Source organism: Amborella trichopoda, chromosome 9 (genome assembly GCF_054954075.1).
Source record: "Amborella trichopoda isolate Santa Cruz 75 chromosome 9, AtrichopodaSantaCruz75HAP2 v2.0, whole genome shotgun sequence".
Classification (NCBI taxonomy): Eukaryota; Viridiplantae; Streptophyta; class Magnoliopsida; order Amborellales; family Amborellaceae; genus Amborella; species Amborella trichopoda.
This window is the reverse complement of record NC_142344.1, coordinates 7,002,722-7,074,810: the sequence shown is the minus strand read 5'-3', so window position 1 is coordinate 7,074,810 and position 72,089 is coordinate 7,002,722. Positions and strand designations below refer to the sequence as shown.

The 72,089-nt window shown below is 36.7% G+C and overlaps 2 protein-coding genes, 1 long non-coding RNA gene and 1 other non-coding gene across 33 annotated transcripts in view; all 4 read right to left on the bottom strand.

Moving 5' to 3' along the window:
• Nucleotides 1–3,961: 3,961 nt before the first annotated feature.
• LOC18424087 (BTB/POZ domain-containing protein) lies at nucleotides 3,962–13,888 on the bottom strand. 10 transcript variants are annotated; one of them, XR_016041212.1, is made up of 14 exons: nucleotides 13,238–13,888; nucleotides 12,452–12,741; nucleotides 10,933–11,456; nucleotides 10,372–10,701; nucleotides 9,619–9,849; nucleotides 8,961–9,122; nucleotides 8,024–8,353; nucleotides 7,663–7,710; nucleotides 7,292–7,350; nucleotides 6,970–7,102; nucleotides 6,486–6,560; nucleotides 6,286–6,366; nucleotides 4,512–4,580; nucleotides 3,962–4,406 (listed from the first exon to the last, which is right to left on the bottom strand). XR_016041212.1 is itself a non-coding variant. In XM_011630589.3 (14 exons), exons 2-14 carry the CDS (start codon nucleotides 12,723–12,725, stop codon nucleotides 4,188–4,190), a joined length of 2,418 nt encoding a protein of 805 aa, XP_011628891.2. In that variant the 5' UTR covers nucleotides 12,726–12,741; nucleotides 13,238–13,888; the 3' UTR covers nucleotides 3,962–4,187. The 10 variants fall into 10 exon arrangements, 6 of the variants coding, with proteins under 6 accessions (XP_011628891.2, XP_088703687.1, XP_088703690.1 ...); XR_016041213.1 differs by having other exon boundaries at nucleotides 12,452–12,819; nucleotides 13,619–13,888; XR_016041211.1 differs by having other exon boundaries at nucleotides 13,619–13,888.
• Nucleotides 13,889–18,602: 4,714 nt separating this feature from the next.
• On the bottom strand, nucleotides 18,603–67,509 carry ATGRIP (Golgi-localized GRIP domain-containing protein). 21 transcript variants are annotated; one of them, XR_016041200.1, is made up of 23 exons: nucleotides 67,353–67,509; nucleotides 67,164–67,231; nucleotides 65,806–66,313; nucleotides 64,590–64,705; nucleotides 60,135–60,304; nucleotides 59,781–59,874; nucleotides 56,110–56,196; nucleotides 55,875–55,955; nucleotides 44,914–45,039; nucleotides 42,142–42,250; nucleotides 41,986–42,065; nucleotides 40,854–40,982; nucleotides 40,658–40,758; nucleotides 31,702–31,835; nucleotides 31,517–31,603; nucleotides 31,315–31,434; nucleotides 22,481–22,511; nucleotides 22,297–22,355; nucleotides 21,842–21,913; nucleotides 21,641–21,688; nucleotides 20,224–20,329; nucleotides 20,082–20,140; nucleotides 18,603–19,216 (listed from the first exon to the last, which is right to left on the bottom strand). XR_016041200.1 is itself a non-coding variant. In XM_006828665.4 (23 exons), exons 3-23 carry the CDS (start codon nucleotides 66,185–66,187, stop codon nucleotides 19,094–19,096), a joined length of 2,325 nt encoding a protein of 774 aa, XP_006828728.1. In that variant the 5' UTR covers nucleotides 66,188–66,313; nucleotides 67,164–67,231; nucleotides 67,353–67,509; the 3' UTR covers nucleotides 18,603–19,093. The 21 variants fall into 21 exon arrangements, 11 of the variants coding, with proteins under 11 accessions (XP_006828728.1, XP_088703677.1, XP_088703676.1 ...); XR_016041204.1 differs by having other exon boundaries at nucleotides 31,517–31,614; nucleotides 41,986–42,060; XR_016041206.1 differs by having other exon boundaries at nucleotides 31,517–31,614; nucleotides 41,986–42,060; nucleotides 65,806–66,255.
• On the bottom strand, nucleotides 36,761–37,121 carry LOC148780336 (uncharacterized). The gene is made up of 2 exons (XR_016041210.1): nucleotides 36,989–37,121; nucleotides 36,761–36,887 (listed from the first exon to the last, which is right to left on the bottom strand). It is a non-coding gene; the product is annotated as an uncharacterized LOC148780336 (long non-coding RNA).
• Nucleotides 67,510–71,924: 4,415 nt separating the features above from the next.
• LOC18424085 (putative F-box protein At4g22030) overlaps nucleotides 71,925–72,089 on the bottom strand; it is a 1,254-nt gene continuing 1,089 nt past the window's right edge. The window contains exon 1 of the transcript XR_016040165.1: nucleotides 71,925–72,089. This exon is cut by the window's right edge and continues 1,089 nt beyond it. This is a non-coding gene — a transcript (putative F-box protein At4g22030).

The following is a 72,089-nucleotide window of genomic DNA, read 5'->3' as shown; positions in this document are numbered from 1 at the left end:
CACCCACGAATTAGAAAAATAAAATATCTTAAAATTTTGGAGATAAACTACTTTTAATTTTAGAAAAGGAAACTATCATAATTTTTTAGTGAGAGAAATTATCTCAAACTTTGTATAGAGAGAGAACCTATTTCAGATTTTAACTTTTAGAGAGAGAAAATATCTTAAAATTTTAGAGATAAACTATATCAAATTCTATAAAAAGAAGTATCTGAAAAATTTTTAGAAAGAGAAACTATCTCAAAATATTTAGAGCGATAAACTATCTCAAATTTTAAGTTTTAGAGAGAGAAAGTATATAAATTTTTTTAGAGAGAAACTATGTCAAATTTTAATATTTACAAAAAGAAAGTACTTGAGAATATTTAAAGAGAAATTATCTCAAAGTTTAAATCTTAGAGAGACAAACAACCTCAAGTTTTTTAGAGAGAAACTATCTCAAAATATTTAGAGAGAGAAAGTACTAAATTTTTTTAGAGAGAGAATCTACCTTAAAAACTTTAGAGAGAAACTATCTCAAATTTTAATTTTACAGAGAAAAAGTATTTTAAAATTTTAGAGAGAAACTATATCAAATTTTAGAGATAAAAACTATCTCAAATTTTAAGTTTTAGAGAGAGCAAGTACCTAGAGTTTTTAGAGAGAGAAACTAGATTAAAATGTTTAAAGAGAGAAATTATCTCAAATTTTATGTTTTAGATAGAGAAAGTATTTGAAAACTTTTAGAGAGAAGTTGTCTCTAAATTTTAAAGAAAGAAACTATATTAAAATTTAAATTTTATAGAGAGAAAGTATCTTACAATTTTAGAAAGAGACACTATATCAAATTTTAGAGATAGAAAGTGCTTAAATAATTTTAGAAAGAGAAATTATCTCAATATTTTTAGACAGAGAAACTCTCTCATAATTTAAGTTTTGGAGAGAAAAGTATCTTAAAATATTAGAAAGACAAACTATATCAAATTTTAGAAAGATAAAGTAAAAATTTTTAGTGAGGGAAAATATCTTAATATTTTAAAAGAGAGAAACTATTGCAAATTTTAAATTTTAAGAAGAGAAAATATCTTAAAATTTTAGAAAGAGAAACTATATCATATTTTAGAGAGAGAAATTGTTTGGAAACTTTTAAAGAGAAATTATCTCAAAAATTTTAAAAAAGAGAAACAAAATCAAATTTAATGAAGAAATGACATAAACCGGCCCTTTTGAGTTTTATGACACTTAGATCTAGCCATTCCAAATTTGAAGGGTCTCAATTCAATCTGGAGGCATTAGTTTTTTCTTAGTACATTGAGAATTTATTTTGGATTTTTTAAATTGAGATTGGATTATGAGTAGTAAAGATTACATCCCCAAACTTTGAGATCTAAGAAGTATCCATAGAGTTCGTGGTTCTCTCTGGATGCGATTCTATCTCCTACATTTGATGATTCATCTTATCTTTGGGTGTGCAAGAATTTGAACAGTTCCATTTCGTTAGTAGAGAGTGTAAAATCATATACTAGGGATACTGTCCTTAAGAGATGAGGGAGGAGTCGTGAGATGATTGCTCGAGAGGAGATGATTGCATAATTGAATCCGTGTACAATCATGGGTAAGATATTTCTCCTTCATCTTCTTCAAGAACGGACCAAGTTCAAAGACCCATTCCATTCCATTCCATTGGTGAGAGAAGCCTCTTCAGTTGGGTTGAAAAAGACGACCTCCGAATCGTCTGATCCTGATATCAAATCCCACCCATCTGATAATAAAAGATGACAACCTTAACAAAAATCATCCAAATTATAGCTATTTTTCATGTTCCCGTCTTCTATGAGCAGAAAAATTGAAATCTTTAGTCTCAAATGATTTTTCTCCAGAGAAAGGAGCTCTCGTCTCAAAACAAACCTCTCTTTTTAACTCATTTTATGGATGTGGTTTCAATCTCTGCTTCATAAGGAACCACAAAAGCTCTTTCCCGTGGTTTACGAGCAAGACCCCTCCCCTACAGTTGCAACTTTTGAACCAAATGATCCCTCTCCACCATTAATAAAACTTCGTTTCGATTTAAGAGCGAAGAGAGAAAGAGGGAGACAGACAGAGAATGAAGAGAAAAGAGAGGGAGAGGGAGACGGACAAAGAGAAGGAAGAATAACTAACGGAGACCAGTTGTGGGCTAGTGTTATCTTTGGCAAATATGACGGACCCTAATGGCTTCATTACCAAGAAATGCTCTTAACCGGCCCTCCTATCACAAATTTTGAAAGGGATTCAAGGAGTTAGAATCTTATTCCTAGCTCTCTCAAGAATTCTGCTGGGCGATTGACTGCAAACCAAGTTTTGGCAGACCAAATGGCTGGGAGATTTACTCCCTGAAAATTATGTACCCATAGCGGTACAATAGATCAACCCAAAAATAGGAATTCGTACTCGGGTGACCGGTTGGTATGGAATTTAGACCTAAACATTCGAAAGGGTTGATGCAGTTGTGGCAAAACAATTCCAATCTCTTATGAGCTCGTTCGCTCGCTCCATGCCTTATTGTTTCCACCCAGGGAAGCTTGGCACAATTATCTGGAACCTGGAGCCTAATGGTATGTTCTCTGTCCAGTTGATTGATATATTGAGGAAATGCCTCTTATTGCCAAGTTCTGGAATTGTAAAGTTCCACACGGTCAAAGACCTTTTTGTGGCTTCTGAGCCAGGGAAGACTCGTCACTGCCTGCAGAATAGGGGAATGATCCTCACTAATGTCTGCCTGTTGTGTAAAAACAGCAAGGAGTCCATTGACCACCTTTTCATCCAGTGCCCAATTGTTGGTGGTTTGTGGGTCCATTGACTACCATTTCATCCGGTTCCCATTTGTTGGTGCTCTTTGGGACTGGTTACAGGTTATTTCAAATTGGAGTTTCGCCAGACGTTGCAATATTCACACCTTGCTTCAACAGGCTTGGGCCTCTCCTTTTCCCTCTCTGGGATCTCTATCTCAGCCATGCATTGGAGTTTCCCCAGACATTGCAATATTCACACTTTGCTTCAACAGGCTTGGGCCTCTCCTTTCCCTCTCTGGGATCTCTATCTCAGCCATGCATTGGAGTTTCCCCAGACATTGCCATATTCACACCTTGCTTCAACAGGCTTGGGCCTCTCCTTTTCCCTCTCTGGGATCTCTATCTCAGCCATGCTCTGGAACCTATAGAGTGAACGTAATCTCAAAACATTTGAAAGCCGTAGTCGGGATCTCCCTTCCTTCCTCTTGACGATTCAGCAGTCAATTATGTCTTGGGCCTACAGTTCACTGCCCATTCGAGCCATCCCTAAGGAATTCTTCTTTGCTCACTTCAGCAACCTCTTGACGATTCAGCAGTCAATTATGTCTTGGGCCTACAGTTCACTGCCCATTCGAGCCATCCCTAAGGAATTCTTCTTTGCTCACTTCAGCAACATCATGATATCATGATCTCCTAAGAAAACAAAAAAAAGAAGAGGATTATCATGCCCAAACCATGAGGAACAGTGGGCACAAATGGGCAACATTTTTCTGAAACTACGCACACTAACAGCTCTCATTTATGGTGCAAAATTGCAACTATAATACAGATACTCGGACCTACCACCCATCGCCCATATTTATCCATGGGAGGTTGCAATCAACTGAAGGCAGCGCCCATATTTATCCATGGGAACTTGAAATCAACCACCACTGAAGAAGGCGGATTAGAAACGGAAAGCGGCTTATGTCCACAGGAACACAGATGGTGGATGACAGGTCTGCCAGCCACAAGCAATACTGATGATAAGCATAGAATATCTTCCCATAGAATTAAGAGTATGACCCCGCCCTCTCGCACACAGTAGTATAACACCCTGCCTCTATCTCAGCCAACCATTTGAGAGAGTGACACAGAGAGAAGCGCACGTACGCATACAAAAGAGAGCGCTCTCACACATGCATATGAACTACCATAGACAGCACCCACTATAACAAAACCATCAAGACATACAAGCCTGAATATATACAAACACAAAGCATCCAAAAAGGAGGCCGGGTGGGGGGAAAGCATTCAACAACTCAACAATGCAAGCAAACGAATGACATAACAATACTCTCTTCTTCATCCACATTAACTTTACACAGGCAGGGAGCGATAAGAGGCCACCTGCAGCCCATACGCCACCCACAAGAGGTTTGGCTCATGCATTGTGAATCAACGAAAATAACCATACAGCTCCAAGAAGCACATGCATAGGTTCCACGGGTTCGAGTCACTAGTGGTCAGCCCAGTCAATAAAACCCTAAAGAATCTAAAAGGGAGGAGGGCATTTGGGGGGTGTATTGGCCATGAGGCAAATTGGGCAGGCTTGCATATAGTCCGGTCATTTTCGTGTACTCTTAAGTCAGTCCAATTTTCAGCATCTCGTGAGCCCTGGTGATTGGTGACAAACCTTACCATTGTTAGATGGGAAGTTTAAGTGAGGAGAGAGAAAGTTAGGGAGAAAAACAAGCTAGGAGAGAGAAGTGAATGGCTCACCTGCAGAGACCAATGACGAGTGAACCCTGTAGAACCATCTTGTCTTATCGTGTAGTAATTGCACATAAGCTGCATTCATCCATCAAACAAACAAAAAATGTCATTCCTTTTCGTAGTCCGTTTCTAGAAAACACACGATCATTATAAGCCGTCAAACTGACTTCAGCTTTTGAAAACTGGAAGTGAAAACCTTTGAAAGTATGCTTATATATATTGTTTATATATGATCATCTCTAGAAGTGTTGTGGACGTAATACCAAATGAATTGTTGTGCATCCAAAGCTCATAAGCATGCAATGGAAACCATAGGGAATCACAAAGAAAGCAGGGGAAAGTATCCAACCATCAAACAACACAAGATTTAATATGGTTCAGCCAGATTTTGTGACCTACATCTACAGGAGAGAAATGCAGAGCTTTACCTACTGGTTTAATGGAGATCACAAGGTGGAACAAGGCCCAAAAACCTTCAAAGTGCTCTCTTTCTCTATAAAGGCCCTTTTACAGTACAGCCAGCAAAACACAATGTAATAGGTTCCTCTTTCACACTCTCTTTAGAACTGGGCACACAGCAAAACCCACAAGAGAGCTCACTTTGTCCACGCTCTCTAGTACTGGGCGCACAACACCCAACAAGAGAAAACCCATGTTCACTCTCTCTCTAAACAAAAGGGTTTCAATCCAAAGGCTCGAAACAAGAGAGGGAGATGTCAACCAATGATACACATTGTGCCAAAGTGGCATACATGTGATTTGGCTTCAACACACATACAACAATAGGAACGCAGCATGGGAGATACTGGAGATTGAATTCCCTGTGTTACTTGACGTCACTGCACCACACCGACCCACTTCTAGTCATACTAAGAAGAAACCAAGAATGGAAAATGATAAAACTGCATTATGGTAAGAGTGAAGAAAAGATCCAAAACCCTTTGTGCATCAGCAACATTTTCATACTCCGTCCCACACATAAACATGCATACATACAAACAGACATGAATTTTGCGCATTCAGGCCCGATTATCTCTTCCTTCAGTTTTGTTCCCTACATTTTCATGTCATCACTTTTTTCTCTCAGTGTATTGTAGTTTCAGGCTTGATTGGTTAAACCATCCACAATTAGAACACAAAATCCCAAGTTGAAATCCAACTGAACTAACCCAAAAGAGAAAAAATTAGGTTTTATTTATGCTACTCCCCTAAGATCATTATTTGTTTTTTTGTTTATGTGCATGCTTTGTGCAAATTTTAGTCTAGTTTCATTTTATATCCTATTTCACTTTTCATTTCTTTTGCTGTTTCACTTAGGGTTTGGTTTATTATCTCTTTAGTTGACTACTAAAATTTCAATGTTTGGATCACATTTACATACTTTCAGATAGCTTACTCAATGCGTGTAACTTGACCAGTCCCAGAAAAAATTAAATAGAAGTGACCATATAAAGGTAGATCATTTAACAAGATCATCATAACAAAATACCACCAATAATAAGATGTTTTCAACTACTGTTCTAAGCATGAAAACAATGGTATGTTATAAACTTCAATCATTAATAATGGGTGCGTCAATAAATAATCACTCTAGCCTCATACTTTTTTATTTTATGTTATTTGTCACGCAATGTGAACATTCTATTTACTTGTTAACCGTAGAAAAACAAAAAATAATTGGATGTTTCCGCAACAGGTTCATAACACCCTGCCCCATACATGGCCACCATAACAACACATGAACAGAAATTAGAAAGCTGAAGCTTGGTAAGATGCTAACCTCATGATCTTGGCCAATGTCAATCTTCCACCATGCACAGTTTTTTCCTCCTACTATCCGAGGGCCCGCAAAAGACGTAGCCTAATTTGTTCAAGAGTTAGTTATCTTCAAGGACAACTTGAAGAATCAAAATAATTGAGAGAAAAAGAACAGCAACCTAGAGTTTCAAGACTACACATAAAGAAATTCATTTGCCAAACCTGGTATGTCCTTGAGACCAATGACTTGGGATCAGTGTACCTAGAAGCTGGGCTGCTAGCCGTCACAATAACTCTCTGTTAGACATAAAGAAAACCAAAATGGGAACTTAGTCAAATCCATGTTAACATAGACCATCGATTGGTCATCAAAATCAATCCAGACCAATAATGTCCATCATTTTTCCACTTTCTATAGGTAGTAATTATTTGATTATATAAAATACAGAAAGAAATACAAAATGAAGCAAAGAGCGACGGTCTTTAGTCAAACAAAACCCAAGCCAGCTACATATATCATTTGCTACATTAGCCTCTCTGGGGGAGGGAAATGGAGAGTGGTTGTTGAGATAAATAAGAAAATGGAACACATTCGGAGTAATAGCCACATGCTATTTGCCATTAGCCTCTCCATGAACGCCATTAGGGTGGGTATACTTAGACTAGAGAAGAAAATAGAAGGTAAAACTATAGATTCAAAGGTTACCTTTGCAAGAAAAGGATTAACCCAGTCGTGCTCCCCATATGAAGTGCCAGAATAATACAAAACTCCATTCTGGTCCCCATCACATATGTATTGAAGCTCTTTGAAACTGGAGGGTCTGTGCTGGAACCTCATACTGCCAAAGTTAAAAAGAGTGTGTGAGCACATAATGATGGCTGGAATGTAGTAAAAGAACAAAACGCCAAGTCATAAATCCACAGGAGTGAGTAAGAGATAACCTAGAATCCTATATGTTGAAGTTCCCATTGCTAGCAATTATAAATGGTCATTAGTGGTATAAAGGGAAATGAATGCTATATCTTACTTCTGCTCATTTGCAATTTTCATAGCTGAAGTGTCTGCAAATTCAATGGCTTCCTTCACCTAACAAATTAAATAATCATGGTCAGAATTTGGTAGTGCTTAAGATCTTGTCAAAATTGACTTATGATCCCACAAACATACAGAAGCACACATGCTTTTCCAAATTTGAAACATATTTAAGAGTAAAATTTTTAAAACCATGTATTTCCTCCTTTGTAGCAATTTATTTAAGCTGATATGCAGCCCAAACCCTAACTGCAGCTTGTACACCCAGGCTGAAATCATTAAGAAATCTACACTTTCAACTGCTTTCTAAGCCACAAAATTCTGCATAATTTAAAGAACTTCAAAAAGAACTATTTTATCACTCACTAGTTCCTGGAATACTGGAATTTGCCTGTTGAGATTGCTCTTCTCCAGCTGCAGCACAGTAACAAAAAGCAAATACTCAAGTTTAGTAGGCATATCTCAAAAAACTCCACAGCACTGAAAAGTATACACAAATCAACAGACATTGAGAAAACCACTGCCCATTGGGTAATCACCGCAGTTGAAGTGATTGGTGTTGAAAGAGAGAAGACCCCACCAATGGGTCATGGTTCCACTCCAGATCCAACATTATCCAACATTTCAATGGATGATGGCGAACTGTGGACTACGGCTTTTCCATAGTCTATTTGGATTATAGTAAATTTTTACTCTAAAAAAAAAAAAAAAACAAAATGTAGCATACCCTCTTGAGCAAGGTCACTGGCATTAGTGGAAAGCGTACAAGAGGAAGCAGTACATGAATCAGTCCAATCCTATCCCTGAATAGAAGATCAGGAGTGCAAGCATTTAACAACTCATCCGATGTTTCCCAGTGATAAACTTCACCAGCTTGCATACACCACATGAGCACAGCATCGAGAACCCTTTCCTCAGACGTTACAGTCAAACTGGGATGCTGCAAAATGCATAATCATCATAACTAAATATAATTTTTACATCAATCACTGATGCCTCCATATCCTCATACTGTCAAAGCCAGAAGACTAGTCACCCTGGTTCTAGTCACGGACGCCTGGTACAAAAATCACGGGGAAAATTGAGGATGAAAAATATGTTTCAAGTATGCCATATCTTGAACTACCTGAACTCCAGGTGCAAGTGTCGTCAGATTGACTTATTTAAATAAGGAACAGCATTCCATAATCCAGTAGACTATATGGTTTTCCATTTTCCATTGGGCCACAATCGTCTGATGAAATCATGGATGATAATGCAGAGACTGTGGGATACACCAGTGGGTTCATATCCTGTTTGGTGGACCCCACTCTCTCTATAACTCTGTCTATATAAAACCCAATCCATCATTTCGCCGGATGGCCATGAACCAGTGTACTATGGCTTTCCATAGTCCATTGAACTATAGTGTATTTTCCCTCAAAATAAATATATACATGGATACCCTCCGGTTAGCCTTCAATTTGCCAATTCATTTCAGCTTCAGCCAATTCAGGAAAATAGTTTGGAACATTTTGGAAAGGAACATTGAAACAAACAAGGGAAATTGCAAAAAGCATAATATTGATCCTTCTGCCTACTTTGTACTGGGCCGAAGCGAAATGAATCTGACTGCATGCAAGGAACAAACCGGCATACGGTTTGGTGCAATGATGAACACCCACCTGTAAAATTTTCAAGAAAGTTGGCTCATCGAGCTTCACAAAGTCCGTACTAGCAGTCGTGCAATAGTCAAAATTCCTTGCGAATTTCTTGACACAGAGTTCTTCGAGTAGCTTACATGTTGGCATCAATGAAACTACTTGCAGAATGTGGCACAATGATTCCTAAAACAAAATCCAAAACAGCCCAGCCCAAACAATAAATGAGTGAAAAAAAAATCAAAGCGGTATGGAGCATCCTAAAAGAGAATCCAAAAAGCCAACAAGGACCGACCCCAAATAGACTAGTCAATGGTACACACTGATCCTACAAAATTCAAAAAACAATCTGAGATATAAATTAGGACAGAATAGCAATTTGGACACATTAATCCTACAAGATAAATCAAACAACCAATCCAAGATATAAATTAGTAAAGACAGGCCGAACTTTCCCTAGGAATCATCCAATTAAACCTTATATGTTGAAAACATTTGCTTTTAAATGACATATCTCTTACGTTAATTTTAGACAGAAAAATATGATTTCAAAAAATCCATTGAAGGGTAAATAAGAAGCTGCCTCAAAAAATTACATGCAAATAAGCTCAAAATAGCTGTTTGGTTTTAGACTTCTCTTTAGAAATTTATCGAGAAAATAGGGATGGGAAGGAGTGACCACCTCTGATAGACAGTCCAATAGGTATTTGCAACATTCCTGCTGAAGAAAATCAACTCCATATTGATCAGACAACACAAGGAGGGGGAGTAACAGGGAACCCATTTCCCAGCTATCATTGTCTTTGAATTCACCAGTGTACATGAAGTGCAGCATGGCCAAAAAGGCATCTGCATGGACATCCCTCAGGCAAATCCTTGAAGATTTGCTTTCGCTCATTCCATTTGTAAACATCTGTCCAACATCAGCAAGCTCGTCAAAAATAAATACCAAACAAGAACCATGGGCAAAATAAAAAGGAGAGTCTCATCTACGTGTGTTATAGAATACTCCCATCACTAAATGTGACCATGATTTGCAAGTTTCTTCCATCCTACATGCAGAAAATAGCCCAAACTGACATTTAAGGATTACTTGTGGTGTATACTTACGACCTAGTGTCAGTTAGACAAACTTACAAAGTAACTATCGTTTCAGAAATCTCATGCAGGTTACTCAACTATGAAAAGATACTATATGATTTCAGCTAAGAAAAATATGACTGTTGCAAAAGAATTTGTTAAATTTCAGTTGATTTATTTGTGATTGCATAATCATGACTCCAATTCTAATGATGGAGCAATGCATTTTATTACATAGCTTTTGCACCACATTTGCCAGAAATCAACATGGATTAGCATATAAAGTTTAATGCCAAAAGTCATGAGGAAAGATGGGGGAGAAGCCAACAAAAAGAAGCGATAGAATCCCAAATACCTTTGCAAAAGGAATGCTCCATAAACTGAGAATGAGTTTATGACATCGAGCAATGAGACCCTTCCCATCAATGTATATATCGACATCGCTGTGCTCACCATTTATAAGCAACTGCTTCAGTTTCAGCACATCAATGGGAAGCTCACAGGGAAAGACAGTGCATCGGTGTGCCTTGAAGCTTGTGTGTACTATTTCATGTTTCTTATCAGGTTCTAACAAAATATTCCTCGATTTGGATCGATTCACTAATTCTTCACATCGCTTAACGAGTGCTGTAACTTCAAACTCTTTGCTCAAATCTCTTAATCTACCAAGCTGAGACTCCATAATCTGAACATTTTGGAACAAAACACTACCAAGTATCAACAAGCAATCCAAAGGGTAGTAAGGTCGCGCAAGGCAAAATTGCATTACACAGAAGTATACAAGGTTGAGAAAGACAACCACAAACTATAAAAATCCATAGATACCTCTATGTGTGTATGAGAGAGAGAGTGTGTGTGTGTGAGAGAGAGAGAGAGAGAGAGAGAGAGAGAGAAATGATGGTTAAATCAAACACACCTCACATCGCCCAGTGTAGATATACTGAAGGAGAGCATGAAGGACTGGATGGGAAATAGAAGGAAGCCTGATCACATTATTTTCATTCATTAAAAGGCGACCGAAGCTACTGCAGGTCTCAAGAATGACCCGATGTGCAGGAATCACCTTTTCCTCGAGACCCACAACAAAGAACACATCATGAAGATCCCAGTTCTCTAGAAATTTTCCAAGGCCCCATCCTTCATAGGCATTGAACCCATCTTCTTCTTCATCATCACTCAAGTCCAATATTGTGTTATTCACATGCTTTTGCAGAGTAATGTAGTTCATTTGATGCAAGGGCATCACTGTCACATTTCTATATCCAACATGCTTGTCCCAGCTACTAAGTCCCACATACTGAACCTTACAGTTTGGTTCTGAGTGGAGCCATTGGAAGACCACATCTTGGAAAGGGTACTGGCCCTTACCTATACTAATTAGACCATCGCAGAAGCTAATCCAATAACTCTGGAAGCCGGAAGTACAACACAACCCAATACCTGCAAGAGAGAATCAGGTGGTCCAAATCAGAAGGCTAGGTGGCGATTCTTGAAAAGGAAAAGCAATAAATAAGGGTAGTTTCTCTTTTAAAACAATTGGTGATTCAAATTTTGTTTCTAATGCAATGGCTATTAACTCTTTTTTCCCTTTTTTTTGAATGAACACTGGCAGTTGACCATCAGATTCTACACAAATCGTTATATTAACTAATAAGAAGTGGGCCATTCTGTTTAAAAGGAAATAAAGCATGTCCCAACCTTGCTTTGACAAAACCACTATTAACTAACACGACAGACAAACAAACAAAACAGCACAATACCTAGGAGATAATCAAAATTTTCCAATTTAAGGGTCTGGTGGGATATTCTTGAAAAGGAGGCATTAGACCAACTATTTTAAGTGTTACCTGTTATATTTACTTTGTTCTAAAGCAATGCTTAGTAAGTGTTAATTTTGTTTATAAAAGCAATTGGCTAAACTTATAAAGAAACAGTCATATGATAAAACTGTTAATGACAAGGAAAAGAATAATTTGTTTTGATCAAACCATTATTGACTGATAAATAGATGAACAACAAAATATGACCCAACACCTAAGAGACAATCAAATGATCAAAATTAAAAGCCTACTTATAGATTCTTTAAAAAGCAGATCTTCTAAGGCTAATCACTCTTTTAAGAAGTACTTCATATTTCTATTTTCTTCATATGTATAACTATTTGCTCACAAATTTATTAAAGAAAATGTCATTTGTAATTTTTCTTTGATTTTTTTTTTTCTCTTATAAAATAACTGTTAAAAAAAAAACAAGTAAAATCCAAAAAAAAAAAGGGAAGGAAAACTTTCTGCCAAAGGATACGACATGGATTTGTTCCCCCCCCCCCTTTCTCTTTATCTGGTAAAAAAAAACTGTCAAAAATGAAAAAGAGGCATCTAACCAGTTTTGTTCACATGACTAACAAAACAAAGGAACAAAAAGAACCAATCCAATACCTGCAACATCCACTACGCTTTTGCCATCTACTTCGATCTTGAGCCTCCTGTTCCTATGGCTTCCAAGTATAACAGTATAGTGAGGAGTATTGTCAGTCTTGTAATGGTAATTCTGAGTACCTGCATGCTCCCTGAACACCACTGTGATGTCATTTCGAGCAAATGCTTCGAAAGTCACACACCCACGCCCGGCATCTCGGAATCTTTCCATAAGCCACACACACTCAAATGGGGCCACTGTAAGAAACTTCTTTTGCTTCTTTCCTCCATCCATCTTTGCCAACCCAAAACTGAAAAAACCAAATTCATACCAAACCTTAATAAACACAGCTACGGATCTCTGGTTTTCATATTAATCAGTAAACCCCCTGCATTGATCCCAACAAAATATACAATAAACCAAAATCATATGATCGAATAAGGATTCTAGGCATCCATAAACACCAAATTCTAAGGCATAAAGGCAACACATTCAACAGACAATATAAATCAAAGACCATCACCAAGAAATTAAAAACAAGATCTAATAGTATGACTTTTCAGAAAAATGTTACCATCATGATACACGATCATCAATAAACAAATTACTTCAGATAAGTAACATAATGTATAGAGAAAAAAGCAAACCACCAAACAACCAGGTTAAAAATTTGTTTTTTCTCAGGCAAATAGACCTACAACTCTATCAGCTGTAATCGATTCATCACCGGTTTTAATTTTTTGAAACTGTAAACTGTAAAGAAGAGCAATTCTAACATATAGCAAAGGAGAAAATCGATTCATCACCTTCTCAAAACTGGATTATCCAAATAGAAATCACCACTTCTCTTATTTGATTATATACAAAAGTCAATGGTGGTTTCCAGAAAACGGATTAATCAGTCTGCCTCCCCCACATAAGTAACTCAGCTCCCTTTTATATGACTAGCAAATATCAGTCCACAATATGACACAAGCATGAGATTCGCCCATATCCAAAATAGATAAACGCCGCCCACATGAGAGAGACAGAGAGAGAGAGACTTCTAGTGTATACGTCGCATTGAATACAATATATTATTGATCAGATACATATATCCCATCAGATATTTTCATGAAATTATGCTTCAACTTACAGAAAGATGAAAGTTCATGATGCAAAATATCTAGAGAACACCGAAAACCCACCTCATATTTTTTGATGGGTATTCAGAGAATCCATTAATTTGATGACCCATCTCATAATTTCATATGAATTTCGCAGAAAAACTACGAATTTCATGGCTGGCAAATTCTCACGTGATTATTCATGGGGCCATCTTTATCCCTCTTTCTGTCTGTTTCAGGCAAGTAGCGCACAGAGATCAGAACACCCAAGTATTAAATTATTGATTGCATCAAAATGACCAGAGGAAGAAGAAAGATTCTTTCCTTCAATTCTTGCTAAAATTTTGAGACAGAGAGAGGCCACAGATAAAATGCACCTATTTTAGAAATGTAGATGTGAAGAACACCTCAACTTCACGAGAATGACAATGACTCCCTCACTTCTAAAAATGACCTTTTTGCCTTGGGATAAAATTATATACCCTCTATTAAACTGTAAAATATCTATAATGCCCCGATACAGCTAATCTTATAATCAGCTAATTACAGTGTAAGTAATTATAATCACGCTATTGTATATAATAAAACCATTTATTTTTCTTACAAGGAATAATTCAACTGTACGAAACAAACTTGAAGTACATCATTTTTAAACATTAGCCGTAAACCACACACACCCAAAACCGAACCCCGTTCTTTATGAAAACAAAATAAAGCCTAACCTAATATCTTGATTCAAAAAGTACTTCGGTGATAAAAAAATTTTCATGATGGCTTTAAAATCAATTTTCAACACCAATAATATAATTTGAAATTAAAAAAAAATGGTAGGATATATGAACACTTATTTTTATGGTGAAATAAAAAGTCTAGATAATTTATTGTAATATACACTATTTTTATAGTTTAAAATCCTTTTTTTTTTTTTTTACAATCATAATATTCAAATTGAGATGATCGATTTAAAGGTTTTCCATCACTTAAATTTCAATTTTCTATGAGTTATGAAATAAGGTTTTTTATTTTTATTTTGATAGGGCTGCAACCCTATCAAACCATTTTCCTTTATTAATTTATTAACACGATATAATGATCTCTCGTGGAATTATATGACAAGGAAGGGCTACAAAAATAGCCCCTTGTTTGTTTTCCATGAATGTACGCATATAAGGTAGAATCCCACGACCCTACGCACATAAAGAGAAGGTCATCTGAGGGAAATGTTTCGATTACATGATAATTTATCATTTTTAATAAAATTAGGCCTTATTATTGTTTGACGGTATTTATCATAAATGTTATAAGACAAACTTATATTCAGTTTATCTTTTTAAAACTTGTTCTTACTTTGTTCAAAATAATTTACTGAAAATTATATATATCTTAATTAAAAATAGCTAAAAAATCTAAAAATATCTAAAAACAAATAAAAACAAATAAAAATATTTATATAGGGCACCAACCTTATATCATAGAAATAAGTTGCGGCTTAAAAACCTACCCAATTAATCATCTCGACCTTAAAATGCATGTATACAAAAGAAAAAAAAAATTCAAGTTCAAAACATAGTGCATCTTTTTATCCTTTATTTGAGACATCCATTCTCATGATTTTTAAGCGTCCATAAATCTGCTTCATGTATACTATTTTTGAAACTTATAAAAATAGATTTTCATGTGAAGCCTTCCCGCACTAGAACCACCTCTTCTGGTACAATTAAGGGATGTGCTATACTTTAATAATTACTTAAAATCGAGGGTTTATCCAAATTTAAAAATATAATATATAATAAATTCATGTACCAAACAACTGAAACACAATAATAATGCACAAAGTATATTAATACGAAGAAGAAAACAATCATATAAAATTGTGTCATCTAAACAAGCATAGAAGCAAATAGCATTAGAAGAAAAGAGGTCAAAATGGTCATTTAAGACAATAATTTACCCTTGAGGATAAATTTGTTATTTTCTCAATAGACATGGGTTAATAAGAAGATTAAGGAAAACTCCGAAGATGAACGAGCCACGCCTCACGGAGACCTCGATAGCCTAAATTTTGGAGAGCTCTAAGAGTGCCACGTGTTACGTTTGGCTTAGCTGTATCCGTGAGTAACTTTGTCCTCTTCTGGGTCCCGCCACGTAGGCTCGACGTGGAAGAACAGGAAATCTTGTCCTCTTGCCAATAATTGAAACGGAGTTTTAAAACACTTGTGATTTCTCAGATTTCCAATCCTCATTTGGATTGCAATAGGTCCGGATCTAATGGCTCGACTTGCAAAATCGAATCCGAACGGTTAATCGGACATGGGTTCGAAAGCGGTTTAATCGATAAATCGACTGATTCAATTGGGTAAGTCCTGGGCAGCCAAGAAAACATTAAAAAATAAAAAAAATCAACTAAAATATGAAAAAAATACAAAAAATGATTAAAACAAAACACATTTGAAAATTACTGAAAAAATGAATTTTAAATAATCAATTTGTGTCTGTTTAAAGATATTTTTAAATTTTTTTGAAAAAGATGGAGAAGATATAAAAGTGAGTATTAATGACCAAAATAATTTTTCAATCTTTACCATAATATAAAGAATATTAAAAAATATATTACAAACAAATTTTTTTACTTTTAAAAATTTATGTATATATTTTTTAATTGTTTATTTTAAATACCGGCCGATCATCAAAACCGCTCAAAATCAAAACCAGTGGTCTGTTCCGATCTAACCGGGTGGTTACCGGTTAGATTGTCCTGTTTTTCCAACAGTGCTCGTCTCTGATTCCCTACTAAGACCTCTTATGTATTTTTTTCCTTTTAACTAAACTTATTTAATATTTGTATAAGTTCCCTCTAAATTCCCAGTATAAACCCCTATTTCAGTTTTTATATTATTATTTTTTAAAAGTTTTTTGGATTACCCATTCAAATTGATATAGACTCCATGTAGATCACCCATCCAACGATTGAACACAGATTTTTAGATGAATGATCCGCCTTATTGATTCGGGTTTTAAAACGTTAATTGAAACAAAGTGTTTGATACCCACACATGTTGTTTAAAAGGAGCTTCCAAAGTCCACTGATCCGAGGGATTGGGATGGAATTGATATTGAAAAGGTATCAGTTCCGGTTTGGACTTCCCTGAATTAATTTTCTGTGGCTTATCTAATATTTGTTAGGCCCCTAAGCCATCAAATATGAAAATCAACTAGCTAAAAGTATTTACCATTGATCATGTACGATGCTTAACAAAAAATTTCTCGCTTAATTCTTAGTATTTAGATTTCAAATCTAATGGCTACAGATAATTTCTGTAACGTTCTTGCAGTGAAAATAGATGGTCTCTTAGTATGCATTCCCTGTTTGACTTTTTTATATTTTTAATATTCTTTCAGATAATCTGCAATATGTCATAGCCATGTGATATGGATGAGCCACCTCCCCGATCCGGATTTTGAAGTACTTGTCAAACCTAATACTCACCTTCCTTGATAACGAAATCTCCATTTTGGAGTGGCGCAACTCGAATAGAGGTCTCTGATTTTCATGAACGATACATCTTCCAGTTCGAGTAGGGTTAAAGAAATAGATTGGCTTACTGAGTTGGTCGCTGGATGAATCCAGATTAACCGACTCGCGGCGAGGTTGATTAATTAAAACTGTCGATAAAAAATGAAGAGAAATTTATCAAATTTTCCTATAAGAGATTAACAATTCAATATTTTACCTATATCTTTTGATTTGATTTCAAAATACCCATAAAAGAACACTGTTGAGTTCAAATCCTGACATGACCCCAATTTTTACTTACCAAAAAAAAAAGTTTCAAATAATTTATTAAAGAATTCATCTGTTATGAGTATTTATATAAATTTTTTAAAAATAAGAACTTAAAAATGAGGGAAAAGTTCATATAGAGCTGAGGCTCTAAACAATCAAATTAGAGCCCAGCTCAAAAGGTTGTTTTGATGCTCAAATATCCTCAAATTGTACATCTTGTAACGCATTTTTGGACCGTCAATTTTCAAGTTTTTCAAGTTTTCATAGAACTGCTCGATCTACACTATTTTTGAAGTTTTAGATTTTATAATTAAAATTAATAGTATATTTTAAAGCTATCACAAAGATTTTCAATATTAAAACCACTTTTCTCGATACTAATTGAAGGTGGGCTCTAATCTGATTGTTTAGAGCTTCGACTCTAAACGAACCACACCCTAAAAATAAAGGCTAGTTCAAACTATCGCCATGCCACTTGTTCAATCCAGGTTCTCTTAGGGTGAAATTGCCTTGCTCATTAGGGTGGAACATCGCCTAGATTCGGTGATTATGAATATGGATTTTCTTGTCCTTTTTCTTTTGGAAAGATTCCATTGTATTTTTAGCCTTTTTTTGTCAAAAAAATGGAAATATCATCTTCTATTAATGCTTTGGCTCATTTTAAGCCATTCCGGTCCCGGAATTAACTTTCGCATTAAGAGTCGTTTGGGTTTCCAGAAGAGAGGTTTTGGGTTCGAGAGAGAGAGAGAGAGAGAGAGAGAGGGATTTTCAAAAAGGACACGAGTGAAAGGTATGGCCTAACATGGCTCTGAAAAATAAATTAAAAAAAGAATAATGCAACACGTCCAATGCTACTAGTGAAAAGAAGCACCAGCGCACGTTTACTATGCTCATACTCATGCTCATGCGCGCTCATTTTGTTCATCTACTCCCACAATAACAATTTTTGGGAATCACTTAACCTTAATAAGATGATCTTTTTCAAAAGAAAAATTTTGAATTGCCGAGGTAGTAAAAAACCGGATGATTCACTGTAGTGAACCACTTGATTCACAATAAGGACTTAGTTGGGTGAACCACCGGATAAAAGAAGCAATTTGTTCAGGTGAAAAATTTTAAAAGCCCAAAAAAAAACCCAAAAAGATATGGATAGAAATAATGAGAAGAGATAAATGGCTTATTGTCTAAATAAAAGTATGCACGGGCTGGCTCTATCTATTCCTTAGCGCAGAGAGAGAGAGAGAGAGATGGCCTTAATGTGAGAGCCATCAAGAGGGAGACTAACACAGACACATATTGTACCATTGTCTCATTAACAAACACACCCTTTCCATCCAGTAATGAAAAAATGGCAGGGTGACTAAACCCCTGAAACAAAAGGAATAAAATCCTTCAATTTCTTACAAATTAGAGTGTCTTCCATAAAACGCACACTTCACCACATCGACCCAAATGAAAACCCTGCGAGGGGAAGGCTCTCTCGACAATTGCTTTCCATTGATCTCATTTATAAAAGCCTTACTTGAGTTAAAAGAATCGGTACTCACTATCATGTGTATTTGCAGATACCGCACACCAGCTTCATATAATAATGGGGAATTCCGGTTGACCACAATATGCCATTGTTACAAGGCATACTCTGTACGACGTCATGGATTTTCCATCTCTTCTACTTTGTCGGTGAATTTGGCTAATTCACGAGGAAATGAGACCATGAATTGGTCCTGCTCTTAGTCAGATTGGGAGTGTGGATTCTGATACAGCAACCATTGTTAAGAGAATGAGAACTTTGAGAAGAGAGAGAAAGGACTGGAAGAGGCACCATCAACAACAGTCGGGGTAGTGGTCGTTGAAACATCAGATGAGATGCGGGAAGCTTCTTGACACTTTCTAATCTGAAAGATGTGATAAACAAGCAATATTAATACAGAATGTCGAAAGCCATGTGCTGACCAATCAAGAATGCTCTCTCTCTCTCTCTCTCTCTCTCTCTCTCACGCACGCATAGACCCCACAAAAAACAGTTACAGGCAAACCCCAATACCTCACCACACCGTCCTAGCAGCTGCTTATAGCTATGCTTTGCAAAACATTATAAGACATAGGAGTGGGAAAACACCTATGTTAGTGTTTATAACATTAAAAATATAGGATTTTACACTACAAGACCATTCACTTTTAGTACAAGAAGTCACAATCACTCTTATCCACTGAATGAAAAATCCTACGTATTAAAATGTGGATAGTCAAGAATTTTTCTTTTGCATTTTTTTGCACAATTAATGACCCATCCGCAGCCACCTGATTTTGCATCTAAGGGTCAATAATAATTGTGATCTCCTTATTTCAAAACTAAATGATCTCATGATATACATTTCCTTAAATATATATAATCATTCTTCTCTCTCTGACTTCCACCAGAGGAAATATATTTTCGCACATGACACTGAGAATGGAATACGACTTTTTCAAACATTGTCTACTTGATTAAAATCTTCTAGGCCCTTCATTCCTATGCATAAAATGTAAAAGTAAAATATTAAAAATAAATAAATAACTAATAGCCAAAAAGATAAATGCATGCATTAAATTCATGAAATAACATGTGCACAGATGCGGGATTTGAATTAGTTCAATTCATATATTTTCCATGTGTGCCGTTTGGGTGCTTGTCCATGTGGCAATGCCTCCACATGCAAGTAATGAGTCCTTTTGCACATGCTCGTGAGTGCGCACACACACACACACACGGAGAAAGACCTCCTCAGGGCTGAACTGTAATAGTGTTGCTACAACAGGGAGAAGAGCCTCCACCTCCCCTGCAGATGAAAAAGACCATCAAGGTGAATTGTTCTTGTTGTGTTTCATGCCTGTAGCATATCCAAAATTGTATTGAGCATACCAGTTTCGAGAAGTTTGAGGACCACATTTTTGAGATACGTCATGTCCACCCCTTCACGCTTCTGCGCTCGTTCCATGTTCCGCAACTCGGCCTTCAACATAGCTTCCTGCATCAATGGTTACTAATCCATCTCACTACTTATTCATCGAAGGGGTTTCCTCTTGTTGAGAAGTCTCTCTCTCTCTCTCTCTCTCTCTCTATATATATATATATATATATATATGGGATTGTGTACTATGAGACCATTTATCTTTAGTATAAGGAGGTCACAATTAATCCTAACCATTAGATATCCAATTGGATGGCTTGGGGTGTGTCATGAAGTTCAAAAAAAAAATTATCGGGCTTTGAGTTTAGTCCCAAGTACAATTATAACCATTTGATTTGAAATTTGATGGACAAAAATGGTTGTGACCTCCTTGCACTAAAAGTAAATGGACTCTTGGTATACTTTTCTTATATATATAATCCTTTATAAAAAGTATCTCTCAAAAGAGAAACAATCCAATAAAAATCCCAAAAGGATTTAAAGCCCTAAAAATCATTGTTTTTGGTAAATTTCTCACAGGGGAGAGTTGTTTTTAGAATCAGAAAATCTTGAGCTTGATCATCTTGACTTATGGGTTCTAGAAAAAAAAAAAAAAAAAAAAAAAAGGGGTGTGGGGGGGGGGGGGTGGTGGGTGGGTTAGGGGATTTCAAACCCGAAGAATAGTGTATCTTTGCAACACAAAATCAAAACCATTCCTTTTCAAATGTCCACAAATCCACCATTTTTGCTCCTTTTTTAGAGCCTCAAATTCCATAATCAGAGGTAGAAATGGATTTTCAGGCCATTATCAGGGTTTCTGGCTTCAAAAATGCATTTTCTAGAGGTTTTTGTTTTTTGGGTCACAGCTTCACTTTTTATCAATTCCGAAACAACTTTCTCCAATTAGATTGAACTAATAGTCATTTTGCTTTTGTTTATGAGGTCATATATTTGAGCTTTTAAAATCCATAATATTTTAGTAATTTTATTAGGATGACCTTAATAAGAGGAGCCTTTTAAAGAATGAATTTGAGATCTCATGTATTCCATTACTCATTGTCTTCTTTCATGTGTTCGGTGATTTTTCTATTCTGAACATAAATTAATTTACATTTTCTTTTGATGCTTAATGCATTTAATACATGTGCAAAGCACATGCATTCAAATAGTATTTCTAAAGTGAGCTACGCCAGAAATGAATCAAGTCAAAAGATATGAAAATAATGTAGTAAATCACCCCATAGAAAGTACACAAAAATTTTCTGAATCTGTAAATAATATCCAATGGGGAAGAGATGTATAGAATAATTCAATCTATTTTTTCAGAAAGTTAACCTAGAATAATTCAATCTTAGAATTGCGAGCTGTTATAAATAATGCATCTCTTACCTGCTGATTGTGGAGGCGATTTTCATGTTCGAGCTCATCAATCTCTTCCTGTCAGGTTTAAATATGAGAAGAAACGTACACAATATGTGTCTTTGCTTCTCTCCAACAACTGTGTTCCTTTGTGTGTGTGTGTGTGCATGTTCGTGGGGGTTTGTGTTTGGGGGGGTGGGGGACTTGAAATATCAAAAGAAAGGGAGTTACTTGAAGTGCTAAGATGTGGCGTTGACATTGTGCAAGCTCCTCCTCTCTGTGAGCTTGTTGCCGAGCCAAAATCTGAAATTCAGAATATTAATAGGATAGCTTTTTGATAGTAGAGATGTTTTGAACTAGTTTCCTTGGAATATGAAAATTTTCAAATGTCTTGATGCTCAACATGCAAGAGAACCTTCAAAAACAGATAACAAAAATCCGAACGACCAAATCGTGTCAAGCATTTAGTACTTTGTCCAGTACTTGAAATTTTACGCTAAAAGGGAGAACTCATTTTAAAAGAAGAGTAACCACTCATTGATCTGCATTTTCAGCCAAGCCCAATGCTGATAAAGGAATTGGAAGAGGAATAAAAAAAAAACTGAATATAGAGAACTAAAAATTCTTAAGCATAAAGTGACACCAGATTAAAATCGTCAAGCAAGATAATGACAAAAGATCCGTACCAGAATTTGTTGTTCTGCAGTTGATGTAGTAGAAACTTGAACGTCCTGCTTCAATGAATCTAGAATATACCCGTTAAATAAGAACGATTGTTGAAATCTAGATTGCATAAATGATTCTGTCAAAGGATAATGAAGTATGCTAACTTATATCATACAACAAGACTGTAAGAAAGCTCCTCCATACCTATGTTTCTATGGTTGTCCTTGTACTGTACCTGAAACAATCAGGAGGTTATTTAATTGCTAAACACTATATAAATATAAGAAAGTTGAGAACTTTTTCTTGTCACCAAGCACTTACATTGCTAAAAATTATAATTGTTGATGTTTGGAGATCAAGATCTCCAATTAAATATTACGTGCTACATGTAGATGCGTATTGAGTCATATGCTGCGTTAGTAATAAATGCAACAGAAATTCCAAAATTCTCATATTTTAAGAACTTCAAGCCATACTTCAGCTTGACTACAACATTAGTATTTGCATTCAAATTAATGGGGGAATACCCTTCACAAGTTTGAAATTAGAAGTTTACTGAATGGAAACTAGTAATAAAAAATTTAATGAACGTTTATACAAGTGTACACAAACCACTAAGTTCAATAACTTCACAGAGATTGGCTTAGCTAAAATTAAAAATAGTGAAGGAATTTCTCTCATTCAGATAGTAATATAGAAATCACACGATCTGGTTTACTAACCAAACATTTACATAGAAGGATAAAATTATTAGGAAGATATGGTTCACTTAGTTTCCTTTATTCCATAGATATTTTCCCCATCAAAATAGAAGCACTCAGGGCAATGGAGCCAATACGGATAGCTCTTCAATATAGAGCATTTTCTTCAACTCTAAGTAGTAAGGAAGGATGTTTCAATGTGTGAGCTTCCATGAGAGACAAATCCAAGGGATTGTGCTTTTAAAGGAAGTATTTCATTCTCGAAATGTTTTCTCTTTTTAGAAAAAGTTGATTGTATATTGATAAAGATCTATATGGTGGCGAAAAATCACCAGCTTTGCAAAATGGGCCACCAGGCTGCAAACAGAACATGTACAAAATGCTTCGCAAAAGGTCCTAATCAGGACTGAGAACCAGATACCTAGAAACTAGTGATTGCTGTTCAGTTATTTGCCAGTGTATCTGTGACATGGCTTACACATGCAAAACATGCTCAAACGTGATCTGTAGGAAGTTAGAAATCTCCAAGACATGGGTTGGAAATTTGTTCTGGATAACAAGAGCAAGGGTACTGCTTAAAGGCCCATCTGATGACATTGATGGAACAGCCTCTACTTTGAGGGCAGAACCCAAATTGAGGTCAAACAACAGATGGCCTTCCAGCAGCAACCTATCATCTATCATATTTGAGTTAGCCATATCAATGGACCCCAAAAAGGACAGTAGTTGTATCAATGAACCCCAAACAGGACAGTAGTCTTAAGATCTAATTCTAGCGACATCACACATGCCCTGCTGCCCCGAATTACCAAGGGAGCACCTGTTTGAGCTCAATGAATCCCTTGATTGGAGGTGGTCACAGGTGTAATCTAGCAATCACCATGAGCCAAGCCTTTAGAATGTGACTCCAGTTTTAGGAAAAAACTGAGGACAAGCCAAGGAATTTCTGGCCCAAAACATGGCTCTAGGTTTGCCCTTTTCAATTAAGGGCCCCTACTGTTCTTTCTTTCTCTCAAATATTCCGGAGTTCCTCCCCCAGCTATATTGACAACAACATGGCCGGTAAAGTTGCTTATCAGAGATGAGACTGGCAGCTGGGAATGGTGGAGAATGGTAACCCCACTAATTGCTGTATACTCTCAGGCCCCACCCATTCCCAATGAAAGGCACACCCAAATCTAAGCAGAGACAAGGAAATGGAGAAATAGGTGGTCAATGGATTCTTCCTCTTTCTTACACATAATGCAGCAATTGGGCAGTGGTACCCCTATCCTTTGGATTTTGTTGATGGTTAGGTGCCTTTCTTAGAGAGGACCAGCCAGTTAAAGACCTGTGTTTGGGGGAATAGAAGTGTACCAAGCTTTGCAATCTATGACACGCACACAGTTGGATGGGTTTAGGGTGCTGTGCATGGATTAGACTGAAACACTACCAGATGGGGAAGGGGACCAAACCATTTTAATTGCTGCTCCTCCAAGGTGCACACCATTTTTTTTAGGCTGTCAAAAAAGGCTGACAAAGCTTGGATCTCCGAGTCAAATAGATACTTCCTAAAAGTTGGGGACCACACATTGACCCGCACGAACTTCTCATCCAAGCACTTCAATACCCTACAAAATCTGGGCATTCTGAATTCTGATAGTTAACTTGATTTCTCTCCTCTCATACTTGGTTACATTGGCATTACTGATTCAGCCATGGTGGAAGCGACTTTTTGGAAGCCATCAAGAAATTAAACCATGATTGGGGGGACTTCTTGGTTGTAGAAGGAGATTCTAAATCTGTTATCTCCTGGGTAGAGGACTTCGATCTGCCCCTGGCATTTAGAGAACATCTTCAAGCAAATTTCCTTCCTTAGAAGGCATATCTGCATCTCCTTTTGACACACATGGCATAAGACCAACTTTGGAGTCGACACATTGGCAAAAGCATTTGCTTCTGGACAGATCGCAGGAACGGTCACAGCAACTTTTTGAGCTTGGTACCACCTTTTTGGCATGTTGGTTTTAGCCCAGTGCTCTTCCTGAGCACCATTTTTTGTATAAGTTTCTCAAAAGTTGGGCCCGTTAGTAGGCACCAATCCCTGCGTTGCAGTTTTTATAAAGTAATACAAGCTTATCATCAATTTTTCCAAAAAATAAAAATAAATAATAAAACAAAAACCAAAAAACAAAAAGTTCGGCAACTGAAATACCAGAGTAGAATTCCCATTCCATAGGTCTCGCCATAGCCGGATCCTGCCCCCTGATTTCAGAAAAAAATGTGTTCTTGAGGTAAAGTCCCTAGGGATTGAGGAAATCCCCATCCATGCACTAGCCACTGCGCCACTCGTAGTTGCCTTGGGAAGCCAACCCAAATCCTCTAAGCCGTACTTTCCTTTGATAACTTGCTGCCAAGGGACCATTTTGGGTAGCAAACCACCACCACCACCATCATTTGCACAGAAGGACAGCATTACAATCTTCGACATATTCCGAATTTCTATGAAACCTTCCTAGGTTTCCACCCTTGATCCCGGCTGTCTAAGTGGAATCTATGCAACCTCCCTAAGCGTAAACAAAGGAAGTTTTTCATGAAACTTGTAATTGCTTAAGGATGAACATGGGCATCTTAAAAGGCAACATGTGAAAGACTGGATATTGGACAGGGTGGCCTTTATGAGTGCGATCCTGCCCCCGAGGCCAGGAACCTTGCTATCCAATCTGTCAACCTCCTCTCAGACATCTCTATCCCATTTTGTTTTCTGGGTTTACATAAGAAAGTGGCAGTCCGAGGTCCTTATTGGGCAGAGGTTCCATTCATATCCCATTCTCCTATCCTCGGCCAGTTCAGGCACACTCCCATCATTTTAGACTTCAAAACTTTATGTTCAGGTCGGTAGACAGCTCAAAATGTCAGAAGGAATAACCAAAGAGAATCCACTTGCTGAGGCACTACATTCCAAAGCACAAGGGTGTCATCGGCATTCTGCAAATGGAAGTCTACCCAGGTCCCTAAGCAAGACGAAAAACCACGCGATAGATTCTTTTTTTACAAAAAATTGTTAACTGTTCTATTGATAAGATGGGGTTACAGGAGAGCCTAGAGATCACCCACAAGCAGGAGCTTTAGCCAAAAATAGGCCTACCACCGAATGGCAGCCCCATACAAAAAATGGGGTTACATTATAAAAGTTAACCCAGGCATTACAAACAAAAGTATTTAGGTACAAAAAATAAAGACTCAAAAGGTCAGGTGACACTGGTGTGAGCTCCATCCTGAGCGAGGTGGTCCGCCAGGGCATTGGATTCCCACCAGAAAAACCACACAATAGATTGTGATTGTATAAATTGAATACGGCTAACTGAAATTATCTCCAACTATAGAAAAGAGATATGGGAGAAAAATGGCTCCTCGGTTATGGTCCAACTTTGAGGGAAAAGAAACCTTTAGGGTAGGCGTTGACGAGCACTGAGAAGTATGGAGACCCGGCATGCTGAGATTGGATTCCTCAATTTTACACCAAAAAACCATTCGATACAATACCTGATTCAGAATGTCACTCCATATTGTCATACGCTTTCTCCTGGACTAACTTTAAAAATGAGGCCAGCAATATTTGCTTGGTTATGGATACACTAGTGGGCTATCAATGCCCCACCAAAATTTTACTATCCTTCACAGAAGCACCCTGGATTGGGTACATGATAAACGTGGGAACTTTCTCAGTCTAGAAGTTATAACTTCTAACAAAATCTGGCGGATACTATTTAGAAGACTTATGAGTCTAAAATCCTTCAACTCATTAGCCCCTTAGAACTTTGGACTAAGGCAACACAAGTAGGCATTCAAACCTTGATGTATACTCTCCCTAATGTAGAACTCTAGAGCAATGTTTGAAAAATCGCCGAACCGATCCGGAATCAGGCGATCCGGATCGGGTATCGGTGATATCGCACCAGATCGGGTATCGGTGCTATAGGGCGGTTCCATTTCTTTTTTATTTTTTTTAATTGAGATCGGGTTTTCTTTTCACCGTTAGAGGCATCGTTACACGTGGCAAACCTAACCTCGCTTTTAATGCATCGTCCTCGCTTTTAATGCATGGTTACACACGTCGCTTTTAATGCATGGTTACATGTGAACGAAACTAACCTCGCTTACTTTTTCATGTCTGCCATCTTCTAAGCCTCAGTGGTCCTGGCCCCCTATGCATAACATTTCAACTGCCGTCCTTGTGCGATGTCTTTTATGCGGTGTAGTGCTCCCTCATCTTTTCGATGTGGGGCCAATGCTTTTTATCACTCATCGACTTGCAAATAGGTATAACGTGTAGTCCAATTACACTCATCGACAAAGTTATTAATGTGTCGTTAATAACATTATCACTCATTAACGTTAATGAGTTATTAGTTATTAAGATCAAAGTTATTAACGTGTCATTAATAAAAAAAAATTTGCTTTATTATAACGTTAATGGGTATAACGTGTAATTCATTAACATTAAAGTTATTAACGTGTCGTTAATAGCTCGAAAAAGTTAATAACGTTATCACTCATTAACGTTATACCCATAATTTACACTCATCGAAAAAATTATTAATGTTAGAACAATCAAAAATAATATTAATACTAGTTTATTGACCATTAAAAAAATTACTAGTTTATGGGACATTTTAAAATAAAAATAATAATCCTAGCCCAAACCACTTTAAAATCTATTTTAAAGTTGCTTTGCCAATTATCCCACATTGCAAGTATGATAGTTATACATATTTTTAATTTTATTACAATATAATTACAAATTTATGTTTCTAAATTATATACTTTTGTAGATGTATTTATTTGTAAAGGTCACACCTTTGTTTATTATTAATAATTATACATTGATAACCAAATCTTGTATTTTATTTGTTTATTTATTTACATTATAAACTATATAATGAATTAGTATTATTTTTATTATAGCTGTAAATAATTTTTTAAAAAAAATTAAATGATATTATAAGACAAATTTGAAATTTATTCAAACAGGGAAAGAACATCTCAATATTCGCATATTGATGAAAAAAATGAAAGTTCATAATGTAGTACCCCCATTTTTTATTGGATTCTTAAAAAGCAATATTTATAATGATTTTTAATAAATTTTTTGGATTTTTTTTAAGGTCGAATCTGACTGATTCCCGATTTGAAACGCCGATTCACCGATTCGAATGGGTTTTTAGGGTGCCCGATCGGGGGCACCGATCCTTTTTTTAAACCACTGCTCTAGAGAGTGCAAGGATGTCTAGTCTGAGAGCGTCCCACCCTCCCAGAAAGATTAGGATAAGGCAACCAGAAACCATCCAAGCCAAGAGCCTTATCCTAACCAAGGTCAGTAATAGCCTTTTGAATCTCTTCCTAAGAAAACGGTCATTCGAACTACTCCATCGTATCTCTGGGAACAGTTACAAGCGCAATTGTGGACCTAGTCCTCACCTGGGCATGCCTGGAGAAAGGTCCACTGAAGTAGCTCAAATCCACAGAGGACACTTGCTGGGATCATCAAAGACTTGATCACATTCTCTAATCTGGACTGTGGTGTTGGCTCTTCTTCTACAATTTGCAATCTTGTGGAAAATACCCGTTTTACCATCTCCTTCATTAAGTTATTTTACTTGGGATACTTGGCACCAAAAGATCGTTTCTTATTAAGACCAAACAGAACTCGCCTTTAGCCTCAAGGCAACTTTCATCAACAAGTGAAGCAGTGAGTTTTCTATTTTTTTTTAAAAAAAATTTTACTATTGTTAGATATTTAGATTTAGGCTGGGTTTTAAGTCTTCTTTAGGGTTATTTTTGTAATTTTTTTGTTGTAGAGATTTGTGGGGTATAAAGGATATTTAATTTAAAATTTTAAGTTACTTGTTTGTTTTTGGGAAGTTTATCATGGATATGGGAGGAGGTGGTGCATGAGGATAAGGAGAAGTCAAGTTGGATATTTCCTAAATCTAAAGAGAGATTATTTGGCAGAAATTTTAGAGAGACTTACTTGAGAAGGAAAGAGAGATAGAGATAAGAAAAAACATGGGTGGGATTGAGGCGAGAAAAAATCGGAAAAGTAGGTAGGAGAGAGAGAGAGAGAGAAAGAGAGAGAGATTTGTGGGTTTGTTTTATTTTATTTATTATTTCTTTAATTGTATTTAAAGGAAAATACACCCTCTTTGTAAACAGAGTGATTGGTGATTGAGTAAAAAGTTTGATGTTGTAAAAAGATCTTCAAGTGGACTCCCTTGCAAACCTAGAAAGAGGGTATAATCTCTCAAAAAAAAAATTATTTTATTTTTATTTTCCTGTTACTATTTTTTCCCTGCATCAAAAAGATATCTCTGGATCCCTCCATGAGTACCAGCTCCTCAATGTCAATAAGGAGGAATCCTTCCCAATTTGAAACTTGCCACTCAAATCCCAATCTACCCTCTAGGAGCTGGAGCTTCTTGCATAGCCTGACCCAGCCACAAAACTCGAAAGTTGACCACCATTAGGGGACAAAGCTAAGTAGTTGCTTGTCGTCCAACCACAACATTTTAAATCTGAAAGGTTTTGCCACCCTGAATATGGATAATATCTAGCACACAAAGAGTGTAGTCAGATAGGTTTTGGAGGAGATCTTGAATGAACGACTGGGGAACTTTTCTTCCAATTATTGTTTATATTGTTCTTTACCCTACCTCTCTAACAGGTAAAAGAACCCCTCTTTTTGCCAAATCTATCTTGATAACAAATTACAGAACTAACCCTCATATTGATGAAATAGGCACTTTTCTAAAGGAAACATTAATGGAGCAATTCTAAGAAATACATTTTAGAACTTCAAATATTTCCTAAGGATGTATGGTGATTGAATATTCCTAGTGACTGCTGACTGTGGCAGGTTGATCCATATGTTCCCCAGTTCATGTTGAGTCAGGAGCATCTGTATGTTCTGCACAGGTATTCACAGGCTTTTTATCACGTCTATTGATAATTACCTAACGTCACCACTAAGTAGGATATTGATCATTAATAATACCAAGTGAAAAATAATTTCACAAAACCATATCTAAAATAAGATTCATCAACATGTTTGGTACAACAGAAAAGGTGTGCGAGGGATCACTTGCAACTTGAATATGGGTTTTTCTGCATCAAGTCATTAGCAGGCCAGATAGTATATTTTCTTGGGAATTCTATACAACTTGAATATGTAATGATCAATCTTTCAAATACAAAAAAGGATTCAACATTAAAAGCTTATCACTTTTCACATCAGCTGCAAGAGCTACTAAATAACCACTCCAGGACGTGCTAGTATGATAGAGTTGTTTTGGAGCATCAAGGCAGTGATTGAAAACAAACATAACTTGATTTTATCAATATTCTAAGTAGAAAATTCAAGAATAGAGTATCCTTGGTTGTTTCGTGACATATGATCATCATAGCTAAGTAAATGACTATTTTACATTAGGAAAAAGTTTATATAAGGTTGCAACCTTAAAATGTAGAATTAAGGTGCACCTCAAAAATCCATCATAATAGGCTGTTTTTATGTTGGAAAATCCTCTAATTGATCATCTCCACATCGAGATATACGAATATGAAAAGAAAAAAAGATTTCAAGTCTAAAAAATAGTGTATCGTGCAACACATTATCTGGACCGTCCATTTTTCATAAGTTTATAGATCTACTTAATTTGAACTATATTATATATTTAAAGTTTTATAATTAGATAAAAATAGATTTTCATGCTATCTTAAGAATTTTGGACACCAAAGTTACATTTATGAGAAAATTTAGAGGTGTACCTTAATTTTATTGTTTAAGGTTGCAACCTTCTGCAAATCACACCGTTACATTAAGCATGGCACTCAATGATTTAACATTCTGTGTAATACAGAACAATTCCTTCAATCTCACTAGGAGGCTGAGGAAGGAGTGACCAACTTTGCCGAAGAGGGTTGTAAAAAATCTATCATGTATTGTCCATGATTCCTGCGACTGAAGCATTGCATGTTTATAAAAGATGATACATCTAGAACTGGGTTCAGTTTTTGGAATCTAGGGCCATTGTGGATTGTTTCTCCATCATGTTTATTCATTTCTTTGCCTTCAATGAGCCTTAAGAGATTAGCATTTACATAGTTTAATGCTCATAATAAACTAATTAGCAACACCAAATAAGTTAAGAAAGAAAATAGAAATTTCAAGGAAACGTCAATGTCATTGAAGACGGGAGAGCCCCAAGAACAGAAATGCAGCAGTAATTTCCTAACCCCAACAGTATATCGACCTAATAAAGGTGAAGTAAAAATGCAAATTATGCGACAGAAAAATACCAATGGTCTTGCTTCCAAAGTTTGCTGAAGAGTGATGTTTTCGCTTAACAGCCTGGATATCTCATTGTCCTTTGCCTCAACCATGTTATTGGCCATATCGCAAAAGGAGTCATGCTCTCCCTACATGTTTAAATAAAAATCACATGAAACGACCTCTGCTCTGGAAGGTGTAGCATATTTCAATATGCACCCTTCAGGTTACCTTCAATTTCTTATATAGTTTCTTTAGTTCTTCAAGCTCCTCTTGTAGATCCTGTCTAGCTTCCATGTTGACTTGATCTTCCAATGCCTTGTATTTCACTTCAAAAGATATAATTGAAGAACATGCTTAATCTAACATTAACAAAAAAACATGAAAAACTCTATGGTCAACAAATGAGTACTCACATCGCCAAGTTTCTTCCACACTGTCAAGGTTGGTCTGCCATGACTCTTTTTCTACTAGATACTGAGATTTAGCAGTATCAAGCTTCCTGGCCATGTCTCTAATTCTCTGTTCAGCATCGATGAGAGCTATATTTCTAAAAATGAAAAATTAAAATAAGTGTTTTGAGAATATTGCTTTGCAGCTTGAAACGTACTCTAAACTGCACTAAAATACATCACGGCATTGAAAAGCTAACAAAATTGAGATTAACGAAAACATATATACTACAAAAAATGGAAAATAATCCATTTAAAACACAAGGCAGAATCATAAAGGGGAGAAGAGCTTGGAAACCAAGAAAAATTTTCAAAAGCACAAAAGACAGGAAGAAATAGGCTATAGCAAAAGTTTGTGTGTGTATGTATGTTTGCAGTGATACAACTGTCCATTTCAGTTTCGTTTACAACCCAAAGGAGTATTATGTAAGATTCAAGGGCAACATTGTACTTTGCAAGACAAAATATAGCCAAAATGATATTTGATATGGATGTCTGCTTCATTGGCATGGGTGCTTGATTCCACTTCTTCAAGATCCCTCTCTTGCTCTCTCCATTCTGCCCAGTTTTCCTGTCATACATTTCAATGAAGCCTCCCTTTCTCCATTCTGCCATGTTGTCTTGTCACGCTTTCAATTAAGCTAAGTCTTCACGCCCCTAAATGTCACATGAAACCAATCTAGGATTCAGGTTGAAATACCACATGAAACCAAACTAGGGTTTCAGTTTTGTATTGGCATGTGAAAACCTGTTTTGGGATATTGTGTGAGGATGATTTGTGCACAAATTACAAGTGGTTTCTTGTTGCCTACTAGCCATAATCAGTGTAAATTGAGTGCCCATGGGTCTTCCATCAAAATATGAAGTTTTTCAACCATCTTAAGTGCTGCTAAATATTTTTAAGCAATCTTTGGGTATCATTCCTACAATTTCAGCAGCTGCTCTCATTCAGTGTGCTTATCTTTGATGCATTATGACTGAAAAAACGTCATCTTCAGTTGTCTCTGAGACTACTAGTTCCTTGAACCAATTTGACGATTCTGGGATCCAGATTACTATTGAAAAGATTAAAAGTTAGTTACTCCAGGAATAAAATGGATTATGTTAAAACTAAAATCAAGCAACCAGATCAACTTGATTAACATATGCTGAGTGGAATATAACTAATTTAATCATGATGTGTTGGTCACATAATTTGATGGAAACCCATATCTTTAGTCCACTTTTTCTTGTAACAGCACAAGAGAATTGGACGCCTTCTTAGGACACCTCTAACCACCTTCTCTGGATGCCTCAGGTAATGCCTTTCTCATACATTTCTTCCTCACCAGACAATTAGACAGTAGAATCTGGTGCCTCATCTCATAGGGCAGGTAAACTACCAGATTCCTCATCCTTTTACAGTCTTTATTGTTGGAAATATAGCCTATCAAGGCCTAAATTCCAGTAGCCTCTCATTCAGTGGGAGCGATTGGGAGATTGAAATCTTGACGTCTTGCGAAATGGAGCCCAGATTCTTTTACGCCGAGTACGCATGAGGCATCGAGAGTTCACGTGTTGAGAAAGCAATTTCTCAAGGAGGTGTGAGGGACACCTCCTAGTCATGATTTTATAGGTTAGCCTCATATTTAGCTGCAATCGGTCAAGGCTTGGAGAATCCAAATGAGAAAAATAGAACCCGAGTACTCATTGAGTATTCGTCTTGTATGGAATGGTCAAGACTTATGGGACATCAGTCCGTATCCTGATACGAGACCAATGCATGGCATGTGCATTTTCATTTCGTTCGGGAAACCACTCTTACAAATGAATTATCCAAGTTTGGAAGAGGCAATGCACATGTGCTTTGAGAGGACCCCTGTAATTGAGTTGGATCATGTCCCACAGGGGTACACCTGTAATCCATTGAGAGCCGAATGATTGGAAGTTCTGGCTCAGTGGCTTTGATATGACCAATTATGTGTCCCTGCTTTAGACTATGGAACATAGGTCTATTGGGTCGATCTAAGACTCGGCGGAACATCATTCGAGACTAACCCAATGGAGTACTCTGATACTTATAGTTATTAGCCTGAGATCTCACTATACCTTTTGTCCGATTTTATAATTATGAGAAAAACCTAATAATTGCTCAAAAATACTTTAAATATTTATTGTAAAATTTTAGAGAATTTTTCAGAATTTTATTTGATAAAAAATGAGGGTTTTTATATTGTTTGGCTCAAATTCCACTTTAGTCCTGATCTGGTAGTGTCATGTGGCGTCCGAGTGGCCATAGGGCTGCCACATGGCACCCCACACCTCACTCTAGGGTCACCGCTCAGCTGGGCACTGATCCCTATGTGGGGGACTAGATTGGCATTTGGTTGCTTGTTTTATAAAAGGTTGTGTTATGGTGTCTTGTTATATATTTTATATAATGTTATAAATTAAGGCCCCCTTTTTATCACATGTTTTAATTAACTCACACATGGGTCATGCATGGCATGTGTGAAGTTTAATTAATTTATTTATTTGATATTAAAGAGAAAAAGCATTTTCAAATTTGAGTTGAAAAATATTTTCACACACATGTGTGAAAGGGACATTTTGGTTTGAAATTTTAGATCTACAAAGTGATTGACTTTGATAAAGTAGAATATCTACACGTGTGAGCTTTGCCAATTACTTCTTTGCCTTTTAGCCTTTGTGGTTATCTACTCTAATACATTATTACAAAAAAACTAAGGGTATTTTTGTAAGGCCATATTGGATACAATTGGAACAAAAACATGGGCCAAAGACAAAAATGGTAAAGTGGCATAACTTAGGGTTAGGGTGAGTGATAATGGTGTGAAATCCCATCCCTTCATCCTAGTGGTTGGATGGGAATGGTGGCTAGGTACATTAGCCTCTCATGTGCCTTTGGATTAGTGCATCAAGGGTGTTGATAAAATCCAAAGTTACACCCATGTTATAAAAGCACATCATGAGATCTCAAACCCTAACTATCTCAACTCTTGAACCACTTTTGGAAAATTGTTGCTACCCTCCTTCTTCTAAGGTTTTGTGAGAGAAAATTGAAGAGAGAGAGCTTTTAGAGTTCCATTAATGGTGATCTTGATGGTGGTCCTCCTTTCTTATGCTTAAGTCCATAGTGTGCATTTATCAAGGTAAACTCCATTGAATTTTCTTTTCTCAAAATATCATATCCATGGCATCTATAGTTGCTGGAGTTTTGAATTTAGAAAAGTTATCATCTTTTTCATTATGCTTATTCATAGTGTGGTATATCGTAATTATAGCCTATATGCATGAGAATCCATGATTATGCATAGTATCCATTAATTACTTTGCTTCAAACCCATCAAATAATTTAGTCACAGAGTGTCACTCCATTTTCAGAACTTTTTCATCACGTTTTTACCTATGGGGGTTCCTAATCTTTCCATACAAGACTGTTTTGGTGGTCCGAGGGACCACCGTGTGTAGTTTGGCCATAACACTATTGTTCTTTATCCGATTCGATTCAAACCTTTTTCATTCTGTTTTGGATGATAATGCCAGTGTGTTGAGATCTTAAGAAGTGATTTTAAGGTGTGTAACTTCTTCCCATTTGTATTAGACACTCTTGTGAGATTAAACCACTTTTGTACAATCTGAAAGGACAAAATTAAGTTCTTATAGGGCCGGATTGCGTGGCCCCGGCACAAGAGGTTCGAAACATGGCTTCCCAATTTTACTTTGGCATTCTAATTCCCTGTTTAGTTGATTTTATTCTTTAGAATTTTGTTTAGATTAGTTGCATGATGTATTGAAGCTTTGAGACATAGTTTATGTAATTTGTGCTATGAAAATGTAATTCATAAGCTAGTCTTGCTTTACATGTAATTGCCCTAAAAGGAGTTGGTATTTGAGTTTATTTACAGTGGTTATACAAGGCTAGAAATGGTTGTAATTGTTATATAAAAAGATTGTAACTTATTCACTTAGCTTGGTTTTTTGCAAGTGGCTTGTTGAAGGTGTCCATTTTGCCTTGTTTTTCGGCTGGGTCTTCCATCTGGGAAAGTGATTTGTCATCCTCTTCCTTAAATTTACAAAACTTAATTTCGTCAATGTTGAATCTGTCATTTCTCTAGATTGAGTTGTTTTCCTTTTGAAAATAATAAAATGCCTTGTAACCAATCCTTTGAATTAATACACTTTATTGTGAGGTGAGTAGCCCAAATTGTTTCCCAAGCTGGTTATAAGTACTTTGTTTCCTTTATAGATGATTGCATTTGTTTTGTTTAGATCCTCTTTTAAAATTTCTCTTTAAAATATTCAGATGAATATTCCATGTTATTTTGCAATTTTAGAAAATGCTCATTACTCAGTATGATTTGAAACTTAAACTTTTCATATCAAATAATGGCACACAATTTTAAAAAAGAACATGATATTGTATTTCCAAGAGAATTTGCGTAATTCATCAGATTTCTTATCTAGCAACTCCACAACAAAATGGAGTGTATAACAAAAGAATAGACATCTTCCGATGTATTAGGTTACTCCTGTTCATTATACATGTTCCAAAGTCTTTCTGAGTTTATGCCATCTCCATTGCCGCCTCCCTAATAAACAGATTATCATCTCATATACTTAATTTTATGCCACCTATTGCAAACAAGCTGCCAATGATGGTCTATTCATCTCAGGGTCTTTGGTAGCACATGTTGTCCATTTACCTAAAGTAGCTGAGATGCGTTTAATCCTCGATCTGTTAAATGCTACTTTCTGGGCTCTTAATATACTATTGATGAATCATCATCAAGTTTGTTTAAGGGGGAGCAATCATCTATTGGTGATATATCTCCTCTACCCATCATTCCTTTTGTCTCATTTTCCCAGTAACCCATTTTCTGCCTGAAGTACAGTAACTTTACTAGTTTCTGGTCGTGTCACACTACTCATATATTCATGGAGACAACTGGTAAATCTTTCAAGTCCAACCAGAGTGTCCTAGAAATAAGCTTCACATTGCCCTTAGGAAAGAACCTCATTATTTTTCTTCTTTTCAAAGTTAGGAAGGAGACCTTATGTTACTCATCCCATTGAGTATTTTGTATTTTACCCTGCTTTTTGACCTTTCTATCGAACTGTTCTTGCCTCTGTTCACTCTTGCTCAGAATCTGAAATTTTCAAAAAGGCAATAACTTATTAGAAATGGACAGAACCAATGGAGGAAATAAGGGCTTTCGAACATAATAAGACATGGAACCCAGTTAATTACCTGAACACGAAGAAGACTGTAGGATGTTGCTGAGTATCCTCATCATCAGAGCCTTTTTCCCAGCTATTTGGGATCGGCTCCATTCTGCTCTATCAAAGGCCTTACTCTCAGTGAGGCCATAAGTCCCATATCTTTTCTCACTATTTTCAACCATGTCCTTTTGGGCCTACCCCTTGCCCTTTTTGAGCCTACCCCACCCTTTTTTAGCCTTGTACATAAACCAACTTACACCTCCTAATAAGTGTTGTACTGAGCCTACTGCACATGGCTTGCCCACTTAAGTCTATTTTTTCTTATCTTATCGTCTATTGGAGTTATGCCTAAGTTCTCTCGATGTATTCATTTCGAATTATATCCCTTCTTGTCTTGCCACTCATCCATCTCAACAACCTCATCTTAGCTACACTTATTCTATAGGTATGTTGTTTATTGACTACCCAACATTCTGTCCCATAAATGAAAGTTGGTCTAAAAGCTATCCTATAGAAACTTCCTCTGGTATGCGGCAATCATATAAAACTCCGGTTGCACATCTCCCCTTCGTCCACCCAGCTCTAATTCTATGTACAACATCTTCCTCAATCCCTCCATTTTCTTGGATTATCGACCCAAGATATTAAAAATGTACTCTTTTTGGTATTTCTTAGCTGTCAATCTTAAGTCTTAACTACTTTCTCATCTCTACTCCTACTATTTCTAAACTTGCATTCAATATACTCTATCTTAGTCCGGCTAATTTTAAAACTTTTAAATTCTAGAGCATCCCTCCAAAGTTCTAACTTTGTATTGACGATGCTTCGGTCTCATCGATCAAAACTAGAGGATGTCTCTGGGTATACAACTTAAAATATAAAACTAACAATAGCATGAATGCATAGAACTTGAGTCGCCAAGAACTTAACTCAAACATATGCTACAGATAACAAAGAAATCTTTGCACTAATGGTCAAATTGGGATCAGTTCGAGTTTTATAGCAGCCAACAAGAATTGACCTGTCTACCATATTTGATGTGAAGAATTCCTTCTCCATGGAAAAATGGAAGAGGAAGTATACATGAAGTGTCATCCAAACCCAAGAAACTGTAGCTACCAAAGCTCATTTGTCATTTGCATAAGGCCTTATATGACCTGAAGCAATCTCTCAAGAATGGTTCATCTGGTTCAGCAAAGCAGTAAAGTCGATTGGTTTCCGACGTAGTGCAGCAAACTCTGCTTGTTTATTCACCATGTCAGAGGGACCACTATTATCCTTGTTTATAAAGATGATATAGTGGCGGCTGGCGATAAATCACGAGGGATGGCCACATTAAAGGCTTATTCAGTACAACTCGATTTTGAATATCAGTGTCCATTCGAGTATTTATTGGGATTTGAAGTTGCTCAATCAAATAAATGGATCTCATATCATCAAGAAAATATGTCCTTGATCTTCACAAAGAGATAATACAGTTAGCCACACAACCACCGAAAACACCAGCACGTGCAAACTCCAAACCAAATCTCACTACCCCTCAAGACGATATTAGACTCTATTAGAGAGTGATAAGAGACTGATCTATCTCACTGTTACTCAACCACAAATCATGTTTTGTTGTTAGCGTGGCTCATGCTTGCTCCTTGGTCTACGCATCTAGATGTTGTCACTAAAAATTTTTAATATTTAAAATCCACAATCGGCCATGGTCTCTTGTTTTGCAGTAACTCCAATCCTGAGATCGTGAGTTATAATGATGCAGACTGGGCTGAATGTCATGTCCATCATGACTGCAACATATCATATTGGACTTTCATTGCAGTAAACTTGGTAAAATGGAAAAGCAAAAAATAAAATGTTGTTGCTAGTTCTATTGCTGAAGCAGAATTTCAATCCATCGCTTCTACCATGTGCGAGATAATCTAGCTGCATTCTCTGCTGCTATAAACAAACCCAAGAATCCAGTAAGACAAGGAAGCAGAAAATGTTACTGAAGTCAATATGCTGCTGTACTCGATAAAAGGTGTCAGGTGAAGTCATTTACACCCCACAGGTCTGATTTAAAGATCAGCAAGCAGATTTCTTCACCAAAACTGTATCCTGAGGATGACTACACATAAATACAGTCGAATTGGGTTTGCATGATGCCCATTCACCAACTTGAGGGGGAGTGTAAATGCTTTATCTGCATGTTTATAGGAATATAACCTATGAAAACTGGAGACAGGGTCCGAGGGTCTGACCACGTGTCAACATTTGAGTGGCACAGGTACTACAGCGTGTCTACTATTTTGGACATGTTTTATTTTTAGAATATTGCATTTCTTTGTATAGAAATGCCATTCTTCAATGAAAAATATTTTATTTTGAAAATAAATAAAAAACAAAAATTTATCCATGTTTAAGAAATTTTTTAAATGCCCGTTTATCGTAAAATATTTTTTCATTTTTTATTTTCAAAATATGAAAAAATTGAACACAGAAAATTATCCATGATAACGTAAGTCAATTTTGAAATGCCCAATTTACAAAAGTCAATTTTAAAAAATTGTCCATGTTTTCAAAAGTCAATTTTAAAAAATTGTCCATGTTTTCAAAAGTCAATTTTGAGAATCCTCTTTTTATTATTTTCAAAATAAAAAAATAGTTTAGAATAAAAAATAAAAATTATTTTGTTTTCTTACCAAGAGTTTACATAAGTCGCTATTCCTATAAATAAAAGGTACTAATAAAGCTTCTAGAGTTTCTTTCTCTCCAAGTCATGAATCTCCATCTCGCTGTTAATCTTCAACTCACCTCTTATATGAACTACACAAGTTTCAATTTATGTATGTATAGATATGTGCATACACATATACTGTACAGATGAGTCATGTCTAAATGACATTTTTGGGATTCACGTTTCTGACACTCGCATCCATATCACAAATAGATACCCTTGTCCGTCTCTCTGTAACATAGGATATAACTTTCCTTTTCTGTTTTGTGTAAAACCCCCAGCAGTATTGTCCTTTTCTGCATGTAAATATCAGGGGTACTTTGCAAGACAATATATAACCTACATGAGATTGACATGTCGGCTTCAACTTCTTCAACATCATCTCTCTCTCACTCTCTAGCTCTTGGTGAGAGCTTATGGCGGCTTAAAGAGGAAGGCCAGAACAAGTATTTCTTTCATTCTTTCACATGATTGCTTATTGAAATAGGAGAAACAATCCTGTCAACTTCTAGGGATGCTAGTGAAATTATCATATCTTCGGTTGAACTTTTCGAGAGATTATAGGTGCTAAACCACCTTTAATTGAGACCTGAAAAGCTTGGACCCCAGAAGTGAGATCTGACTTGCAAGAGCTCTGCACTGAAGGAGGTCAAAGAAGTTCTTGTGCTAATGGCAAAGCAATAAGCACCAAGCACGTATGCGTTTCTAAGTATAGAACATGACATGTGCAAGAGACAGGCAGTCAAACGATTTCAAGCTATTGCATACAGATTTTTAAGACATCCTATTGCAAATAAACAAACTGAAACTCCATAGATGTCTTTGATGGTATATGACTAAGAATGTTATCCCAATGGGCATCAACACAACATGATAACAAGTTCATCGAAGATGCACAAAAGAAGTACCTAGTATTCCAATCTAAGCAGTTAAATTAAACAGCATCCTAAACCAATCCCAAGTAAAATATTTCACCTAGCAGCAAGTTCATTCTCATGGTTAATCATAGCATCCTGAAGAGCTTGAAGGGCCTTATCCCTTTCTGATGTTGCAAGTTCCACCTCTCGTTTAGCTTCCTACAAAACAACAAAAATAAGGATAAAGGAGAACCAACTTTCAAGTTGTCAGAAATGTTTACAAAATTTATTGCCACATATAAATGCAAATATACCTTTATGGCAGCCTCTTGGGCTTTCATTAGATTTGTGTCCTTAGCTGCAGATAACTCCGCATCTTTCTTTTGAAGAAGGGCATGTGCACGAGCCTTGTAAGATATGAATTCCTTTTCGAGATGGTTGATCTGAAAACAAAAAATACCATAATGAAAAGAAGTTCCCATCCTAAGACCAAACTTAACCACACCTGAACCAACACCCAAAATTCAATAATTAGGTTAAACAAGAGTAGATTAAAGTAAAATAAAAATCCCAAGAGCAAGTCCAGAACTCCAATCTACGTGACAAATAACAAAAAGTAAACTAGACAGATGGATGTGAAACGCATGTAACAAAAAAAGTGAGAATACTCCACTCAACCGAACATGTACTAGCGATTCTGAGTTAGAATCTTCAGATTATATGCCTCTAGCTAGAAAAGGAAGATCTCCACAACTTGGCCATGCTCAAAATGTCTTTAATCCAATAAAAATGAAGGTAAATGGTCAGGGCCCCTGAATATGATTTGAAGTTCGAGCCAACAAACAAATTTAAAGGTATTCCCCTCAAATAATTGAAGGTGCTAAAAAACAGGAGTTGAAGACCAGAAACAGTCTGTGTAACTCTAGAGGATCAACTTAGCTCAACATGGCGCCCTGCTCACAGAAAAAAATACTTTTTTATGCCAGATTCAGCAATACACTAGTGATAGCTCATTTTACAATCTAAATACTATAGATAAAACAATTAAACCAAAACAATTCCCTAAGTACCAAAAAGAAGAAATATCATTCGAACTATGATCCTCATGTGTCACAAGTTTCTTAGAAAACTAATTCTGGTTCTCATAACAATCATACACTAGACAAGTTGGCAGCTGGAAAATGAAACCGAAGAATTTCATATAGAAGCTGAGCGTATCATTTGCAAGTATAGAGGCTGTCAGCAGGATATGGAGATGCAGGTAAAGGGGCTCCATATTCCTTTTTATATACACATCTCTTATACCGTAAATAGACGCAATGTTATTTGGCATAACATAGTAGACAAAATGGAAATACAGGTAAAGGGCCTCAGCATCTCGTTTTGTATACATATCTTCCATATTTCCCATATTGTAGATATCCAAAATGTCCTTTGGTATAATACCTCATCTCTGGCAGCTGCAAGTTCGGCCTCTCTTGAGCTTACAAGTTGATTTTGAACAGCCAACTTTAGTTCCAACTGACCTACATATGGAGGCCACGTGAAATGCAATAACTTCAAGATTTTGTTCATTGTTGCAAAATAGAGAAGGATGTATACTTCTTATCTTGGCTGCTTCAATTTCAGAGTTCAAATAGGCAGCCTCAGATGCCTCCAACTTGGTTTTGAGGGCCTGCAGAGCATTTTCCCAGCTTTCTTTCTCTTTCTCCTGAATGAAAGATAGTCATGAATAGATAGCAAAGACAATACCCATTCTATCTTGTATGGTGTAATGCTTGCAACAAGCCTATTAGAAAATGATGTTCGCATTGAAATAATAATCTGCGGCATATATAGAAGGGGTTTCAAATATCAACTCATCACAAAGACACAAACACCTGAGAAGGTGACGCAGATCAAAATCAGATGGATTCAGTATTTTTCATTCTTACTCAAATTTTGGAGGCTTAATTATTTTTTATTTTATTATGAGTATTTTTTTTCTCTCTACAAAGTAACTTTCTTTTTCATTAACAAAAATCAATCCTTACCCCTTTTATTCCCTTCTAAGCTTCCTAAAAAAAAATCTTCCCTTCCAAAAACGTAGTCCCTCCTTTCCTAATTGATGGCTTTACATCCTCATTCCCTTAGCCAAGATAACAATTAATTCAAAATAAATAAATAAAACGTATTTCCTAAAAGACTAAAGATAACCTTCCTTTCCTATAAGCACTACTCTCATCCTTTCTTTCCATGTAAAAGATAAAAGATAACTACCTTACTATCTTTAAAGATAAGCTTAAGGAACAAAATTAAGTTTCCTACAAACAAAAGGTCAAACGTAACCCTTATTTTTTGGCTAAACCTAAGACAAGCTTTCCGTTAAAAAAAACAATATGTAACTCTAACCCTATGCAATAATTTTCAAAAAATAACCGTAGTAAAAAAATAAAATATATATTCATAATTAAATAAAAATGTAATTAAGCCTACAAAATTTGAGAAGAATGAAAGATACTGAATCCACTATTTTGATATGCATCAGAAGTTCACCAATATTATCACTGCAATGATGATACCAATCATATGCAACATGATTTGCATAGCTGTGGACTACTTAAAAGTAATAATAATCTGAGGAAGGAGGCTTTTTTCTTTTTTTTTATGAATCAGAGGAAAAGTTTAAACAAAATTTCAAAGGAAAGAAAGAATAAACGTTTATGCTTTGAAGAAATGAGGCTAGCACATACTAGTATGGAATTTATTTCTCAGTGAAATTCAAGTTGGGTCAAGGGATGGCCATGCGTTACAATGCATATGATATGACCTTTTTTCCAATCAACAATAATTAGCATGAAAAATCAATACTGGAAAAAGCAAGTTTGCATGATGTAACAAACGCAGACAGAGTTAGTCTTGGACTATTTTGATGACTCAGTCCTTTTCAGCATCTTTCTCTAAGGAAAGCCTCCCTAGGTTTCGTCTGTCTCATTCAATAATTGAGGCCAAACAGTCTCTCTTCTTTCTTTAAATTTCTCCTAACATATTTGATGATATGGATCATAGCACTTCTTACTGAAACGCTTCCTGTCCTGCTTTCTCTCATATGCACACTCTCTCCTTCGTTTGGCTACTTTTACCCAAAGTTGACTGCCCAAATACAACATATGCTTTAGTTAACATGCGGATGGTACCGAATAACACCTGTCAATTGTGTGGGTGAAAACTGGTATCTTCTGTTCTTATCTAACTCACAAAGTGGGGGTGTTTCGTCAGTGCATGCACACCTACTTGGGTTGTTTTCTGACAGCCAAAGTTAGGCTAAAAACACAAATTTAATTCACCACAATGACACCACAAGAGAGCCCAACCATGGTTTGGGGACCGAGATGATGCCTTAGCAGCTCAATAAATTCACTTTAATGCTTGATCTTTCAAAAGATGTACAATTTGATGGAACTCCGACCAAAGTACCAAACCAATGCAAAGTTTTCCTTTCTTTTGGTGAAGAAAGAATCCTGGGACGGTTTTATCAACCATTGTGACTAGTGCTCAGAGAAGACCATCAAATGTGGATTCCGGTGACTATTGTAATCAATATCAGAACCAGTTACTTATATGACCAGAAATTTGATCATCCTGCATGATTAGACCAACTGTGACTCTATTATTACATGAACTAGGATCCAGCATTACTGAAGTATGAAACACTGCTACAGATAGCTCTATAACGCATAGGTGCCAATTATTCTAAACATGAAGTAACTGAGAACTACAAAGGTGGATGCATACGACACCGAAAATTACACAATAATTAGATGCATCTTTCCGTGACTTGGTCGAGTCCACTCAGACCTAGCTGAGTAACTTGGCCTTGCCTAGTGGCGAGGCAGTTTGGGGCAAGTTGGGTCCCCAATTCCCCCTACAAAAACCCCTAAAAATTTAAAACAGAAAAGATTTAAAAAAAAAAATCAAAATGAAAAATATATTGCTTAGAAATATCTTTTAGATGATTTTGATAGTTTTTAGGATGATTTCGGATCTTTCACATTTTTCCTTTTCTTAAAATTTTCTGAAATATATGAGGTACAAATCAAATATTTTAGTAGGCCATATTATATAGATTTTTCCATCCTCTCTAGCCTTCTAATATTTCTAGTAACTCTAAATATTTTTCCTTATTTTTTATTGTTTTTTAGAAATTTTTTACTTTTTGGTCTGCATAACTCGACCAAGGGCCAAATATCTTGGCCGACGTGTTTTCCTAAACACTGATTAGATGTTCCGACCTTTCGGCACATTCATTACAGGATCAAATAGCAAGAACTATCACTCTTCAAATAGAAGCATGAAACTCTAAATCACAGGATAAAATGGTGTTGTAACTCATACATGTTCACGTTTGAGATGCATAACCTCTCCTTTGGCTGCCTCCACTGCAGCTCCTAGTCTTGCTGCTTTACCACTGGATGCTGCTTCTAGCTCTGCAATCCTCGATTCCTTTTCAGCAATTAGCACCTATTAAGGATAACGCCACATCAATGGCATTAAAATTTATTGCAGATGTCAGGAAAAATAGAAATATTACGTGAATGCTCATAAACAAATTAGATATCCACAACTGAGAATATTGGCAAGCGTGATAATGGAGAGTCTTATTGCCATGATCATTATACATTGATTGGACAATAAAGAAAATAAACTATTCCAGAAAAGAATATACTAATGAAGGACAGAAAGAACCATCTCTGTGATTAGTCTTAAAAAGAGTTTTGAAAATAAAACTTCCTGCAGTGTTTGTCTTTTATTATTTCACCTGCGATCTCTTTTCAGCAATCTGTAATGTGGTAATCCATTAAATATATCAAGAACATAAGAGAGGTTAATGTGATTGCCAAGGATGATGAGAGCCTATAACAAAACTTCCTGTAGTGTTTGTCTTTTATAATTTCACCCATAATCTTTTTTCAGCAATCTGTAATGTGGTAATCCATATCAAGAACACAGAGAGGTTAATGTGATTGCCAAGGATGATGAGAGCTTAATATTATTGCAAATTGTTGAATTCTGTGTGGAAAAATGTTTTGTAAATAGGCAAGAGTTGGGTAAAACAAGTCATCTTCACATGGAAAGTTAGTAGTCCAGAACGGAATAGCCAAGGGCCAGCTTGGTCATATGCACAACGGAAAAGCATTTATAGCCACTTTCATTCTACAATAATTGAGTAAAGATTGCAACATAATGTATGCCTAATGACATCAAAGTAGAGGTATCTATCATACTCTTACATTTTATAATGATCGTTCACTACCACTTAGACTTTCTTTCTCTAAGAAAACATTTGACTTACATTTTGCAGAAGTTTTTGTTTACATTGTTACGAAAAGAATGGCATCCCACATCCCAGGTGCTCTACATAGACAAGATATCAAAAAATGGGGTTTGTACATTCACCGCCAACACAAAGAAAGTTGGGGTCTCGTGCTCATAAAGGTAAGAGTCAAAAGTGATGGGCTGTACCGTCCCACAGCTGACAAAAAAGGTGGAAGCATGCACTACCACTCCAGGCGTAGGTGATCCCCATGAGTCCTCCTGTGATGCAAATACTTCATGAGAGAGTCAGCAGTCCAGTTGCCCACCCTCCAGAAGTGACAGGTTGGATTTGGACCGTCCATCTGGACATACCAAGTTAGGTCCTATCAAGGTTCTAGATTGGAGCTCCATGTGGCTTGCATCTGTGATTAGTTGATGGGACCCCTTCTTTTCGGGATGGCCACGTGTGCATTTGGGGGCAACACTCCTAGGGTGAATCCAAGTCAAGATCCTGTGGGGAGTCACAAGTAGATGGCACATTAATTTTGAGCAAGGGAGAAGAATGGAAGAATGGCAGGGCAGCCAGGGGTTGGGGACAGGGGGGGAGGGGCGCGCACGCAATGTTTACAGAATGCCCTCACTAGCAAACCAGAGGAGCTTGAACTGTCAAGGGCTAGTTCCAGTCAATCCCCTCTGTCAGCACAATTATGACTATCCCCTGGACTGGGCCCCAAAAGCGATGAGCTGCAATACAAGTGGCAGGCTAGTTCTCTGAGACTTGGAATAAGGGCCGTTGGATGAAGGCCCTTTGCGGCTATGGACAGCATGGGCAATCAACTGGGGTGATATGCGTCAATAGACTTAGGGGAATGATGAGGCAATGAGGGAGGGGGCCTACGAGGGAGGTAAGTTGGATGGGAGTAGATTGGGTCACAAAAAATTGAGGCGCCATTCACAAGGCTAGGACGAGGGGAGGGGTTTGTGAAGGGACTGCCAGGTGTCAGCTCATTCACTGAGCTAGCAGTATGCTTGGTGATGCAGGACATCCTGTTGACTTGGACCCCTACCGGCTCAGACCCTGCAGAAATTTACTGCTGTCAGTGGGGCCGGAAGGGGTGAATGTCTAGAAGAGCAGAGAGTGGGATCCAATTAGCAGCAGCATCAGTCGAGTTAGGTTCAGCCTTCTAGGGGTTCGAGAGAGCCTACATGGATAAGGTGAAGCAGTGGTTTAAAAAACGGATCGGTGCCTCGTATCGAGCACCCCAAAAACCCATCCGGATTGGTGAATCGACGATCTGGATCGAGAATCGGCCGAATCGGTCAGATTAAGCTTTAAATAAAATCCATTATAAATGTTGTTTTTTAGGATTCCAATAAGAAATGAGGGAACTACATTATTAACTTTCATTTTTTTCATCAATATGCGAATATTGAGATGTTTTTTCCCTGTATGAATTTATGTTAACCATTAAATTTACATCACACAAAAGAAAAATCATGAATTATCATGGATGAAATATATAATCATACATGGACTACAATAAATAATGGATTAAATGAAAAAATCGCCACAAAAAACGGCCACCAAAATCAATGGAAAAATGGCCACCACTAACTTACTATAATCTTATATACTGAAATTGAAATTGTTAGTTTACATTTTATAATTATTTTACTATACAAATAATAACAAATCCAAAATATCTTATAAAATCATCTGATTTAAAGTATATTATTGACAATTGTAAAGAAAAATAGCAAATTACATAATTTATAATGCAAATAAATTAATAAATAAAATATAAGATTTTATTATCAATGTAGAAATTATTAGAATACATACCAATTCTTGAAATAACACTTTAATTTTTCAAAAATCTAATTTTTTAGGTTTCAAAAATCAATTTCTTTTAGGTTTCTGGAATAATCACAGCTCAAATGCGTGCTTGAAAAGCATGATACTTGTTGTATTACTCTTTATTTATTTATTGACAATAAATACTTGTTATATTACCTTTTATTTATTTTTTGAACAAGAAAAATAAGAAAATGGTACTGCTCAGGTAACGTTTATTTTTTTGTCAAGGTAACTTTTATTTTTTTGTCATAACTTTTATTTTTTTGTCAAGGAAATTTTTTTTTGTCAAGGTAACTTTTATTTTTTTGGTCAATGTAACTTTTATTTTTTTGTCAAGATAACTTTTATTTTATTTTTTTGATAAAAAATTATTTTTTTGACAAAAAATCATTTTTTTTGTCAAGATAACATTTATTTATTGTCATAACTTTTATTTTTTTGTCAGGGAAACTTTTATTTTTATTTTTTGACAAAAAATTATTTTTTGTCAAGGTAGTTTTTATTTTTTTTGTCAAGGTAAAGTTTATTTTTTTTATCATAACTTTTATTTTTTTGTCAATGTAACTTTTATTTTTTTTTTTGACAAAAAATTATTTTTTTGTCAAGATAACTTTTACTTTTTTGTCATAACCAGTGTTTTAAAAAAAGACGAGTCGCAACGGACTCGCCCGAGTTGACACGGGAATTGACCACCCCATGTCGATTCCAGTGAAATGCACAGCATCGCCCGGTTCTTGATAAGAACCGGCAATACAGACGGGACAGGACCTTTATGATTGGGAATTCAGTAACGCCACCTGCGGGAAGGGAAAAACATCCTCCCATAGAGGTGGCGTTACCCGGGGATGAAAACGCAGATAGAATGCCCGACAGTAAACCGCCCGTGTCGCTATAATAAACCCAAATCGCCACAGTAAAACCCAACAGTATCGCTACAGTATTCAAAATACTCTTTGTGGGCCCCCCCATCGTACACGCACAACCGACTTCTACCGTGCTCGACTAAAGAACACGTTCGAGTGACGTTGGGATTGCCTTTTATAATGGCATTTAGTCTCCAAAGTCTTCAATGTGGGACTTTAGTTTTAATTTTCAAACCACCGCTAGTAGCAACGAGGTGGCATTTTGTTCGTGCAAATTCCTCCGTAATGAAGTTGTGCTCCTGTGGGAGCATAATGGTCATTTGCTCCCTCATGCAAATCTTAAGCCTATATTCTTAAGACTTTGGCGATGTACCTTCTTGAGCAAACATGAACATTAAAAAATATGTTTTTCAAGTCCAATGCATTACGTGCTTGAATGTCCAATTTTTAGAGAACCCAAATTTTTTTTGTTTCAAAATAATCATCTAGTTATTATTAATTAGATCCCAAAAATCAAATAAAAAATATCCTAGTGGCATTAATCATTGATTATTTTCCACCATCTTTTTATTTTTTTACCAAAAAATAAATAAAAGTTACCTTAACAAAATAATAAAAGTTATGGCAAAAAAAATAAAAGTTACATTGACAGAAAAATAAAAGTTATAACAAAAAAATAAAAATTACCTTGACAAAAAAATAAATATTTGTCAAAAAAATAGAAGTTACCTTGACAAAAAAAATAAAAGTTATGACAAAAAAATAAAAGTTACCTTGACAAAAAAATAATTTTTTGTCGATAAAAATAGAAGTTACCTTGACAAAAAAATAAAAGTTATGACAAAAAAATAAAATTTACCTTCACAAAAAAATAAAAGTTACGACAGAAAAATAAAAACTACCATGACAAAAAAATATTTTTTGTCAAAATTAAACTGTAATTTCGTAAATTAGTATGCATACTAATAATTTCTACATTGATAACCAAATCTTATATTTTATTTATTAATTTATTTACATTTTAAATTATGTAATTTACTATCTTTTATTTTATTTATTAATTTATTTGCATTATAAATTATGTAATTTACTATTTTTTCTTACAATTGTCAATAATATACTTTAAATTAGATGATATTATAAGATATTTTGGATTTGTTATTATTTGTATAGTAAAATAATTATAAAATGTAAACCAACTCAATTTCAGTATATAAGATTATAGTTAGTTAGTGATGGCCATTTTTTCATCGATTTTGGTGGCCATTTTTTGTTGCTTTTTTTTTTATCGATTTAATCCATTCTTTACTATAGTCCATGTATGATTATATATTTCATCTATGATAATTCTATGATTTTTTTTTTATGTGATGTAAATTTCATGGTAACATAAGTTCATATAAGGAATAAACATTTCAATATTCGCATATTGATGAAAAAAATGAAAGTTAATAATGTAGTACCCCCATTTCTTATTGGATTCCTAAAAACCAACATTTATAATGAATTTTAATAATTTTTTGGATTTTATTTAAGGCTTAATCCGACCGATTCGGTTGATTCCCGATCCGAATGGCCGATTCGGTCAATTGCCAATCCGGATCGCCGATTCACCGATCCGGATGAATTTTTAGGGTTCCCGATCCGAGGCACCGATCCGTTTTTTAAACCACTGGCCATAACTGTTATTTTTTTGTCAAGGCAATGTTTATTGTTTTGTCATAACTTTTATTTTTTTGTCAAGACAACTTTTATTTTTTTTGTCAAGGTAACCATGTTTTTTAAAATATTTATTTTTTTGTCAAGGTAATTTGTATTTTTTTGTCATAACTTTTGGTTTTTTTTATCAAGGTAACTTTTATTTTTTTGTCATAACTTTTATTTTTTTGTCAAGGTAACTTTTATATATTTTTTGACAAAAAGCTAAAAAACGGTGGGAAAATAATCTATGATTAAATGCCCCTAGGATATTTTTTATTTGATTTTTGAGATCCAATTAAGAATAACTAGATGATTATTTTGAGACAAAAAAAAAAATGGGTTATCTAAAAATTAAACTTTCAAGCAAATAGTATATTGGACTTGAAAAATATCTTTTCTAATGTTCACGTTTGCTTAAGAAGTTACATCTCCAAAGCCTTAAGAATATAGGCTTGAGATTTGCATGAGGGAGCAAATGGACAATATGTTCCCACGGGAGCAGAACGTCATTACTTATCAAGGAGGAATTTGTAGCCAACGAAAATGCCACCTAGCTGCTACAATATGTGGTTAAAAACTAAAAGTCCCATATCGAAAATTTTGGGGAGTGAATGACAACATAAAAAGTAATTTGAACGTCTCCTTTGTGTTCACGTGCTTTTGAGGTGAGCACGACGAGAAAGTTGTCTATCAAACCGCTGAGGTTAAGCCTGACTCTGGGAGTTTACTTTTGTATAGTGTGGGGCCTACGAGAAATACGTTCAAAGCGACTCGGGCTTCAATGTAGTAACTCAAGCGGTTTACTAACGAATCGCCAGTTCTTAGGCGGTTTATTGTAGCGAATCACAGGTTTTTATCTAGAACCGAGCGATTCTGTGTATTTTACTAGAGTCGACACAGGGTGGCCGATTCTCGTGTCGACTCGGGCGAGTACGTTGCGACTCGCCATTTTTTAAAACACTGGGGTGAAGACAAAGTTAGATTAGGGGAGGGGACCCACATCAGCCTCCCTTGCCATCATCAAATGTTTGATGTGTTGCCACGAGATTGTAGCCGAGTTTGGTGGCCTTTCTGGTCACTAGGTCTACGGGTTCTATACTCCTACACCAACTGACTGACATTTGACATGTATGTCTAGATCCAGAGTACTAATAGGATCTTGGACTGGAGTATTATGGTGCCCATTGTCATGGTCTCTTCCATGGCAAGGAGATCTTAGGTTGTTGAGGTACTCACTATGAGAGGTATAGTCAAAGGGTGGAGATTGAGTGGCGGTAACTGGGGACTTCTAGAAGGATGAACATGGGGTTGGAGGAAGGGTAAGGGGCATCAATGAGCATGAGTGAGGAGCCCAATGGAGAGGTTATGGGAGGATGTCGAATACATTTTCAGGACAACCCAGCAGTTGTCCCCTATTTGCCTAATCGTTTTCAGATGTCAGGAATGGGGTTGGGGAGGATTCATGAGTGAAAGTCCACACCACCATCTTGCTGAGAGTCCTAAAGTGGGGGACCATGGTTTGAGTGAGAACTTGCCACCACTAAAATGGGGGTCTCTATTAGCCAACGCCTATGAGACTCAATGTTTTAAGGGGAAGGAAAAGATGCAGCCTCCTCTAGAGAGGGGATTGCAGGTTATCGACAACAACTTCCATGCTCGTCGGGCCCATTTTTTATATGTCATTCATGTCGTGCCTGGGAGGGAGGAAGGAGCCGAGCAGTGCTATTCCAGTGCTTTGGCTTGCTCCACAAGTAAGTCTCTCCCAAGGTGAATGTTACCCCAGTCAGCAGGGGGGTAGGTCTAGGTTGGATGTGTCTTGGGGGTCAATTGGGGAATCCATCAGGGCTTGGTTGAAGGAAAACCTCTGGGTTATGGTGACCAGATCTGATTGCCTGGATGTAGGCTTCTTGGGTAATCCTGCCAAAGAGTAGGGAGTGGGCTAGCCGAGTTTCTCAGGTTCTTGAGGGTTTTATGAGATGGAGGGACTTTTGGTAAAGTTTGGGGAAAGGACTGTCAATAGGGGGAGCCCTCTGTTCCATTAGGTATAGGAGATGGAGGCCAGGTATAGATCTCCCTTAGGGAGAAAAGGGGTGAGAAGGGTATGGAAGGTCTTCCTTGCCAGTGGTAACACGCTAAGCAGGGTTGGACGGGGCAGGAAGAGAGAAAAGGTGCTTCTCATTCAACTTATTACAGGACAATAAAGGGCGCCACTAAGGTTCTTCAACGTCCTCCGCTAATGTTCTTCATGGCTGCATAATGCGCTATGCGTCCAGAAGCGCATCGCATAGAGGCGCATATGTGCTTTGGTGGGATGTGCCCACAACCAAGTGTACTCTGTAATTTTGCCTTGTGAAAAGGTGGGGAAGGGTTTTGGGGTACTAAACCCTTCCTCCCCTGCCCACCCCACCCCACCCCCCCCCCCCCCCCCCAAATGAAGAGGAAAAAAATTTGCAGAATTTTTTTAGAAAAAAATTGTCGATTTGCTCTAGGTGTTGGTTGGATTGTCAATTGGGATTAACTTGGGTGTTGTTTTGAAGAAGTTTAAGCATAGATTCATCAACATATCGAGGGTTTCATGGGCTGATTAGATCATCTTTTCGTTTCTATTGTCTTCTATGATTTGTCTTGACTCTTGAACTCTTCATAGACTTTTAGTAGTTGTATGTATCTTTGTTTTGAAGTTTGTAGCTTTAAAGTTTGAAATTGCAAATTTGTGACATTGGTTTTTGCATGTTTATGATTTATGATAATATGATGTCTTCTAAGTTCTAACGTCTTCTACAAAGTCAGTTTCTAGTTTCTACTTTATATTTCTAATGTCTTCTATCAGGGGATTCAGAGTCTCCGACAGCTGATAATACTGCAGTTAATGAATAAATTAAATATCTACTACCACAAAGACCACCTCCATTATTTTACTTTTTTTGTATTAACCTATTTTTTGAGTTATTTTGGAATTTTGTTTATACTTATGACCGCATCGGGGTGATGCACTTGCTTCTGGACCGCATCGAGCCACATTAGCCCCCCGACCACATCAAGACCGCATCCCACATTTTAAAACACTGCATTCTAGCTAGGTTATTGTCCATTAAAGCAATTTTTGAGGTGGATGCTCTCCTAACTATGGGAGACGATGGGCCCTCAGGAAGAGGATTGAAAATCATGAACGAAACCATGATGGTAAAATCTGGAGATGGCTCTATTGAAAACTGCTGCTACAATGGCGAAGAGGAAGGGTGATCGGGGGTCTCCTTGACGAAGGCCCCTAGAGGCCGTGGAAAAACCTTTAGGAGATACATTGATTAGGATAGAGAAGTGAGGATTTGAGGTGATCCATTGATTAGGATAGAGAAGTGAGGATTTGGAACACAATCCCTCATCCAATGTCTCCAACGACGACCGAAACCCATCCCTGCTAAGAATCTCATCAAGGAGACCCCAGCTGACATGGTCATAGGCCTTCTCCCAATTCAGTTTGATAGCTAGGCCTGGAACTTTGGAAAGGATATGGAAGTGGATGCACTCGTGGGCAATGAGGGCTCCATCAAGGATTTGCCTATGCTTAAAAAAAGCCCCTTGGGTGGGAGAAATAACCCAGCCGAAGACCCCCTTGAGCCTAGTAGCCAGGACTTTTGAGAGGATTTTATATGAGCTGTTTATAAGACTAATAGGTCTGAAATCTGATAGTTCTTCAGCCCCTTCTTTTTTCGGGATTAAGGCAAGGAAAGTGGCATTCCTAGCCATGCAAATGACTCCCCAAGAGTGGAATTTCGCAAAGAAGGCTACAAAATCAGTTTTAAAAGTCTCCCATAAAGTTTTGAAGATGGCAACTGGGCATCCGTCCCGGAGCCCTGTCTTGGCCATTGCAGATGGCTACAAGAATTTCATCTTCGTCAAAGGGATACTCCAACCAAGTAGCTTGGAGGAAGGAGAGGTCATGCATTGAGGGTCTAGGGCCAGGGGTGAGGAGAAGAGATTGGACAAGAAATCGATCATAGCACGTTCAATTAGAGAGGGTTGATCAATTATGGAGTTGCCGACCTTGATGTGGGAGATGGAGTTTTCCCGCCTTCTACAGTTTGCAATTCGGTGGAAGAAGGCAGTGTTAAGGTCTCCTTGCTTGAGCCACTTGATTTTAGACCTTTGGGCGCCATAGATTTCCTCTTTATTCAAGAGGATAGGCAGTCATGTTTGGCTTGAGCCCGAGAGTGGTGCTCAGCAGGGGTCAGGGTCCTGGATTCTTAGATAGAGTCCCACGATTGAATGGAGCTAAGCAGCTCTACCTTGAGTGCACGAAAGTTTCTAGGGAGATTACTACTCCACTGTTTGAGGGTAGCTTTGAGTAACTGCAATTTGCGGTGAAGTCTAAAACCAGCCCATCCTTGAACTTGGGGGGGAGAAAGAGGCCCACCAGTCTAGCCATGCCATTTCAAACTGTATGGGGGAGGGGCCTCTAGAGATAGGCTGGGTATCAAGGAGAATGGGACAATGGTCAGAGATAGATTTGGGTAAAGCGAGAGCGTGGTTGCCTGGGAAGTTGGAGAAGGAGGGTTGGATAGAATGGTTGGACCAAGTAAAGCGGGCTCCTTGGAGGGGAATATCTAAGAGGTTAAAGGAGTAGATGAAGTTGAAAAACTGGATCATGCTATGAAAATAGAGGGTTTCAAGTTCTGCTCATAGGACCACCTATTGGTGTTGAGGTCACCGTGTAGGCACCAAATATTTGAGATCAGGGAGGCAACTGAAGAAATTTCCTCCCAAAAGGAGCTTCTAAGACCATCCGCATTAGGGCCATAAACTGTAGTCGATTTCCATACCAGACCGTCAGAGATTCTGGCAAGGACCAAAGTCACCGAGAAAGGTAGAGAGGGAGTGGACCGTGGGGTCCCAGATTACCCAGATGCCACCAGAGGCCCCAGTGGCCACTAAAGCCTCCCATTATTGTACAAACTCTTACTATATATTTATTCATATACATCACCTTTTCAAAAACATGAATGCTCTCCTAGAATAGAGAGTACATCAGTTCCGTTATTCTAGACCTTGTAATAAATACGGCAAGCTTGCATTGTCTAGGCCAATGATCAAGTTTAAGGTTGGATTCTTTGGCACAATTTATTTCTATTACAGAGATGGAGTCCACCACTCAGATTATTGAGATTATCCATGTGAGACATGATTTTAATGATCTATTTCATGACGGAAATGATGGCCCTGCATCAACTACTCAACTCTTATCTAGAATGATTCATCACATGTTCCTTTGCATCAGCTCTGAAGATCTTGTGCAACCTTCGAATGACAATATCACATCAGAAAATATTGGAATATATTGTTTGTAGGAAGTAACCATGAAGTACAAATAATACAAATATTTGCTCTATGCTACCGATTTAAAATTATAGAAGCATAAATAAATTTAAAGCAATACATGATTGATGAGGAATGCATTTAAATCCCAAAAGCATTTCATAACAAGGAAAAATTCATCTTGAACACCTTTCAGCTGTCCATGAATATAAATGAGATGACATCACATTTAGAAATATTAGTGCTTTTCTTATCATTCAAGAACAATATTGTTAAATCTCACTATTGGGCTAATTTATTTTTACCTGCAATGATGAGACTGTTTCAGATGCTTTGTACCTTTCAGATGATGCATCGGCAAGTTGGGCTTCTAGACTTCCTATAAGCTGGAGGAGGATCAATAGACAACCACAACAAAATGAAACAGAACCAGAAGCAGATAACCCAAGTTGGTTAATATTATGTACTTATACCAGCAAGAAATTTTCGAAAAGAATAACAGAAGTAAAAATCATCGGCTCTCAATAAAAGCAAGGATACCTTCTGGTGTTTAGCATTTAGCTCTGCAATAGAACTCTGTTGCTTTTCCTCACTAGATTGCAATAAAACTTGAATTTCTTGCACCATCTGAGAAACATCAAGTAAAATACAACATGAGCACCACTTTATCTTTGACAGCAAGCGTCATAAGATCCCGAAAAAGAAAAATCGACATCATTCATGTGGCATAAAATACAACTATATCCTCGATGTCAAGGACAAATTTATTTATACTAGCATGACTAACAAATCAATTAATGATTCAACACCTGCCCTAATTTATTAAAACAAGATGTCAATGATCCCAGGCATGGTAAGTAGATATGCACATGAGAAACCAACAAAGAATAATACCAGCTATATTTGTCTTTCAAATGAACAGCAAAAGAGATGGTTGAATAATAATAATAATAATAATAATAATAATACCAGCTGTAATTATCTATCGAATGAACAGTAAATAAAATGGTCAAAGAAATTTCTCCATTGTTAAAAAATGACCAAAGGTCATATCTAAATTTAAACTGAAAGGAGGGCACAAAAAGTTCCTAGTACATGTCAACTGAAGCATGCATGCTCTTGGAATGGTGGATTCAACTATGAGCAAAGCATACACACTGTTGGGAACGTTACGAATAGAAAGTTTACTGGGCCATGCATTCTGGCGGTGACAGACCAGCGAAAATTCCTGATTTTCATGGAATCAGGCTACAATCTTAGGTGAAATGCAAGACTGGCTAACAAGTTTTGTAGTCGAGATTACTGCCATGCCCTATGCTGTGGCATATAGGCACACAAAAGATGGTAGAAAGGGAAGAATTAATGCTGTGCCATCATCCACCTCCCTCGTCTTTCATTTGGATTTTACTATAATGGTTTTATATATCATGAATTACAACTGATAAAAGAAAAATGCAAAAGGCTAGAATATAGACTCATCACCTACTACCAGGGAAGTACCAAAAATTCATTGCCATTAAGCACCATACTACATGTACAAATTCTTCTTAGCCCCATCACAATGATTTCGCTTCCAACTCAAGGTTCATATGTCAATCACATCCAGCACAGTGTTTTTTTTTCCATCATCCAATGTACCTTAAATGGCAGTATTTCCAAATATGTCATACCGAAAGGAAAAATGTGAACAAGAGGTATTCAGTATCCATCAACAAGGTGTCCACCACATATATCAATTCTAATACGTTCAAATCCACTGTCAATATTTAGGTAAACATGAGCACATTTTCCCTCCAAACATACAGATTGAGTGTCCATCTTGATATTAGTTGGTACATATCCTCCCCCTCCCCCACTATTCCTTTCTCATCACTTCAATGGGACTTGTATTTCCATTTCTTAGTGGCATCTTTCTAATTGATTTAAATGTTTGACGAAATTCAATTTATGGAACTTGAACCAAAATTTTAGTTTTAAGAGTTTCATATCTATGAAACTGTACTTCCCAACATATTTTAATTCATAAATCATAAGCAATTAGTTGTATAGAAAATAGATGCGAGAAGCTCGGTTGGGGGGTGGCGATCTCCCCTTGGAATCCCTCTCATACGATCCAAGAGCTGGTGGCCAAGTAGAGCTCACTCATGCCAATCAAGGGATCTCAATCCGATCTTGGTCCCCATGGAAGGGGATCATAACCCCACCTGAAATAGGGGTGCAATCCTAGTTTGAGGGGATGACAATCCCAGGAGGAGTTTCAAAAGTCTTTGAATTTCGAACCTCGCATCTTCGATTTTATGCTCAACTTTTGCTTTCTGATTATCTTCTCAACTGTGTCCACCTAGCAACAATTTTTGTTTTCTGTTTCCATGGTCATGGTTTGCTTCAGTGGTTGCAAACTGATGAGCTTACACAAAATCGCCTGAGTTAGATAAAACCTGGGAGGGTACCTGTCTGGCATGGTTCCGAACTGAGGAATTGCCTGGGTTGTCCAGAAATGGATGATTCTCGCTGTAATTAATAGCCCTATCTTGCCTGTTCAGAACAGGGACTCGGGCGATTCTTAAGTTTGTTTATCATGACCATACAAGCTCATTTTCTCAAATTTTTATGGGACTTTCAGGTTATAGGGTTCTCATTGTGCATATGGGTATGTAATGTGAAAACATGGATTATACATTTTTTGGATTTAAATCACTGTAATCTATCGAATCTTGTTTTTTCTCAAATCTAATGGATCTAATAGATACATCTGGCAAAAATCTAGCTATAGGCTCAAATTGGGCTCAAAATGTACACCCCATGACCTACACTGATATCCACAATCAGCCACCAGGGATTCTCGTTTCTTGATCCAACCTATGATCGGACAGTAGCAAGCAATTAAAAAATCACTGACCCAAGCTTGGACTCGCCTGAGCCACTTGGAGCCAGTAGGATGCTGTATCCAGATGACAAACCTAAAAATCATTCGACCACATCCTTCCACAATTGCCTTCGGTATGGAGTCCAAATCATTCATGCCAAAACCCCTGAACTGTTATAGTAACTAAGACATATGAAGTCACTGCCAGGACAAACCGCTCAGGTACTTAACTCAATAATATTTTTTATTTGTTGATTTTTTTTTTACTACCTTGATTTTGCAGAACAGTACTCACAACTTCCACAAAATGCAACACCCTGCTGATGGTTTTCCATGCACTCTGTTTCTCCTCTAAAACTGATCTTACTGCCACCATTACGCTCCATAAGCGCTTCTCCTCTCCTGCTCATATGTATTCAGCAACTTGCCTGCAGTGTGCTGTCAGGTCCTTCAGAGAGACGCAAAATACAGTTCCCATCACGACATGGGCCCAAACCCCTTTGCACAGAGTAGATCAAGACACTCCATCCAGCATATCATTCATAACGGCACATCCATTCACCTCTACCTTGTCTCACACATCCCATCTTTACTACCCCCAACTCCTCGCACGATATGAAATAAGAAGATAGACTTCAAACAGTTGGTTGACGGCCAATTACAGATCATGAGGACAAGGAAACCCATGCAGGTTGTAAAAAAACTCTGCTGCCGTAGTAACTCTTCTACAACTCTGCTGTTGTAATCACTCTTCTACCACTAATTGGATAGGCCCATGGGCATCAAATCTGGTTGAGCTTATCTTTGTTTGATCCAAGATCGCATACCATAAATTCCAATTGATAATCATTATTAGTGTGTGAACATGCATGAAGCAACAGACAAATGGGTGAAATATACAGAACTGAAAAGGTTCGGCCCTTTCAGAATGGCACCTTGTATCAGAAAATATTTTGAAAACATAAAAAGTTTAGCCAGCAAGTTAAGAAAGCTTACGAAGACCTATTACTCTAAGGTCTATAAAATAAGACTGATGTTTTACCAATGCTGCATGGAGCATAATACTATTTGTAAGTAAATTTGCAAGAAAAAGTTCACGTCATGTCCAAAGCATTTATCATCATAAATGACCATTATTTATTTCCGTTTGCTCATTCTTCATAGGAGTTCTGAAGATTCAAGACAACTGTGGAAAATGAACCAGTTCTACTTTGAGAAGCACAGAGAGAACTAAAAGTAACTTTTGCAGAGATAAACATACAGGGTTTATCCATCTGATAGAAAAGTAAGGTGAATACTATAAAGACAATCGCGATATCCTGGAATGTACTTAAGAGTGTAAGACCTGCTCTTTCTCTATAAGTGACTGCTGCAAGTTTTCAAGGGCATGTTCCTTAGCTTCCAATGACCGATGAAGATCATCAACGCTTTCTCGAAGTCTGCAAGAAATTGAACAGTGAGAACAGCTAGGAAGAAAAGAAGTGTTTGTATCCATGATGACCATATACAAAAGCTAGGTACAAGAAAAATGTTCATACCTACAATGACCACACACAAAAAAGTAATTCATACAGCAAAAACCAAATGTGATGACACGTGTTAGTGCACAACTGCAAAAATGCTGTCCATATATTCATCATTTCATGTGATATGCTTTCATTTGGTTTCTGCACCATTAAAAAAATAAACACTTAGCTACCTATTATTTGCCGTTCGTAATTGTTGCCTTTCCCCATCCAAAGATTTCAGAGCTTCACTAGCTTGTTGCTTGGTACGCTCCAGTTCTTGTTGAGCTACAGAATGTTGAGATGATGTTTGCTCAGCCTTCTTATCCACCTCATGCAAACGAGCTTCCAGATCATCTTTCTCCTGAAGAAAGAACAGAGATAAAGATTGTTTCATTTTCACTTTTCAATGATGATATAAGACCACATGAAAGAAAAAAAAAATACAACATAATGAATGGTGAAAGACTGGATGTCCGCACCACAAAATCATGTTCTTATGGCTAATCAATTTACAGTGATGTGCCTAGAAAAGATTGAGAACTCCTTAGTCCTCTCAGAACAATGAAAGACTGCATAGATGCCCCATTCCCACAAGAACCTAATCAATTGATGAGAACTGCTCTCAACTAGAGGATTGAGAAACAAAACAATCAACCACAGATCCCCAACCATGACGCAAATTGAAAAATCCTCTTCTTTGATAGTAAGACCAGAAACAACCACCACAATCAAAACGAGCCACATGATTAGATCAATGTTATGATTCTAATGACACCACTTTCTGAATCAGAAATGCATCTTCACACCTATGAACCCGTGACTTCTCTCATCCATTGGAAGAAAAGACTAGCATGTTTAACAACTACAGAAAAACCTAATACAAAGTGTCAAAAGCACCTGCCGCCCTAGGGGCACCCTTACAGCGGGCAGGGGCCTACACGCCTCTCATAGGGCCTACCCACCTCAGCTGCCCAAGCCCCAAGGGCAGAAAATGCTCCCCATATTGAAGGAGGGCAAACGACATTGTTTTGGAAAAGAGGAGGGGGTGGTGTTCCAACCCCCTCATGGCTCCCTAAAATTCTTTTTTTCCTAATAAGAAAATAAAAAATTAAAGCTTTCAGTTTTGAAAAATATTTGAAGATCGAGAAAAGAAAAAAATCTTTGTGCAGATCAAATTCATTTTTGGATTTGATTCTTTTTTTTCAATATCAAAAGAGGTTAAAAGCAGAGATTTAGGGTTATTTAAAGCTCAATATTTATCCAAAAATAAGGATCGCAGATCATGCCACAAAACTTATTCAATTTTTGGTAAAATTTCTTTGCCTTTGTAGATCATTAGAGATGTCTTCTTCCTGTTTTGTAGGGATGGAAATATCGTATTTGCCTCTGCACAAACATGATCAAAACAAAGTTCATTTCATTTATTGTGATTAATATACAAAATGGGGTATTAAGATTCAAAAAACATCTTGCACTTTCCCTCTCCTCTTTCTCTTCCTCTTCTACTTCTTCTTGCTAAATCATGTTATCATAACATATGAGAGAGAGAGCTCCATTTCTCATTTGGTAAAGAAATCATTGCAAATTGGCGAAGATTAGTTTGAATCATGAAGATAGAGAATTGAGATGTGCTCGAGGGTGACATATGTCGCCATTGTTGAATAGGAAGGAATCTTCAGAGAGTATAGCTCCATTGAAATGGGTTCATTAGAAGAGTACATAAGAGAAAGGAACATATAGAGCACGCACGCGCGCACACACACATATAGAGAGAGAGAGAGAGGCTTAGAAACAAAGAAGGGAAGAACCCATGACAGAGAAAATCAACAAATAGATACAGAAGTAACACCAAAAACTTTGACAAAATGTTATAAACAAGGTTTAAAAAAACGAATCGGTGAACCGGATCAGCCACTTCAAAAACGGAGTCGGATTGGTGGATCAGCAATCCGAATCAGAGAATCGGCAAGTTTCAGCCTAACAAAATTTCAAAAATTCCCTTAAAATAGTGTTGTTTGAGTTTCAAAAGGTGATGCATTATGTACTTTCATGATTTTACAAAAATACATGAATATTGAGACGTCATTTTCATGTCTAGACGTAAGTTGACCATTGAATATTTTTAGGGTTCTTTCTTCCTTTGCATTGTCTTAATTTCCTTTGAATGTTAAAAAAAAAAAAACCAAGTGTCGTATTGTCCTAATCTTTTGCTGGCAAAGTTTTCTTTACACCATAGAAGCTTTTTTATACAGCTTTGAAAATTAGCTACACGATATAAAATCAAAGCTACATGGTCTAAATAAGCTATGGCGTAAAATAATTAGAAATTAGCTAATTTAGAATGATGTTGTAAATTTTTAAAATTAGCTATGGCTCAAAATAACTATGTTGTAGATTAACTATATTTAAACTATAGCTTCAAGAAAATATAGCCAAGTTTATACTATGTAAATAAACTATATAAATAACATAGCTTTAAATATTAACTATGTAAATAAATAAAGTAATAAATTATGTAAATATATATGTAAGTTTGCCATGAAATGTTAACTATGTGAATAAATAAAGTAATAAATTATGTAAATATCTATGTAAGTTTGCCAGGCATTGTAAATGTCTCGTATATAAAATTGCTCCCAAAGGTTTGTAAAATGTCTCATATGTAAAATTGATCCCAAAGTTTTGCCATGCGTTGAATTGTTGTAGACTCAATTTGTCCCACATCATTACGTTGGGGTAATTTGAATGACCACTCAAAAATGACCACTTTGTCCACTTAAATGGTATCAATTTGAATGACCACTTTGTCCCACAGTTGTTGTAGACATTTACTCAAAGTGAAGAAATGGAAGAATTTGTCCCACATCTAATATTAGTAGGAGTGAGAGCTTCCATAAAAGCATCACGCACAATGACAGTGAGAGTTTAACGCCTTGATGACGCATGTGCGTTACATTGGTTGGGGCCAGTTAAAGTGGCAACCTTTTTTACAATAAAAATAATAGGGGTGGACCACCGCCCCTCTACCAAAAAAAATCTAAAAATATGGGGGCGGGCCACAAAAAATTAAAACCCACTAAAGTCTCCCTTGTTAAAACCGGTTTAGGTCAGAACCAGCCAGTTCTGCTCCGACAAATCTGACCGGTTTTGTCAATCAGCCGGCTGGTTCAAGAGGGAGCCTAGCCGGTTGCAGATTGAACTTTTCAAACCTTGGTTATGAGGGTTCCAAAAGTTCACCATCATGTCATGAATCTCATCACAGAGCCTCCACACAAGCTTCATGGGAGAAGATTTCTCAGAGACGAAGAGGTGGAGCTGGTCCAGCTCCTTCCTAGGAGCTATCTTTTCTTTTACTCCCCCTCGGCCTTCTGAGCTTTCGAGAAGAAACAAGGACAAGAGAGAGGTCACAGTGCAGCAAAGTGGACAAAGAGCTAGTGAGAGGGTGTAGAGAGAGAGGGAGAAAATGAGATGGTGGCTGGGGGGGGGGGGGGGGGGGGGGTTGGTGGGTCCTGCCACTAGAACGGAAGAATTCCATCTCCCCATAACCACTAAAAATTCCAGCATCCCCAATTATTGGGGATGAGGAAATTCTATTTCCTATTTGTAGTTCAATACCTAGTTGCCAAACAAGGTTTTGGGGCCCATTCCAAGATAGCCAATCCAAGACTACTATCCCGGTTATCAAACATGCACTAAATACCTCCAAAAATGACCAAATATAAGCAATGATACAAATCTAGTTAAACATTAACATTCAAAAAGTTGACCACGCCAACACTCATTTTCCTCCCACAAACAACATGAGGCAACAAATCAATATCCACCTGAACTTCTTGGCTTAGATATCGCTATGACCAAACTAAGTCAGCACCATTCAAGTTTCCTACGACGTAATAAGTAGTGTGCAGGATATATGTTATGCGCATGGTTTTGGCAATATTTTACCTTTCTCCACCAAAAACGAAGGAGATAAAACCCTCTAATGGCGGTTCTTAGTATATAAAAACCAGTATAGTACATCATGAATCGTTACAGTTTGATCTAGTTAATGGGAAAGATATCCTGAATCAAGTCGACAGACCTGCTAAAGGACAACTTCATGCACCCATCCAGTCTTACCAATACACCAAAATCCACCATGTTTATCCTTCAGTTTTTCTTTCCGGATTTTTTTCTTTTTTCTTTTCTTTTTTTTCTTATTGGTTTTTTTTTTTTTTCCCTTCTAGGTGGAGGGGGGGGTGGAAATAGTAATGGACGCCCAAAGCATTGCCAACCCTTGGTGCATATTTTGAAATGCCACCACTCTATCTCCACAAAATATCTGCAATCTCCTTCATAGCATTAGCTAATCTCCACAGAGGAGGACACTCACCCTTGGCCCACCTAATGACATCAAGTGAGTACTCTACAATAATCAGTGCCACACCGAAAGAACTTGAGAACCTGAGACCAGTCACAAGGGGTAAACTATAGACCTCTGCGGATTCACAAAATTACTCCACTTCATGAAACCTCACAATCTCTAGTCTCTACATTAAAGGCACCGGGGCAGGGTACAATCTCAATATTGGTCCTAAGAAACACAATATTCAGGTAGAGTAATAACTTGAAGACAAATGAATGACCAGTGCAAAGATGAAATTTACCTTTTGAAGCTCTTGTATGCGCTGCTTTGCTCTCTTATGGAGTCTTCCAAACTTCGAATCCAGTTCACTGTACTTATCATCACGCTCTTTTATTTCTTGGTCCATTTTTTGCTGAGCTGCAATAACAACATTCGCAACAACAAGAACTCAGAAAAGAATGAAGTGTGACTATTATAGTGATATGACAAGCAAAAGATTAGACATCTTGGTATTCTTTGAGGAAAACCTCTTATTTTTTCCTTTTCTTTTCTTTTGCTAATATACAACTCATGGATAAGAAGTTAAGAACTAAGGAGTGGGAAAGATGACTCTAGAGGCAGAAGGCCCCAACAGTTGAACCAGCTCTAGAACCATGTAGTTCACAGCACATATTTATTGCAGAAGTTGTGATAAAGTAGGGAAAGACTGCACAAGGGCTGAACTTATGAGGAAAACCTCTAATTTTTTCCTTATTTTCTTTTGCTAATCTATAACTCATGGATAAGAAGTTAAGAACTAAGGAGCGGGAAAGATGACTCTAGAGGCAGCTCTGGAACCATGTAGTTCATAGCACATATTTATTGCAGAATTTGTGGTAAAGTGAGGGAAAGAGTGCACAAGGGCTGAACTTATGAATGAAGAGTTCCATTGCGGACCTGGTGAAGGTCATTGTTTGATCAAAATGACGCGAAAGCCAGGGGCCAGTGTAGTTTTAGTAACACCAGATTCAAGCTTTAACACACCCTTTATTCTTATCGAGTTTTAGTAGTGTGTCTTCCATACTTGAACATTGCACAACAGAAAAACACCTACTTCTTTAAATCATTAAAAAGCCATATTTTAGTTTAGAAGAATGGGAGGCCTCTTGTATGATCAAGGTCATTGCATCACATCCAAATAAAAACAATCATAAGTAAACTATTATGTCATCATGCCCATCTGTATCATTTTTTCGTTCTTTTCTTCTTTGGGTGCTTGCCTCAGTGCGTATTTATTTAAGAACACAAAAAGTGTCAACATATTCTCACTTAGTTTTGCAACAGAGAAGATAATTTCATTAAGCATTATCATACCAAACTGGGAATAACAAGTCATGTCGATCCCAAAATAGATGTCATGGTCACTCTTTAGGTAAACCCAAGTAAGTAAAGGACAGACTAACCAACAATTCTTAGAACAAAATACCGTGCCCACACAATCAACTCATGTTATCAGCAATTTTAAAAGGAGATCTGACCTTCAAAGAGTTTGCTTGAAAGCTCCTGAACTTTCGCATCAGCCTCAGAGTAAGCCAGTTGAAGATGTTTCAAAGCATCTTCAGCAGCATTTTGTGTTTCTCGATGCTCCTCAACTTGTCTAGTCAAGGTGCGTATCTGTTCGTGCAATGCCTCAAAATCTTCGGAAGTTATATGTTCCCCATTTTCAGTGGCCTCTTTGATATTGCAAGCATATCCAAAATGCTGACCTTGTGAGCCAGTAAAGTGAGCCTTCAAATACTCATTTTGAAATTTTAATTCCAGAATACTCTGTATAAGCTCATCATGAGTGTTATCTGAGTAAGAGATTCCATAGCAAAGCTCATTGGCCATTTCAAGATTCCCTGAAGCCATATCTCCCATGGCTCAGGTCAAAATATGCATCAAGAATTAATCAGCATACTCCTAAGAATTGTGAGGACCACCACTTTCTGTAACAACAATGTGCCAGTATGTTTGCCTTATCAACACCATTTGACAAATGGTAACCTGATGACAAAAGCAACAGATATCCATGCATTGGAGATGCAAAGTATAGAAATATTATCTGGAAGTAATAATCACTCAAAGAAGATCCAATGAAGAAAATATTTATGGAACAAAGACAAAGGATTGTGTGTTTCTAAATGCCCCTATATCTCAGTTATTGTTAACTATCATTATCAGTAGGTAACAGTCACTGTTATAACAATAGCTTGTGGCACAAAAGAAGGCATCACAACAAAAACTAAGGCAGCATATATTTCAGAAACCCCCCTACTCATGTAGACCCCATTAATGCTACTTTTGGCTTTTTGACGGAAAAATAAATCATTAATCAGGTCCTGGAGCCACAACATGATCTCAAGGGTTCCATTCCCACCCCTTTTATAAAAGGGAAAAAAAAATTAAAATGTGAATGCATTGGGAAGAAAATGTTCTTATTGCATTCAGTTTGTCTATGGTAAATTTGTGTTAACCATAAACAGAAGACGAAAAATTATTCCTTCTCAATTCTAGTCAGCTGTCACAAAACCCAAATGCACTTGAAACGAATTCACTGAAGCAATACCAACGTTTAACTTTCATCACCAACTCTAGATTGAAAAGTGCCACAAAACCAATCAAGAAGACACCGAATTAGGAATATAGTCTCATCAAATGGACCCAAGATCACAATTACTTGTCAAAACACCGTCCTTAAACCAATATAAATTTGATTCTTTATAACTTAACCTTCTGAATTCAATATAACTAATGAAAGATAGCAAACACAGATAACAAACAGAAAACCCTTAAAGTTAAAATCAAACTCCGAATAAAGAATTTCTAATCAAAGGGAAGAAGATGAATATCTAACGAGTCTAACAAGAGCAACAACTTCAACCAGCCTGGATCTTCTACTTCAGCAAATGAAGACCGAATTCCCTGACAATTAGAGCACAGAATATCAATAAAACAAAACCCAGGAATCAAAAACGAGAATGCAATATTATTACAACCGAAATTCAATGAAAATTAAATAAACTGAGCAGAGCAAGAGTTTGACCCGCAAGGACCTCCCGTTTCAGAGATTTTACTACAGAAAGTCAATGGAAACTATGAATTGAGAATTAGGGTTTGCAGTGATTGAGAATCAAAGGTTTCATGGCAAAATGCTATCAGATCGCACGTCTGCAATGAGGCCTGCGCTTGTAGCACTTTGCGAGAGAGAGTGAGGGGGATGCCTGATTTTGCCTCAGAAGATGCCTAAAATACCCCTGAATAGTAGTAATGACAGCAATGCCCCGATCTAAATGGACGGTCTAGATCAAATTTGTGGTGAGTACCACGGCCATTTGTCTGATAGGCTTTTTTTTCTGTTTTTTTCCCTTGGGCGTATATACTATGGTCTATTGGGAGCACGCTATACATTAACTCCCTCAAGCAAAGCACTTATGGGTTTTAAAAAAATTCTTTTTTATTTGAAATTTCAAGATCCACGATTATTAGAACTAGATGATTACTTCATGAGAACAAATTTTAGATTTTGAGTTTTTGAATATCTTGATCATTTCTTCCAAAAATTGGATGATTCCATAGCAAATCTTAACACACCATTTTTTTAGACCTACAAGATTGAGATATTTATTCTTTTTTTTATGTTTGAGATTGGTTGCTGGGTTCTAAAAATCACATCCCTAAAATTTGAGATCTAAAAGATATTCCTAATGTAAGTTTTTCCCAAGAGAGTAAATGAATAATACACTACATGATTAGGAAATCTTGCAGGGTTGTATTATTCTATTTGTTTGTTCCTCGTAATGCCCCTCATTTAAACTACAGAGGTTTTTATAAAGTTTGTACACGTGATCATCACATCATCAAAATAATTAGAATCGGCTACATAAATTTTGTTCTGCTAAAGGCCCTACTCTTTGTGAGGCCATAAATTCCTGTATTTTTTCTCACTACTTTCAACCATGTCCTTTTGAACGTATCCTTGCCTTTTTTTAGCCTTATAGAATTACAAATAATACCTTATAAAAATATTTACCTTTCAAATATACTCAAAAAAGTTTATGATACGCTTCCTGATTATTTTTGTCTCTATCAAATATGCCCTTCAATACCTTTCTTCTTGAGAAAATGAAGTTCTATGGACGAGTGATATGCCCTTCAATACCATCTCTCTTGTTATTATTGCATTTCATTTATTTAATAAATTTAGAAAATTATCCATAAGAGTTGAACTATTTAACAATTTACTTTTGAAATTATTCTAATACTAGACCATATATTATTTCATGAGTACTTTAAATTAAAGCAAAAAATATAAAAAGGGTGTTAGATTGTTAATCACCGCTAGAAGCCCAAGTCTGCAAGCTATTCCATTCTCTAAAAACTATCAAGCAATGTTCTATCTCATGTTCGAGATTTTCTCTCTTTTTCTTTTTTTTTGGGATTTTCACGAGGCTCCCCACTTCAAAAGTAGGGTTGGGCCGTGCCAAGTAACCAAGGCCACAGGACGAGAATTCGGCTTGTGGGCTGGGCTTGGGACATCCTTCTTCAGGCCCCGGCCTGCCGCCAGTCCACAGCAAACGAGGAGCTGGTTGAGACTGGTACTTGTTAACTCACGCATGACTCACCAGCCTGGTCACGTTTTCATGCATGCATTGCTTGCAGCTAAAAAAGAAGGATTAAAGTTCCAAAAGTATTTCTCACTCTTTAAAATGGAAGTTTGAGCGTCCATTTACTTCAAGCTGAAAAAGCTCTTGAATTTGTTTGTTTTTCAGTTTCTTAGATTGAAGTTAATAAATATCAGGGACTCTTAGAGTCTTACGTTACCTACGTTTCCAGCAAAATTAGCTTGTGGGCAGTTAATAATTTAATTTAATTAGAAAACAATTATGAGTACCCTTCCCCATAAAGGCTCCGACCTTTTAACGAAATACCTGAATGTCCATAGTGCGTATGACCTTATTTATTTATTTATTTAACGATCCATGTATGGACACTTTGCTTGTCCGTATATTACCATTAGATGTCATTTTATCCATAAATTACGAAGAGCACCTTGGGATATTTTTTTTTTTTTTAAGTTGCCTTTCTGTCCGACAATAACAATGCCAGGTAATAAATGCTATAATTTTGCAAGCATGTCTTTGTCTAGTGTTTCAGACACCGAACAAGCTAGCTTTTTTTGCTAACCAATAGTATTGATATCGAACACTAGAGTGTCGGTCTAACAGGTCTGGTATTAATACTGGACAACTATTGGAATGCCCCAAAACCCCGTCCGGCCCTTTTTCTCATTTATTTATTCTCTCTCTATGTGGAGCGACCATATGAAGCTCCACATCTACGAACGTTTGGCCAAAATTTCACAAATTTGTAAATGTGGCGTACCAAAAAATATGCGGTTTCGAGTGAAATAGGTACCGAATATACTTTTCCACCCGTTACTAAATCACCACCTCCCAAAGTCAAGCTGGTGTTTGTTAGTGCACCAGGTGCTAAAGCATGGTTGTATATTATTTTGGGGAAAAATATGATTAATGGTAGATTTGAGTTTTGGGACTAAAAAAACCTAATATTTAGGGCTTTGTTAGTGGGATGAATTATGAGTATTTTGGAACAGTTTTAAAGCTTTTAGTTGGCATTTGAAATAAAACCATAAAGGATGGCGGATTAGGGTTTTTTGTGCGTATTTTACTCTTTTTTTTGGGCATGTGAAATTTCAATCTAATAGTTGGCTTATGTTATTTGTTATTGTTTTCAATTATAATATGTAGGAGTAATGATCCTATAAGACCCTCCCACGCCTATGTGTAGGACTCCAAAGGATTACCATTATATTTGGCATATATCTCTAAAAAAATCACGTCGCACACCCGTGTGATAGCTTTTTTAAAGATATGTGTCAAATTTAATGGTGATCTTTTGAGGTCCTACACACATGTGTGTGGAAGGGTCTCATAGGATCATTACTCTTATAATATTAAATATTGGTTGAGATTTGAAGTTTTGACATTTACATTTTTTTTTCATATATCACATTATTCCTATAGTAACGCATAAACTATGTAATGATAGTATTTATCAATTAATTAACAACGCATCTAATGATACACATTATATATCTAAAAATATCGTCCCATTATGACAATAGGAAATAATCCGTCTTTTTTTTTTTTTTGGCATATAATAAATTGATAGAAAGTACTATCCCAAAATGTGAAATAATATTTTTTTCAAGTAATATTATGGTCATAATATCATGTAAAATTTATGAAAATTATCGCAAACATACTTTAATTTAAGCTTAATTGGAAAAAAAAACCCCAAACTTTTGTTTACCTCATCTACATCAAGTTTCCTCATTTTCGACTTTTTTTTTACCAAAATGACATTCACGATACTTTTAGTACCGTAATACATATCATTTTTATGGTATTTAAAATACCATAATAACTTCAAGTAATACAAAACTCTGGCCATGACCGTAAAACCAATTACGGTACTTTAAGTATCGAAAAAACTAAAACCTATTATACGGCATTTTAAGTACCGTAAAAACTAACCCTTTTTATACGGCACTTAAAATACAGTAAATCTTTTTATCATGTTTATCTCTTTCATCTCTAATTTTTTTTATGTTTATCTCATCTTTCTCTCTCTAATATACAAAAAATCTTTCTCTCTCTATCTCAAAAATCTATTATGTCCTCTGTTTTTAGAGGTAGAAAATCTTTCTCTCTCTACCTCAAAAATTAGAGATGAAAGAGGTAGAGTAATCAAACACTGATTCGGCTATATAATTCTTTTATCATGTTTATCTCTTTCATTTCTATTTCTTTTTTATATTTATCTTCATCTTTCTCTCTCTCCCTCAAAAATATATGGAAAAGGTTGTTTTGATGTTGAAAAATCCTCTAATTGATCATCACAACATCGAGATGTATGAATATGAAAAATAAAATAAAATAAAATATTGAATCCCTGAAATAGTGCATCTCACAATACATGATCTAGATCATCTATTTTCAAGATTTTCATATGTATATCGACCTACCTGATTTTAATTATTTTTTGAGTTTAAAACTTTATAATTAGATATGAAAATAGATTTTAAGATAAGCTTAAGAATATTTTACACCAAAATGACATGTTGTGATAAAATTTAGAGGTAAACCTTAATTGCATTGCTTAAGGTTGCAACTTTAATTAACGTGGAAACTGAAATAATTGTATGAGTTGATGACTAATTGGAAATTTATAGTTGCACCTCTTGTAGATGGTATTGAACCTATTTGATTTTTTTTTTTTTCTAAATGAATACTTGACACGAAATCTCTATCAAGGACAGCTACATAACAATGTCGAGATCATCAGGTGGAAGGATGCAATCAATGAAGATCCATTTTTATGGCCAAGTATCAGGAGATACAATGCTCGTCTTTCTACTTCACAACCTCACAATTTTGAATTGATCCGAGTCTTACAAATAAGTAAATGAATGAATTTGTTTCAAAAAAGTAAATGAATGAATCTTTACAGTATGAAGAACGAATGAATGATATGAACACAATGAAGATCAAAGATTGAAACTCATTTTTGTTGAGAGTCTGATCTGATGTGATTAAAAGAGCTTGCTCCCAAACTCTTTTGGGCCCTTAGAAGAAGAAGGGGAGGAGGCCAAGTTGCGCAGAGATGAGAGGCTCCGCCCGAGTTGAAGGGCGAGCCTCGTCTCCACCACCTCCGCGTGCTCCCTCTCAGCCGGAGGCTTGCTGAGCGAAGACAACAG

What these genes read in the sequence shown, in the direction of transcription:
- ATGRIP (XM_006828665.4), bottom strand. Translation starts at nt 66,187, where the DNA reads ATGGGAGATATGGCTTCAGGGAATCTTGAAATGGCCAATGAGCTTTGC. An exon ending in TGCATCTCAAACGTGAACAT is followed by an intron (nt 42,251 to 44,913) that starts GTATGAGTTACA and finishes TCTTTCATTCAG; the next exon opens with GAGAAAGAGAAAGAAAGCTG. An exon ending in TGTGGAAGAAACTTGGCGAT is followed by an intron (nt 31,615 to 31,701) that starts GTGAGTACTCAT and finishes TATCTTTTGAAG; the next exon opens with TGAAATACAAGGCATTGGAA.
- LOC18424087 (XM_020676555.2), bottom strand. Translation starts at nt 13,668, where the DNA reads ATGGGTCATCAAATTAATGGATTCTCTGAATACCCATCAAAAAATATG. An exon ending in TCTACACTGGGCGATGTGAG is followed by an intron (nt 10,702 to 10,932) that starts GTGTGTTTGATT and finishes CAAAATGTTCAG; the next exon opens with ATTATGGAGTCTCAGCTTGG. An exon ending in TTAATCCTTTTCTTGCAAAG is followed by an intron (nt 6,561 to 6,969) that starts GTAACCTTTGAA and finishes TATGTCTAACAG; the next exon opens with AGAGTTATTGTGACGGCTAG.